Raw genomic sequence first — 69090 nt, forward strand, 5'->3', positions numbered from 1 at the left:
ATCACAAGTAGGGGGGAGGGGTGGAGAGAGAAAGAGTTTTCCTCCTGAGCAAGGAGCCTGATGTGGGACTTGATCCCAGGACCCCAGGATCATGACCTGAGCCAAAGGCAAACACTCAACCGACTGAACCACCCAGGCTTCCCAGAAGTTTGTAATTTTAATGAAGTCTAGCTTATCAATTGTTTCTTTCATGGATCATGCCTTTCGTATTGTATCTAAAAAGTCATCATCAAACCCAAGTTGTGTTTTATATTTAAGTGTACGATCCATTTTGAGTTAATTTTTTTGAAGGGTGTAAGGCTTGTGTAGACTCATTTTTTTTTTTTTGCATGTAAATGTCCAGTTGTTCCAGCATCATTTGTTGCTATATGAGAGTTTTCCAGTCTTTACTTTTACTCAACAAATTGCGATTAGCCACAGAGCACTGAGACGGAAGCACCACCTGTCTTTTCCACTTGAGTTATTAAAAGATTTACCAAAAATCTCTATGGTTTGTCTGAGTGGTTCCTTGTTTAGTTTTACCTCCTCTGATTTTTGAGACTGTATGCTAGTTTTTGTGTTTGAGAGTCCTGAATGAATGATACCTACATCTGAAAATGCTCAAGAAGTTGACCCAAGTCAGGCCCGTGAAGATAACAATTCCACTTTTGTTAATGTCAAGCCTGCTGCTGGAGAACGTGACTTGTGATCCAAACGGGCTTTCCTCTGCTCCTTGCCTCCTAACCCTCCTGAGTTTAGACCTTAGAACAGGCCACCTAAGGGAAAACAGCTTACACCCACTACCCTCCCAAACACACATGTTGAATACTTTACCCTCCCAAACACACATGTTGAATACTTTACCCTCCCAAAAACACATATCTTGAATACTTACTGATTTTAAAACCTAGCATGCTAAATGCGCCCTTCAGTTTGTTTTACTAAAAGGCCTTTATAACCAGGAAATGGCCTTGTTTCCTAGCTCAAAGCACTTTGAAATAGGAATATCAGTAAAATATAAAAAATAGATTTAAGGTTGTATTATTGTTGTGGGCCCTTGTTTTGTTTTTGTTTTTGTTTTTTAGGCTTTTATTTTATTTGCCAGAGACACAGAGAGCGAGCGAGCATAAGCACGGGGAGCATGGCAGACAGAGGGAGAAGCAGACTCCCCACTAAGCAGGGAGCCCCATTCGGGACTCCATCCTAAGACCCTGGAACCATAACCTGAGATGAAGGCAGACACTTAACTGACTGAGCCACCGGTGGGCCTGTGTTCTATATAGGAGACACATGATTTTAACTCTTCGGTATATCTCGAGTTCCATCCCTCGAGGACCTGGCCAGCAGCCGGAAGTACAAACAGTTGGTTTTAACACCGCCATCCCAGGGAAATGACAAGGAGGGACGGCAGCATGTGCCACCGCTCACAGGAGGAACACAATCCAGTATGGACACCGGCCTCTCATTCTGCAGACACTGTAAAACCAAAATACACAAACGAAATACCTACTGGGAGTCCCTGAGTTCAGGATCTACAGTGTGTATACAGTCTTGCCAAGATATAACTCACGTGTTCTCCTTGGCCGTGTTCTAGAGGTGAGCGGTACATCTGGTAGTGAGAGAGGGATCCCTCGGAAAGCTCCAGTAGTCCCTAGAACACAGCAGGGCCTCATCTTTGGCCAATGTATACAGCATTTTATCCCCTTGATTAAAAATAACAAATCTCTGGCTCAGGTATCAGGTGGGTAGGAACATTTATTTTTGCTCTTGGCAAACTCCTAAAGAAGCAAAGTTGACTCACCTGCGCCGGAGGGAAGGGACGAGGGCATTTTCTGAACGCAAGAGCTCAGCTTGTAACAGTCCAGGCAGCAGGCAGGGACAGACAAGAAACGTACGACCGTCACAGTTCTGCCGAAGTTTGGAACTACCCAGCCAGCTGGGAGCTGCTGATCAAAACGGGGTGGTCCCTGAGAACACCTCGCTGGGGCTACTAGAACAGCCAGTTATAAACGACCAACATCCCTCTTGCTCGCCCCGCTGGAGCTCCGGAGCCTGGGCCGACGGCACTGCTGGCAGGGGTGGGTGATTGCACTGGGCGGGGAGTGGGGGTCTCTAGAGAAGGACCGGGGTCTTCCTTCTGCCAAAAGCTGCCAACACCTTAGCCTTAGCCTCTCCCTGACCTTCAGCCCTCAGACTGCTGCCTTGACTTTTGAAGTTGGTGAGTATGAATTATCCGCTCCTGGGGACACTTAGATGGTGGTGGTCTGTTTGTGTTATGGGGGATGGGGAGGGTGGCTGGAAAGAATTTGCCATCGTGAGTTTTCTGAGGACTTCAGCCTTCCCTTGTGTTCCCCTATATCTCATCCTCAGGGATTGGTCCTCTGGCCTCCTGTGTCACCCAGGGCTGGGATCGAGTAAGCGGGTCTAAGATTTATTCATGGGGATAGGAGTAGAGTCTCGGGTAGGGACACAAGAGGTTCTCAAAACACCTGTGGGAGGGTGCCTGGGTGGCTCAGTGGGTTAAAGCCTCTGCCTTGGGCTCAGGTCATGGTCTCGGGATCCTGGGATAGAGCCCCGGATCTGGCTCTCTGCTCTGCTCGGCGGGGAGCCTGCTTCCTCCTCTCTGCCTGCCTTTCTGCCTACTTGTGATCTCTGTCTGTCAAATAAATAAATAAAATCTTTAAAAACAAAACAAAACAAAAAACACCTGTGGGATTGCCAACAGAAGATAAACTGGCTTCAGGGACAGAGAGAAGCACAGCATGGAGGAAGCAAAGGAAGTTTGAACTAGAGGAACTGGGGGCCTTCAGGGTCTCAGTGAGGTCTCCTGTCCCTCCCTGCCCTGCATGCTAGCGGCTCACAGCAGGGGGCCTTGACTGCCCGAAGACCACCCCCCCCACATGGGTTAGACCCACTGTGGCAGCATCAGCTAGATCCGGGCTCAGTAAATGTTCTTTTAAAAAAAAAATTAATTTGTAATTACACTACCTAATATATGAGCAGATTCTCTTTATAAAAACTTAAACATTAGGGACTAGGTTCAAGTCATGCATTTACATTTATGTGTCTGTATAACATACCCAGGGTCATTGCGTGTGGTGAGGGGTTGCTTGCCGGCACGGTATCATCACACGCTTAGACACATGTGTATGGAGCGAGAGAAAACACAGAACTGTTCTGTGGGGGAGGGTTTACATACACGGCATTACTCTGTAAATATAGTTTTGAGACTTGCTTTTTGCTGCCTAACAATGCCTTGGAATCCTTCCACGTCCGTGCATTTGGATTTCATTCCTCCTGAGAATTCTTTAGGTGTTCTTGCCTCTCCCACACGTGCGTTCATTCTCCTCCGGCTTGGTGGGTAGAGAGGACAGGATTTTATATTGTTTAGATACAAATATTTTATATTGTTTAGATCTCTCCCGAGTGTCCAGAGTGGCCAGACCTTGCCCTTCCCCTGGGGTCCGCGAGGCTGCCTGTGCCTGGTTTTGGATGTGTCATTCACCCCTGTCCTGGTCTTTGCTTCATCAAGAAAGCGCTGGAACCTCTCCGTGTCTGCACGGCAGGCCTGGAAAGCCATGGCTAAGGTCTGCGGACCCAGGGACAAAGAGGCAGTGATGACTGTCAGTCGAGGAAACACAGTCCCCTTGTTTTGTTTTCCTGTACTTTTTACTTGCCCGCAGCCTGCCAACCAGGTCAGCTCTAGAAACACAGCGTGCCATTCTCCTCCCTTGGAGCCCGCACGGAGAGTGGTGGCAGCAAGTGCCAGCAAGGGTTTTGCCAGTGGTCAACTTTGTTTACCGGCTCTGGAGGTTTCTGTTTTATGAAGGTTTGCATGGGGGCCTCTGGACTGGCCAATCGAAAGGATGAAAACTGCTTGGGAGCTTATACTTGTAAATTTTTTCAGATAAAGTTTAAAATCTCTGTATTCAGCCTTATATACTTTCTGATCGTGAAACTAATTAGATCCTAGAAGGGGCCCCCAAGAAAATAAACCCACAAACTTGCCAGTTTTACTGTAGTTAGTACCTTGGAAAATAAGATGGAGAAAAAAAACTAAGATTTTTTTTTTTCTTTGGGGGTTAGGAAAAACTTAATCTTTGCTGATTTGGAGGCCTCTTCTCTCAATATTTTTAAAATGTAATAATATGTACATTTATAAACCTATGTATTAAGCATCACGTTTAACAGACTCTTTGTACTTGAGTATGTCAAAACCCAGTATACATGCCAAATAAGTAGGAAATATTTGTAATAATGTAAATAGAGGTGAACTATGGCATGAGCTTGGAGAAAATGGCTAATTTGAAAACTTTCTTTAAGATGTTTCTGTTGGGGGGCACCTGGGTGGCTCAGTGGGTTAAAGCCTCTGCCTTCAGCTCAGAGTCCTGGGATCGAGACCCGCATCGGGCTCTCTGCTCAGCAGGGAGCCTGCTTCTGCCTGCCTCTCTGCCTACTTGTGAGCTCTCTCTTTCTCTCTCTCTCTCTCTGTGTCAAATAAATAGATAAAATTAAAAAAAAAAAAGTTCTATGTTTTTTAAAAAGAGATGTTTCTGTTGAAGCTTAACTAGATTTTCTTTCTCTCCCCTCTCGTTTTGTGGCGGATATCCTTAGAAGTCTTTTCTAGTTTTCTTTTTCCTTCTAGGGATGGAAAATAAAAGCCTTGGATTTGGCTAGTAAAATTCATTCATCCCAGCAGCACTTTTTTCATTTATTTTCATTTCTAACTAGAGTTTACCACTTTTCATCCTTCCTTCTTTTCCTCTTCCCTACTTTTTCCGGATGGCTCCCTTTGCTTCCCCTCCCCGAGCAGTGTCCACAACAGACTTTCTGAGGCCGCTCTCCACTACTGTTCAGCTCTGAGTGCCAAGGCCTTCAGAGAAGCTTGGGTTAGGCCTTTGATCCTTTCTTGTCTGCTCTCTCTGTTGATGCAAAGGAGTTAATGAAAGTTTGGTTCTTCCTCACATACAAATCACAGTGGCCACTGTTAAAAAACTTTCAGCGTCTGGAGTTTTCAGTCTTTGACTGGTGCTGGGAGCAGTGAGATATAAAAGACGATGCTTTCCATGCAGAAGAGTTATAGCAAGGTTTCTTGTGATTATTAAAAATTATATCTTTCCTTTCTTGAGAGTACCAGTGCCTGCCTTGGCAATATTAAAACTTTCCAGCAGTCAGAACTGGAAGAGCCCACCAGTGGCATATTTCTGAGAAATCAGGAAACACTAAAGTGGTGATTTTGATGATGGGTGGTAATTACAAGCTGTTTTTGGTCTAGTTTTTCGAGGAAAGTCTAGGAAAGATTCCTTCACTACCATAAATAGCCTAGCAGATGGATCCTAATAGATGTGCTGTCTTTTTAAAAGATGGTATTCCATAAAATTCTGTTGAGGATTTGTGGCTGATTTTCAAGGTGAAATGCTGCCTGATCATTTCTTCTCTCTGTGGAGTTGAGCGGCACATTGTTCATGCCAATGTTGTTATTGTAAATGTATGTATGTAATTTAGGTCCACTTTCCTGGTCAAAAAACGCTCTGTAATTCTTATAAAAATTAATGTCACCACTCCTGGAACAGTAGGCTCTTTTTGCGTCATAGACTCTGGGTTCGTGAAAAAGAGAAACTGCTATTTTCTTTTGAATTAGATGATAGTCTTGAAGTTGGCTATTAGAAATAGAATATTTTTTAAAATTTAGGCTTACTGATTACAAAGGCTATGTTCCTGGTTGAGGAATCACTTAGAATACAGGTAGGTATGGATGGACATTTTTATCTTAAATAAATTGCTAACAAATCAAATCCAGCAGGATATTAAATGATACACCATGATCCCTTGGGTTACTCAAAGAATGAAAGAATGGCATTATATTAGAAAATGTAATTTGCTACATTAGATCTGTAGATTGCAACATTGCTGGCCAATGACTGAGTAAGACGTTTCCTCCTCCCTCCCAGGCACACTGCATTTCCCAGCCTGCCCTGCAGGTAGTTGCGATTCTGTGCCTGGCTTCTGGTAAATGGAATGTAGCTGGGAATGATGTGTGCCACTTCCCACTCTGACCCATGACATTTCTCTGTGCAATCATTTACTCTCACTTCCTCCATCTGCTGGCTGGGTACAGAGAATCCTGCAGAGAGAATCTGCAGCTCTAAGGGTCCGCTGTGGATGGCTACATCAGAAGATGGAAGTGGTGACTCCTTGAAGAATCAGTTGGAACCTCAAGAACGTTTGCTCCTGTTCCTTCAGCTGCTAGGATTTGAGGACTGTTGGTTACAGCAGTTAGCCTACCTTGACTAATACAGCAAACAGGTATTCAGTAAAATTTAGCACCTACTGCTAATTTGAAAAAATTGTCAAAATAGGATTCATTATTTTGTTAAAAAAAATCTATCTTCTATCGAATACCAGTGTTCTTAATGATGAAATACTAGAGACATTCTCATTAAAATAAACAAGACCAGGATGTCTTCCGCTACCACTATTAGCAATGAGAGGTTCCCAATTTGAGCTAATAGGTGATAAATAAAATGACCATTATTTGAGATGAAAAGGTCATCTACATTGAAAATTCAGGAAAAATCAACTATAAAATTATTAGAGTGACTAGGAGACTTTAATAAAGTCATCCATTACAAAATATTTAAAATCCATGTTTTCTATATGATATTTTAAAAGCAACTTATGTTATCTGGAAATATGCCTAAAAGAATCATGAAACAGGAAGATACTATTTAAAATAACAGGAATAGGGGCACCTGGGTGGCTCAGTGGTTTAAAGCCTCTGCCTTCGGCTCAGGTCATGATCCCAGGGTCCTGGGATAGAGCCCCACATCGGGCTCTCTGCTCAGCAGGGAGCCTGCTTCCCTTCCTCTCTCTGCCTGCCTCTCTGCCTACTTATGATCTCTGTCTGACAAATAAATAAAATCTTTAAAGAAAAATAACAGGAATAAAAATGCTCTGTGAAATTAAAAATATGAGAGCCCAAATGAAAATTCAGTAGAAATTTAGAAGATAAGTTTCAGAAATTTTCTTAGAGAACCAAAATTCAAGGAGATGGACAAACAGAGAGGAAAGATGAGAAAATTGGAAGATCCACCTAGGATGTCCAGGATAGGATTAAAAGGGATTCCAGTAGAAAAGGAAGCAGAAGGGAGGAAATTCTCTCTCTTTCTCTCTCTCTCTCTCTCTCACACACACACACAAAGGACATTTCACTGCATTGAATGTCTAAATTAAAGCCCATATTTTATTCAGATTTGCTTAGTTTTTATCTACCGTACTTCTTTTCTAGGATAGCACGTTACATTTGGTCACCATGTCTCCCTAGGCATCTCTTGGCTGGGACAGTTTCTGACTTTACTTTTGGTGATCGTGATAGTTTTGAGTGCTGGTCAGGTATTTTGTAAAATGTCTGTTGGGATTTGTCTGCTTTTTTCACAACTAGACGGAGGTTATGGATTTGGGGGAGGAAGATCGCCGAGGTCAAGGGCCATTCTCATCAGGTCAGGGGAAGCGCACCTACTCTCCACGCGCCCTCTACTGATGCTGACTCTGCCACCTGCCTCAGGTAGGGTTTTGTCAAGTTTCTCTAGCGTGAAAGTTATTCTCCCCACCCCACCCCCCCATTCCTTACCGTGTTCTTTGGAAGGAAGCCGCTAACTATGGGTTGGCCAGACTTGAGTGAGGAGTTCTACTGCACCTCAAGGGTGAAGTATTTACATCAGTCAGTTCAGGAAATACGTCGGAGTGTAACTGCTGGATCGCATGGGAAGACCAAGTCCGGCTGCATTGAGAAACTGCCTGTTTTGAGAGTGTCTATACCGTCTTGCGCTCCCATTGGCCGTGGATGAAGAGTTCCTGTTGCTTAGCATCCTTACCAGAAATTGAATTGTCAGTTGTTTTTTGGCTTGTAACCATTCTGATAGGTGTAGTGGTGTCTCATTTTTCCTTTTGTGTTATTTTTAAGTTACATGAGTTTAACAAATCTGTGCCTCGTCACTGAGGAGTACCTCTGGCTCTTTTCCCCGTCAGATGTTAGTGCTGATTCTTATTCATACACTGTTTTTGCATGCTTGTTTCTGTTTGACTATATGACGAACATCATATTTGAAAAAGTATTTGTAGAGTACAGAGAAGGACATTTTCTTCCTCCAGACAAGATTTCCATTTGCTTCTGCCTATGACTAATCCAGAACTACCTTATTCTAATTCCAGAGTAAGAGATTTTTCCAGACCATGCAGATAATTTGAAGCAGGGTTACTGTCCCTACACTTCACACTTCCTTCTGGGGTACATCCTTTTGAGGTCACAACTCTAAGTGCAGTGTGGTGTGTGGACACTCTTTCCCTTGAACCCCAGCCCTTGGACGCTGGCAATAACCGTTCAACCACTCAGCCACCTTTTCCCAATCATTAAATACTCCCTGGGCTAAAGAAGCCCCAGTTGTCGGGGCTGGCAGGGTGAATTTCTTTCTTCTCCCAGGTTTTAGCCTGGCAATTCCTCACTATCCTATTTTTTTTTTAATGTTTTAATTTAGTACTGTTTTATTTCCCACTGCTTTACCCCATCCTTCAGGTCTCCCACTGGCTTTAAAAAGTATGATAAATGCGGCTATATCATGTATACTCTGGGAAAAACTGTAACAAATGAAAAATTAGAGTCCCAACTTCTCCTTTTCCAGTTTAAAGCTTTTGGCTAATTAGTCATAGAGCCACTGATCTGAAAAATTCTACCACTTCCTGGGTCAGGACCACTAAAAATAAACACAATACTCCACAATCTCTTACACAGAGAAAACTTTATTACTGGAAAGGTCATATAATTTGTATGCAAAGTTAAAAAATGTGGAAAAGTTAATATTTACATTTTCCATACAGTACATGATAATCTTTTTATGCTTAATAGAATGCTAAATAGAGGAAAAAACCAAAAGCATCAGGAAATGTTGTTCAAGGTAGAACACTTAATTGGAAATAAAATTAAGAAAATTCTTCAATATTTTAAAGTATGTTATATAAAGTACATTTTATCAGGACTACATTTTCCCCCCATTTGATTGACACTAATAGTGCTAACACATTTTTTTTAAGCACACTTTTAAATGTTTAGCAAAATCCCATTTCGGTACAGGAATGAATTCTACATAATGTCTGATGAAGATACTGTACAAGCTTTAGTATTCTAAATGTTAAAAAAAGTTAAAAGTACAAGCAACTAAAAAAAGTACAAGCAATTATAAATGGTCATAAAAATACAATCTTGAGTGGTCATAAAACTTTTTTTTTTAAAAGGAAATCAATTGCACTTGGCTTAATTTCTAAAAGAGTAATAACGTTTCATCTAATCCTTCAGGACATATCATTTAAAAATGTAGAAGGATCAGAGAGCAGCATAATACAATCAACACTGGACATTAAGCACCTCATTTTAGTGGCATAATAGATGTATGAAATTTCTAAAACAATAAGACTTTATAAAATTCACACAGGGAAGATGATAAGAATAAGTGGGTTTTTAAAGGTGAATTCCCATTATAAAACCTTCTGATGTGTCAAGTATTTTTCATACTATAAAAGTATTATTTTCCAATTTTCTTAGAAACTCAGTGTAAAAGCTACCAAAGTAGTGCTAAAATATCAGAATAACATGACAAAAATATTTGAATAGCTTTTCCAGGATTCCTAAAAAAAAAGTTCAAATACATAGAAACTTATTTTCAAATGTATAAAAAAAAGACACAAAGATAAGTTTTAAATACTTTAGCAAAGTAATATCTTGATTTTAGACCATAAAAGTGAAAGAGCATATAGTACATTATAAAATACTTTTAACAAGAGTAGAATCTTCATAAATAGAAAAGGAAGATTCCTCTCACTCCCTCCTCCCACACAACTTAAAAAAATATTATTAACCTGCACATTTCTGCTTCCTGGGTATACTGTCATCACGAACCTCTGTGCGAAATGAATCCTATTATACTTGGAATCTATCGTTTCCAGTGTAACAAGCAACGGTGTAGCTCTCAGTGCAAAAGAACGGGACAGTAATGTCGCTAAGATAGCACGCTGTCCCCGCCAGTGTAGTATGAACTCACTTCTCAGCGGGCAGGCAACCCTGCCCCTCACGTATCCGAGTGACTGCCAAGGCCCTGCTCTTTCCTGCCCCCGGAAGCCGAGTGAACGAGCAGGGGTGCAGAGCCTCTTGGGCTGCCCGGCTCCGAGGAACCTGGGGCCTGTGAGCTGCTGTTCTGCACTGGGCCAGGCTCAGGGACGTCACTTTTGGGAGAGAGCCTAGGTAAAAAGACGAAAGGTGACATATTACAGACCAAAGCACAGATGTGATGCCAAATGTCCTTACAGCTGCCATCCACTTTTCATGAGCTTTTTGCATAATTAACTAAAACTCTATATGTGTACCCTGACACCTCAAAGTACAAATACTTTATTTTCAAATACAGTTTTTGCTAACTTCAGAAATTGCATTAAGCACCACCCATGCGTGGGCTGAGCACACTGTAGCGTGGGGAATACAGTTAATAAGACAGAATTCCGGCCCTTGCTTTAGCAAATATTTTATTCATTTTCCACCAAGGATGAGACATTTTAATTCCAACACAATGATGAATCTGACCTCAGCTCTGCCTTTGAGGGTTTACAAATCTAGTGGAGGTTTTTTTTTTAATTAAATTTTTTGATTAACATATAATGTATTATTAGCCCCAGGGGTACAGGTCTGTGAATCGCCAGGTTTACACACTTCATAGCACTCAACATAGCACATACCCTCCCCAATGTCCATAACCCCACCACCCTCTCCCCACCCTCCTACCCCCAGCAACCCTCAATTTGTTCTGTGAGATTAAGAGTCTCTTATAGTTTGTCTCCCTCCCGATCCCATTTTAAAGGCACATATCTAATTAGAAACAGCAAAAGCTGTTATGGGAATACAAAGAAGGTGCATCTGATTTAGTTTGGGAGGAGGGAGGCGAGACAACCTTGAGACCTAAAAGTACTTAGCTGTCGGCATTCTGGTTAATTCGATGTTTACCTGCGTTTGGATCACCTATGACCATTTGGAAAAATTCATTAAAGATAATGTCAATATCCTTTCATGTTCAGAAAGTAAAAAACATAATCATCTTCATATAAAATGACAAATACCTTTTAGTACTATGATACAGTAGCAATTACAACTTAATAGCCTGTATCTCAAAAGGCTCCTAAACATTTACCAAATACACACGCAACACTTAACAACGGCCACAGAAACGAACATCACACTCCTACGTGAACAACATTCATGAAGACTCTTTTCCAAGCTAAGAACTGAACTACCAAATAGCATATTTACAGGCTGGGCCCAAACTTCTTATACCCAAACTTCCTTGGATTAAATGTATGGAGACACGTAATCTCCTAGCACATTTTCTTTCCAGATGTGCTATGCTTTAATAAAAAATGCATAATGCAATATTCAAAGCAGTCCCGATTTAACAGAACAAAATCTGAGCTCACCTTCCTTCACTCCGTGTACTTTCAGATACGCTGATCTTATCAGTCCCGTTGCCTGCCCGGCTCTTCCTGTCGGCCTGTTCCCCACAGAGTTTGGAGCTGGATGCCGCTGGGGAGGCCGGCTCCCCACAGTCGTGTTCTCTGGATCCGGGGGTGCTCGCTCCGTCTGCTCTCACCTCTCTCACTGATGTTTCTGGGGAGGTTGGTATTTCTGTCAAAGTTTCTTGTCCTAAGTAATCGTGGTTAGTGATTGCCACCGAGGAAGTGCCGTGATTGGCGGTAGCGCCTGTGCTGGTTCCCATGGACTTGGAAATGACCTTCAGTTTATGGGAACTGGGCTTGTAGTGCTTCTTTTTGTGTTTGACTTTCGAATTGTGCTTTAAGAAGAACTCACATGACTCCTGTAGAACTCTTCGACTTTCACTGATTGGACTGTAAGAGAAACCAAGGAGAGGGCTTACTTGGTAAATGTTAAGTGCTATCGAGAAGCCAAAAAGCCGGGGGGAAAAAAAAAAGAAAAAGAAGCCAAAAAGCATATCATATATCTTATACAAAAATCTTTAGTTGATCAGGTTAAAAGTTCTAAATGACTTACAGTTATGAAATCTGGGATTACAGATACTATGAGCTATAAGTAGATTGCCATGAAGTGAAATCTTTTTTGCATACACTGTTAGCTGCCTTTGTCAGCGTAAGTAGATCGGTAAGAAACTAGAGAGGCTAAACCAAAGGAGGAGGACAAGGAAACTCAAAGCAGCGTACAGGAGGGGGCAATCTGTTTATCGCATGTAAATACATCAAATATAAAAGTAAACCAGAAAAGAAAGGACATAATGGTTGTTGTTAAATTTAATTGTTTGCTTTCTAACATTAAAGTTAGCAAATTATACTGAACTGTGATGTATATAAATATGGAACAGATATGTAATAATTGCAAAAAAATTAAAGTCCAGTTAAATGCAATTCTTCAGTCAGGCTCTCTGCTCAGTGGGGAACCTGCGTCTCCCTTTGCCTCTCCCTCTGCTTGTGTGCTCTCTCCCTCTCTCTGTCAAATAAATAAAATCTTAAAAAAACAATGCAATTCTTCAGACTTCAAAAACTTAGAAAAGATCTATAGTTCTGAACTTTTACCACAAAAAAGTTTATTAATCAAACCAATGGGGAAAAGTTTGAAAACCTATACTACACTGTCGGCTGTATAGAGCATAAAATGTATATAATTAACCAAAATGAACTATTCACTTATAAATCTACTATATTGTTATGAAATACTACATAAGTTTAAAATTTTACCATCTTAAGGCAAATAAGTGACATTTCAAGCAGCACTATGTGTAATAAAACTTAAAGGTAGTAAACAATCATACAATATATTTGAATCATACTCTATAATTTTCCTTACATATATTTGATCCCATTTAATCTTTTATCACTGATAAAATAATTAAAATTTAAAATGCTGCACCCAAACTAATGAATACAGCGATAGCAGTAATAATATTAAATAAAGCTGTGTAAAGAAAATGCACACTTGACAAATCTTTCTTTCATATTTCAATAGAATAGTATAGGTCAAAGACTGTTTTAATGAATGCCAAACAGAATAAAGTATATTTCTCCAGGAAAAAGATTTCCAAATTTGACACAGCAGTTGACATAATGAAACTCTGGCACAATAATGACTTGGATAGTTCCTTGGTATTTGTTCTATTTAATTTAAAACAACATCGGATAATTCAGTAGCTTCTTACTCTCTCTTACGATTTCGTTTAAAAAACCCAGCCCATTCCGTGCATGTCTTTTTGCTTCCAACCCAGAAGACAGCAGAGATGCCAACAATTAATGTCATCAGATATTTTATCATAAATAAAGCCAATTCTGGTCGAGTTTCTGTTTTTGCCTACAAAAAAAATGAATAATAAAAATTTCAGTGATACATTTTAAGTGGAAAGAAGTCTATATAGTCAATGTAAAACTTGAACAGAAAGTATAAATCTTCAGTCTGTTGTATTATAAAATGTTTGACATAGCACAATATAATGAACAGTGCTGCTTTAAGTATATTCTTTACTAAAGTTCCGAATGAAGAACTTATCTGTGTATCAAAATATATAGCTAGGAAAGGAAAACACTTAAATATATTTAGGAAGAATATCCTAAATCTTGACTTGATTTCCCAGCATCTTTTCCTTATAAGTATAGCAGCCTCTTATAATTGCCAAAATATCTGGCTTTGTGTATTCATCTATTTGCCTTCTACTAAAATCTACCAAAAAATTACATTTAAATTCATTGGAACAACATAGTATTTTAGAGTCTTTATACATTGTTGTTTATGTTTTAAAAAATTTGGTTGGTCAGGGTGACATAAGTATCAATTCCATATAGTAAAATAAGTTCTGTTTTTATAAGCATATATGAAACAAAAAATTATAAGTTGATACGATCAAATTAAATAAACCCAAATAAGGTTCCCCTCCACTAACTGAAGAATTAAAAACAACTCCCACTTTAGCAGAAGTTGACAGACCTCCTCTTGTGTTTCTGTTCCTCATTATTATTTATTTGCCTCTGCAACCAAATTTAATTTTTATTAAAAGAATAGTTAAAGGAGGCACTTTAACTATTGTAACCAAAGTCTAAACTTGAGGCAAGAACTCTTGAGGCCTGACCTCAGCTTCAGCTGATGCCCAAGCAATATTTCCCTCTATCTACTGGATAATCTACTGGAAAATCTAATGTCATGTTCATGACTATTTCAAGTGTTACGTCCAGGGAATGTCCTCTGTGTTAAAGTTAAATAATGAACTAATACAGGGGTCCCTGGGTGGCTCAGTTGGTTAAGCATTTGCCTTGAGCTCAGGTGATGATCTCAGGGTTCTGGGATTGAGCCCCATGTTGGGTTCTCTGCTCAGTCTGCTTCTCCCTCTCCATCTGCCCATCCCCACAGGCTCATGTAATCTCTCTCTCTCTCTCTCTCTCACAAGTAAATAAAATCTTTAAAAAGGATAGCAAACTAATACAAATGCTCTTTACCTGGTAAGGACACGGGATGTGGTACTGACGACAGTGGTCAGAGACCCAAGTTATCTCCCAGGTGATCCTGTTCACTTGCTCATAGACATAACACCCCAGAAGTGTCACGAGGGGCACAAGATACAGGCCACTGAAGACTCCAATTCGAATCATAAATTTCTTTAGTTTCTCCTGGTTCCGGCCATCGTGTTGTATAACTTGCCGAACGTGATTTAAGGAAATAATGCCAGCTAGGAGAAGAGACAGCCCGACAAACACACAAAGGCATAGTGGCAGGAGCACAAAGTAGCGAGAAGCATCCAGGTCATAAAGGCCGACGAAGCAAACGCCACTAATGTTGTCTCCTTCAACTTTGTTCATAGCAAGAAGCATAACAGTCAGAAAACCCGGTATCCCCCACGCCACGGCATGAAACCACACCGCTTTTTGTTCAATGGCTTCACAACTCCATTTTCGTCCTGCCGCTAGGAACCACGTAATGGTAAGAATCACCCACCACACCGTGCCGGCCATTGTGAAAAAATACAAAAACATAAACAGAACAGTGCAAGCCTTATTCTGAGAGCCCAGAACTACCGTGTCCCCGAGTTCTAGCTTCTCATCTGCCTTGTTGCAGGCTGTGCGGTCGCCTAACAAGAATCCGATGAAGTACATCAGGGACACGATGCTGTAGCAGACAGAGTAATATATAATTGGTCTTTCTGGGTATCTGAATCTTTTAACATCAATTAAGAAAGTAAGGAATGTGAACAGAGTTGCACAGAGACAAAATATTGAAACTATCCCGATAAAACTTTTTGCGAACTCTAGCTCATCACTTTTAAAATACATGTTAGGGCATGGAGGTGCGCACTGGTCAATTCCCAGAAACTTATAGCCTTGTCCCCCAGAAGTCTTCAGATGCCTGGGACACCAAAATCCAATGTCTCTTTGAACTTCCTCTGTTTTCTTCTGAGGACCAAGAAACTGTGTGTGCGGATCAAAAGTTACAGGAACGGTCTCATCACAGTATTGCAATCTGTAGAGATTATAAAAATTGAAGGCAACATTTTTACTGATTCACTGTTTTAATGCTATGCTTTCCAGCTATAAAGTATTACATTATGCATTCATAATTGATGGGAAGACATACAACCTGGATAGATTAAAGGTTAGAGCTTTGAAATTAACTGAACACTAGGTGTTGTTAGTGAGGCCCCAATACACTAACATATACTTAATACAAGGCAAGTGAATATGAACATTTCCTTACTCAGAAAATGATCAATTAATAATTTTTATTTTGTAAATTTTTTAAGTAAACTTTACACCCTAGGTGGGGCTTGAACTCAGGATCCGGAGAGCAAGAGTTCCATGCTCCACTGCCTGAGCCAGCCAGGTGCCCCAATTAATAATTTTTAAATAATTTCTGCTTCCAAGACTAAATATTTAAGAAAGAATTTATCCTAAAAAAAAAAAAAAAAAAAGAACAAGAATTTTTCTTAATTAGTAGTCTCCAGACAAAAAGTGTTGGCTTGTCTGTTTACAGCATTAGAAATGTAAGTCTTGGGGAAGTTCACTTGTATTCTAATGCCCACAAGCAAAGTAGCTCAACCATATGACAAGGTTTTGACAGTTAAAATTGGCTGAAATGAGACCCTTCCCCTTCCCCTCCCTGGATTGAGTTCAGGTGATCTCTACATTCTTAAAGGCAAGAAGATCACCAAGAAGTAGACTGGGGACCAGCTTATTTAATCACTATTCTGTTTCAGTTTGACTGGGTCTTTTTAATTGAGGTAGAGTTGACATACAATATTATATGAGTTTTAGGTGCACAACATAGTGATTTGACATTTATATACGTTGGGAAAAGGTCACCATAGTAAATCTAATCACCATCTGTCACAAAATTAATACAATGTTACTGGCTATATTCCCCATGCTGTACATTATATCCCAATGACACGTTTATTTTGTAACTGGAAGTCTGTACTCCTTGCCTCCCTTGTTTATGGTAGACTGGAGTGATATACACAGATACATTTTCTATTTTGTGAAAAATTTTATTACTCAGTTGAGTTTCTATACACCAGTATTAATTTGGAGGATCTACATGATTTAAAAATTAGTGGGAGTTTTGGGGCACCTGGGTGGCTCAGTTGGTTAAATGTTTGATTTTGGCTCAGGTCATGATCTTGGGGTCCTGGGACTGAGCCCCACATTGGGCTCTCTGCTCATGTGGTAGTCTGCTTGTCCCTCTGCCTCTTCCTCTATCCCTCCCACTTGTACTCTCTTTCTCAAATAAATAAACTCTTTCAAAAAGTAAAAATAAATTAGAGTTTCTAAGAAGAAAACTACTTATTTATTTATTTATAAGATTTTATTTTTAAGTAATCTCTACACATCCAATGTGGGACCTGAACTTATAACCCCAAGATCAAGATCTCATGATCCACTAACTGAGCCAGCCAAGCACCCCAACAAGAAACATTTAAAATATGTTTTAGATATAGATAAGAGTAGCAAATAATAAAATTTATGCCTATAAAAAGAACACTGTGTATCTACCACTATTTTAAAAAACTTAATATTATGTCAGTTTTAAAATAAAACAATATAACAGTAAAGATCAGTTGGGACCCCTTTCTGGTCCTATTCTCTTTTCTCTCTCCCCAGAAATACTCATTACCACAAATTCAGTTTTTATTCTCCTTATGCATTTGAAAAAATTTTTACTATGTGATCTTTATAACCATACTGTTATATAATATTGTTTTACAGGTTTTGAATTTTATATAAATGACATCATACTATATATTATCCCGTAGCATCCTTTTTTTTACTTAACACAATAATTTTTAGATTTATCCGTGTGTACAGATGTGGATCAACTACATTAATTTTATCTACTGTATCACAGTATTCTAGTATATAAGTACATCACAATTTACTAGTCATTCTTCTACAATGGAGTTTCACATTTCCCCTTTTTTAAAAAAAATTTAGGAATAATGTGGCAATCAGTATCCTCATGTGTGATTCCTTATTTGTGTAAAAGCTCCTATAGAAGGGTATTGCCTAGAATATAAGGTATGGGTATCCTCAACTTTATTATATGTGATCAATTGTTCCTGGAAACAATTATCCACCAGAAGTATTTGACTTCCACAAACCTTCTATACTCTAGCCTACAGATAAAGACACAAAAAGATAGATACAGCTTCTTCCCAGCTTTATCATGTGAAGTCTCATTATATCAGTAGACTGTTTCAAATTACAATCCCCCAATGTCTAGCGAATAGGAGACAAAAGTAATGAGTCAAGGTCAATGTGCAAAAGGGCAGTGAATTGATATTAAGTTCATTTCCCCCCAGTTTGGGTCAAAGGCACACTTACATCTTCTCAGAGAACTATGTACTTCTCCTTTGTTGTCTCTAGCATGGTTTTAATTTTACATTTATTATTATAATTATTTTGTTACTATCTGTTCCTCCCACCCCACGGTAAATTCCCACTGTAAATCTGTTTTTGCTCACCATTGTGTCCAAAACACTATCACCACAGTGGCTGGCAAATGTTAAGTGTGCAATAAACATTTGTTGAATTAAATAATGAAAGCCCGTCACAAACATTCTGGAAAGCTAATACCAACATTAAAAGGTCACTGGTAGCTTTCAGTTGAAAACATAATTTACCTGTCACATTCAAGTTCCTCAGGCCATCGCATACCAAAAGTATCAATTAATTTTTTGCAATCAGAATATACTTTCTCACAAAAGTTACGACAAGGTGGAACCACATTAATTTGTTCCGTGCAGGCTGGTACAAAAGCTTTGCAAAGGAAAGTTTCGATGTTTGGTGAACATTCCAAATTTGCAAGAGGAAGAAAAGGCTATTAAGAAAAACAGCAGGATAAGGTTAGAAAACATTTTAATAACAAATGAATGGAACTTATTTACTATTTAAAGTATATACCTTCTCACTTATACTCTAAAAGAATATCTCACTGTCAATACAGTCAAAATTTTTTTTACTTTTATTAATTTATTATTATTTTTTAAAGATTTTATTTATTTATTTGACAGACAGAGATCACAAGTAGGAAGAGAAGCAGGCAGAGAGAGAGGAAGAAGCAGGCTCCCTGCTAAGCAGAGGGCCCAATGTGGGGCTCGATCCCAGGATCCTGGGATCATGACCTGAGCTGAAGGCAGAGGCTTTAACCCACTGGGCCACCCAGGTGCCCCTAATTTGTTATTTTTAAACTAATCTCTATGCCCACCATGGGGTTTCAACTCATGACCCTGAAATCAAGAGTAATTTGCTCTACTGACTGAGCCAGCCAGGTGCCCCTCAATACAATCAAATTTTAAGGAGATAATTTCAGTTAGTCTGTTAGATTTATGAACCCTTCATGTGTAATAGAATATTATTATTTTATTCAATTACACATTTTTAAAGAAGACATGCTAAATCAAACCAAAAGCACGAGTTGATTGCTAGGTAAAATAAATTATGCAAATATTCCATTTATAAGTATATAATGGAATACCCTAACATTATACTGAGCATTCTAGAGAATGAAGGAATGTCTGAGGCAGAGGAACAGCATGAAAAAGGCATGAGGATCACTAAAACCTTATCCATGCAGGGCAATCTTTGCATGGCTTGAATATAAGGTCAAAGAGGTGGTGTTAAGGGCAGAGTAGAGAGAGTTGAGACTGGCGAGGTATGCTGGGCCTGATCCTGGAGAACAGGAATGGCATGCTAAATTGTCTGGATTTTGGAAATCAAGGAATGAATACTACTGGAGAGTTTTAAAAGCAGGAAGTATCTCTAGAGTCTGACAGCTGAGCGGGAATGTTAGTCCCCCACTTCCTGGCTGTGTAACTTTGTCAAGTTAACTTTTCTGTGCCATAGTTTCTTCATCTGTAAAATGGCAATGATAATAGTACCTGTTGCATAAAATTGTTATGAGTATGGAGTTAATAAACGTAAAGCTCTTCAAACAGTGTCTGGCATGTAGTAGGCACTCAATAAACATTATTGTGATGATTATACTTCAGAAAATACACATGGGTACTGGATAAACCTGGCACGTTAACCACATATGTTACCCCCTTTCCTCTTATAATAAAGAAAAAAAAAGCCACTAACCAATTATAAGTGAACAGAAGAGACTACATTAGCATATATGACTTTTCCAATGATAAAAACAACAAAAAAGAAAGCCCCAGCCTTTCCAAGATGGAGAGGCATTAGAGGAGTGGTAAGTGACTTAATGGGACATGAGGTGTACCCTGAAGCAGGAGTGGAGGAATTCAGATGACAATGAGCTCATGTGCTCTAAATAATCCAAGAGTCTCAGTTCGTTGAGGTACTAAGTAGCACAAAAGTCTATCCTCACCCCTACTCCAGTCCAGACGACTACTGCATTCTACCAGCATTGTTTCTGGGAGAAACGGAGCTGGAATGTTCTGCACTTGGGGCATCAAGCACAGGGCAGAGATAATGCACAAAATGAAAAGAGGGGGGCTATAACAGTCTACCTGCAGAAATATGAAGCCTTCATCTTCCTGTTTCTCTCCTGTTCAGGCCTATACCTACCATCCCCATTCTTTGAAAAAACTCAACAGTGTTGAAGAGCTCTACACACTGACAGTGAAAAGACAGTTGACCTTGAGCTAACCCTACTATGAAGCCCACCAGTAACAAGCCCCATTCTTGGACACGGAGCTTTTTAGTGCCCCACACAAATAAAAATGGGCAGCCAAGGATCATCAGACATTTGAAGAAAGCCTCCCACATCAAAGAGAGAAAAAGTGTTTCATGAGGAGGGCACGATCCACTGTGTAAAATGTTATTAAGAATTTAGTAGGATGAGAGACCAAAACGAGCAAGCAGATAATTGAATATTTGGAGGAAAGAGATTACGCAGGGAACAAAAGAAAACAAATCACAGAACAAATAAAAACCTTAATATCTTAAATTGCATTCATTTAAAAGGGATAGGTGCTATGGAAAATTGAAATAGTAAGATGGCTCAAATTAAAAAAAAAAAAAAACAACCACTCTATAGACGGATTAGAAGATAAAGCTGAGGGAAGAGATGGACAGTTAGAGAGAAAATCCTCCCAATCAGAGGATCAGTCCAAGTGTCCAACACATGACTAAAGGAGTTCCAGAAATTAGAGGGAAAATGGGGTTTGGGTGATAAATAAAGAATATAAGAGCATTTTTCAGAACAGAAAGGTACTAGTTTACAAACTGAAAACGTGGTATCACACTGCAATCTTGTTACTAAAACATTTCTGGGCTTAAACTTCAGTCAATTTTCCTTTCTTTTCTAAGATTTATTTATTTTTTCGAGAGAGTGTGAGGAGGGGGAAAGGCAGAGGGAGAGAGAGTCTTAAGCAGACTCCATGCTGAGCACGGAGCCAAATGTGGGGCTCAATCTCATGGCTCTGGGATCATGACCTGAGCTGAAATCCAGAATTGGATGCTTAACCAACTATGCCACCCAGGTGCCTCCAGTCAATTTTATTTTACAGAGATCTCTCTCATATTCTCCTCTCTTCCAACCTCCCAATTCCAAACCCTATGCTACAGTGATTATCCCATCAGACAAACTTGTTCTATTATCTCCCACCATAAACAAAACAAAACAAAACAATAATATCTTTCCTTGACTTTACATCCCAATCCCCATCCAGCCATTATTTCATTTTTCTGCTCCGCTTTAGAGAAAAACTCCTCAAAACAGTTGTCTTTACTTTTTTTTTTTTTTTTAAGATTTTATTTATTTGACAGAGAGAGATCACAAATAAGCAGAGAGGCAGGCAGAGAGAGAAAGGGAAGAAGGCTCCCCGCTGAGCAGAGAGCCCCATGCGGGGCTGAATCCCAGGACCCTGAGATCATGACCTGAGCTGAAGACAGAGTCCTTAACCCACTGAGCCACCCAGGTGCCCCTGTCTTTACTTTCTTTAATTCTGCTCTTCCCATTCCCTCTTGAGCCTTCCTTCAATCATCCTCATACTTCAGTGAAACTGCTTGTCAGAGCCACCAATAAACTCCACATTGTCAAATCCAATAAGTCAGTTCTAAGTCCTCATCATACTAAATTCTTAATAATATTTTACACAGTGGATCCTGCCCTCCTCATGAAACATTTTTTTCAATTGGCTTCTAGAATATGAATTCTCCTGGATTTCTACCTATCTCATTGCTGTTCTTTTTTTGATTCTCTTCTACTTCCCAATTCTACATACTGGAGTACTCGAGAGTTCCATCCTCAGATTTCTACCTTATCTATACTCACTCCCAGGAGAAACTCATCCAGAATGATGGTATTAAATACCAACTGTACACGAAGATTCCTAAAGTTATCTCCGGCCCCATCTCTCCTGTGAACCCTCTACTTGATGACCACCTGCCCCTGGAGAATTCCAATAAGCTGTCAACATGCGTCTCAAACCCAGTATGTTCAAAACACAACTGAATCCCACAGCATCCTATCTCCCAAACAATCCCTCAGTCTTCCCCATCTCAGGTGGTGCCACCATTCACCAAGTTGCTCTGACCAAGAATCCAAAGATTCATCTTCTACTCCTCTCTTTCTCTCACCCCATATCTGATCCAGCAGCAAATCCTATTGGTTCCCCTGTAAGATATATTTCAAATCTGACCATTTCTCACTACTACTAAGTTATACTATGTCTAAGCCACTAAATCTTTCACCTAGACTATTGAAATAGCTTCCTAATGGTCTCAGTACTTAACATTCTTGCAAATCTGACAGTCCATTTCCATTCAGTCCACCTTCCAACCAATGTGATTCTTTAAAATGTAAGCTTGTCCTTGTTAAAAAGACTCCATTAGAATAAATTCTAGAGATCTTATCAAGTCCTATGAGGCCTTAAATTTCCTGGCCCCTGGTCATTTTCCTACCACCCTTTTCCTCATTTCCTACCATGCTTTCTCTTATTCATTCCAATGCCACTAAATTGGGATTTTGCTTCTCATAATTCCATGTGTATTTCTGCTTCAGAATCTTTGTATTTGCTGTTCCCTTTACCTAGAACACTATTCCTCCACATAGTCACATGGCTTGTGTCCTCATTCATTTGGGTCTCTGCATAACTGTCACTTCAGAGAAGCATTCCCTGCCCACCCTATGTAAAAAATTGACTTTCCATTCTCTGTACCATTATTCTGCTTTGTGTTTCTTTGTAGTCCTTACCACTATGTATCTAGTCCAGAAAGCAATCAAGGGATATATACGAGGACAGAAGCTGAGGAATGTCTCAAGGGAGTGGGAGTGGGAATGGGGGACTGGAGCTGAAAGATTTTATGGTATTTTAAGCATCTGGAAAAATTGCTGTTAGATGTCTAAAAGTCTATTGGGACATCAAGAAAAAAAATTAGCTATAGGTACATAAAAAACAAGCAAATAAGGGAAAATGCAGTTATTGTATTAACCAAGAGGGAAGGTATTAAAGAAATATATCAATCAAAGCAAACTACTTGACTCAGTAATGTATAATATTTAATGTTCCTAGTGATGCTAGCACTAGTTATTGATTTAACCAAGAATTATGTTAGAACACTGGGAAGAGAAGTAAAAATGGTAGAGAAAGACAAATCAATTATCAACTACCATAATAGGAAAGAATAAACAGAGACTGCCAGAAGTTCTAAATGGACGAATCAATAAGCAACAGACTAAGCATATCAGAACATGGCTTGTGTATCGGAAGAGCCCTGAAAGAGTTCGAAGTGTCTGTCTTTGGGGAGGAGGATAGGGATGGGGATAGAGAAGAGTGGGCAGGAACTGCCGTTTTTCTGTTAAAAGCCTTTAGTAGTGAGGGTTTTCTTCCAGCTTTATTTAGGTGTAATTGGCATACAATAAACTGGACATGTATAAAGTGTAAACTGATGGGTTTTGAAACCATTACCAGAATCAAGGAAATAAAAATATCCATTACCACGAAAAGTATTCTCTTGCCTCTTTGTAATCCCTCCCTCCTATCTCCCCTGTCACTCCTTACCACAAGCCAAAAAACCTCCCCTGGCAATCACTGATATGCTTTCTGTCATTACAGAGTGGTATTTTCTAGGTTTTACATAAATGAAATCATACAGTGTATATTCCTTTTTGTCTGGCTTCTTTCACTTGGCATCATTATTTTGAAACTCATCCATGTTGTTCCATGCCTCAACAGTTCCTTCTTTTTAATTGCTAAGTAGTATTCCATCGTGTGGTTACACCATAATTTGTTTATCGACTCACCTGTTGATGGGCAGTTTGAAGTGCCCATAGAACATGTGAGTGTGGATATCTACTAGCAGACAGTTAAATAAATAGGGCTCTGCAAGTGAGAGACTTTAGGTAAAGGACATGGACTTGGAAGCCATCATTATAAAAATGGTAACTGAAATATGTGAATCAAATTTCCCAAAGAGAATACATAGAGTAAGAGAAGATGAAAATTCTGATTCAAGAGGAATGCACTAAACTTCATATTATCATCCTCTTCTTCTCCAAATGCCATTGAAATGGGAAAAAAGGTCTAAGGATAAAAAAGAGAATCTGTAACTCTACAAAAAACTAGGAAAAGATCTTATCAATGAACTATAAACATTGAGACATTTCTGAAAGATAAAAAGGAATTGAGGGGTACCTGGGTGATTCAGTGGTTTAAAGCCTCTGCTTTCAGCTCAGGTCATGGTCTCAGGGTCCTGGGATCAAGCCCCGCATCAGGCTCTCTGCTCAGTAGGGAGCCTGCTTCCTCCTTTCTCTCTGCCTGCCTCTCTGACTACTTGTGATCTCTGTCTATCAAATAAATAAATAAAATCTTTAAAAAAAAAAAAGGAATTGAGGTGGAGCATCTGGTAAGATGGCGGAAAGCTCACCTTGGCCCACAGATACAACTAGGTAATGTTCATATCAGTGTAAAAAAACACAGAACAACCCAAAGACTTGTGAAACCAACTCCACAACTAAAGGTAGAGAAGAGGCCACACTGAAGAGGTTAGGAAGGATGGAGATGTGGTCAGAGCCAAATGAACCCTGGCAGTCCTTGGAAAGGAGGGAGCCATGGATGTGGAGAGGGGAGAGAATGACTATCACACAGGGGAGGCTGAATGGGGAAGATGAAGTGCCATAACATTTGGCTTTGAAAACTAGAGGGGCTGAATTTTGTGAATTCTCACAATAATCAGTGGAACTTGAAGTCTCAGATTTTAACAATCTGCAGGATGATTTCTGGAAGAGCCAGCTGAGTCCCCACCCTTAAAAAGACAGCACTACAAATAATCCGTGGGGATACAGCATAGACACAGTAGCCTGGGGCATACAGGGGGTTTATTTACTAATTTCAGAGTGTGTCCCTAAGGGATAGAGATCCCTGGGAGACTCACCAAGGAACAAAGGAGCTGGCGGGCACCATTTCCCTTTCCCAACCATAGCACAAACACATGGCCACCTTTCAGAACGAGCCCAGAGCTGACATTTACTACCTAACTTCTTCATACCACCACCTGCCCTCTTAGGGGATCCATCCCTTCTAGCTAAGCTTGCTTCAGTCCCAGCACTGAGGGTCTCCTCTCTAGAACACTGGCATACCTTGCCAACACCTTGGCTCCCAACTCCTGGGCTTTGTGAAGCCTCAATCCTCCAGTGGTGGTGGGTCCCACTGAAGACCAGCATGCCTTGTGAAAACTGCAGGCCCATACCAGTGGCTGCACCAGCCACACCCTGCACTGGCAGCACAAACCTTGTGGACACTGTGGGCCCTGCCCCTTCCAACATCTGTTGGTTGGAGCCTATTCAAACTGGAGCCACAAGCCAGGTAGTGTGCAAGCAGCTATGACACGGGCCAGCACCACTCCAAAGGGACTCCTGCCCTTGGATGAGGAAAGGCTAACCACATACCCCAGTCGGACAGTCCCAGCAGTAGGCTGTGGGCAGACAGCTTGGTCAGATTGCAGGCCCACCAACCAATAATAGTTTCTCAGGGGACAACACAGGGAACCACCCTTCAGTTTGGTGCTATAGCATCTCAGGCAAATGCCTGGTCTGACTAAACTCAAGCCCAAGGTGGCCCCAGACTGGCCCACTAACAACATGGGGACCAAGCACTGCCCACAACAGGCAAAGAAAGCCATTGCAGAAGACTGGACTAAAGGCAAAAGTGGCCAACACACAGCAGTAGGGCGCATGTGATACACATAGGTGACACCCCTGAAGCACCAGATTCTGGGGAACAGGGCACACTGCACTGCAGGGCACTACAGGACCTTTTATTCATAAGGCCATTACTTTCAAGAGCAGAGATGTAGCTAACTTTCGTTAACACTTAGACACAGAGAGTTAGCTAAAATGAGGAGATAGAGGATTATGTACCAAATAAAAGAAGAGGAGAAAACCACAACAAGAGACCTAAGCACAACAGAGATAAGTAATGTGTCTGATAGAAAAATTAAAGTAATGATCATAAAGATACTCACTGGACTTGAGTAAAGAGTTGAGGACATTAGTGAGACTCTTAAAAAAAAAAGATAAAAAGAGCCAATGAAAGATGAAGAACACAATAAATGAAATAAAAAATACACTAGAGGGAGAGTTGCCTGAGTGACTCAGTCAGTTACCAACTCTTGATTTCAGCTGAGGTTTCCAGCTCGGGGCCATGAGTCAAGTCACGCATTGGGCTTCTGGCTGGGCATGGAGCCTGATTAAAAATACAGTAGATAGAACAGATAGCAAGCTAAAGGAAGCAAAAAGATGAATTAGTGACCTGGAGGACAGAGTAATGGAAAGTAATCAAGTTGGGCAGGTGAGAGAAAAAAAAATTATGCAAAATGAAAACAGACAGGAAACTCAGCAACTTCATCAAGCACAACATTCTCAGAGGAAGAAGAAAAGGGAAAGTTTATTTGAATAAATAACAGTTGAAAACTTCCCTAATCTGCAGAAGGAAATAAATGACCATAACCAGGAAGCACAGAAATCTCCCAATAAGATCAACCCTAGGAAGCCAAACCAACATACACAGTAATCAAACTGGCAAAAAATAGTAATAAAGAGAAAAATTTTTAAAGCATCAAGAAAAAAGAAGACAGTTACAAAGGGAAGACCCAAGGGCACCTGGGTGGCTCAGTTGGTTAAGCGACTACCTTCGCTCAGGTCATGATCCCAGAGTCCCAGGATCGAGTCCCGTGTTGGGCTCTTAGCTCCATGGGGAGTCTGCTTCTCCCTTTGACCTTCTCCCCTCTCATGCTTTCTCTCACTCTCTCTCAAATAAATAAAGAAAATCTTTAAAAACAAAACAAAATAAAACAAAACAAAAAACAAAGTGAAGACCCATAAAGCTATCAGCAGACTTTTCAGCAGAAACTTTGCAGGCAGAAGAAAGTGGCATGATATATTCAAATTGCTGGAAGGAAAAAAAAAATCTGCAGCCAAGAATAATCTATCCATCAAGGTTATCATCCAGAATAGAAGAAGAGATAGAGTTTCCCAGACAACAAAAGTTAAGGGAGTTCATGACTACTACAACAACCCAACAATGAATGGTAAAGGGACTCTTTTGAATGGAAAGGAAAGACCATAAGTAAGAATAAGAGAAAGTAGAGAACACAAAAGCAGTAAAATTTAAGTATATCTGTAAAAATCGGTCAAGGGACTCACAAATTAAAAGACTATAAAGTATGACTCCATATATGTAAAACACAGCAGGGGAGAGAATAAAGAAGGTGCAAACTTAGGTGACCATCAACTTAATATAGACTGATATATACAGAAGATGTTATATACAAACCTCATGGTAACCACAACCAAAAAACAGCAATAGACATACAAAAAGTAACCCAAGTATATCACTAAAGAAAGCCAGTAAACCATGAGAGGAGAGCAAAAGAAGAACGGAACAGAGAAGAACTATAAAAATAACCAGAGAACAAGTAACAAAATCACAAAATCACAATAAATACATAACTATCATTAATTACGTTGAATGTAGATGGACTAAACACTCCAATCAAAAGACATAGGGTGATGGAATGGATAAACAACCAAGACCCATCTATATGCTACCTAGAAGAGACTCATTTCTGACCTAAAGACACAGGCAGATTGAAACTGAAGGGATGGAAGAGCATTTATCATGCAAATAGGTGTGAAAAGAAAGCTGTAGCATAACATATTCGACAAAATAGACTTTAAAACAAAGACTGTAACAAGAGACAAAGAAGGACACTATATTATCATAAAGGGGGCAATCCAATAAGAAGGTATAACAATTGTAATACTGTTACAATATTACAATATACTGTGTTACCCAACATGGGAGCAATCAAATATATAAAACACTTAATAACAAACATAAAGGAACTACAGATAGTAATACAATAACAGTAGCAGACTTTAACATGCTACTTATATCAATGGACAGATCACCCAAACAGAAAATCAACAAGAAAACAGTGACTTTGAATGACACAGATATAATCAGAACATTCCTTCCTAAGACAGCAGAATATATATTCAAGTGCAAATGAAACATTCTCCAGAACAGATCACATATTAGGCCACAAAACAAGTCTCAACCAATTCAAAACGATCAAAGTCATACTAAGCTTCTTTTCTGACCACAATGCTATGAAACTAGAAATCAACCACAAGAAAAAATCTGGAAAGAACATATACACATTGAGGTTAATTAATATCCTACTAACAATAAGTGGATCAACCAAGAAATCAAAGAAGAAATAAAAAATTACATGGACAGAAATGAAAATGAAAACACAATGGTCCAAAATCTTTAAGATGCAGCAAAAGTGGTTCTAAGAGGGAAGTTTATAGCAATACAGGCCTACCTCAAGAAGCAAGAAAAATCTCAAATAAACATCCTAACCTTACACCTAAAGGAACTAGAAAAAGAACAACAAACAAAACCCAAAACCAACAGAGAAAGAAAATAATAAAAATTAGAGCAGAAACAGATGACACAGAAATAGAACAGGTCAATGAAACCAGGAGCTGGTTCTTTGAAAAGAGCAATGGAAAACAAACAAACAAAAAAATGAGAGAGATAGAGGACTCAAATAACCAAATCAGAAATGAAAGAGAAGAAATAACAACCAACACCATAGAAATATAAAGGATTGTATGAGAATATGAAAAATTATATGTTAACAAATTGTACAACCTAGAAGAAATGGAAAAATTTCTAGAAACACATAACCTCCCAATATTACATCAGGAAGAAACAGAAAATTTGAATAGACCAATCATGAGCAATGAAATTGAATGGGTAATCAAAAAACTCCCAACAAACAGAAGTCCAGGACCACACAGCTTCACAGGTGAATTCTAACAACATTTAAAGAAGAGTTAATGCCTATTCTTCTCAAACTTTTCTAAAAGAATAGAAGACAAAGGAAAACTTCCAAATTCATTCTATGAGGCCAATGTCCCTGATACTAAAGACAGCACCAAAAAAATAAAATAAAATAAAAGAAAGAAAGAAAAGAAAAAAGAACTACAGACCAATATTTTTGATGAACATAGATACAAAAATTCTCAACAAAATATTAGTGAATCGAATCCAACAATACATTAAAAAGATCATTCACCATAATCAAGTAGGATTTATTCCTAGAAGCAAGGGTGGTTCAATATTTACAAATCAACCAACATGATGTATCAAATCAATAAGAGAAATGATAAAAATCATATGATCATTTCAATAGATGCAGAAAAAGCATTTGACAAAATACAACATCCATTCATGATACAAACCTTCAACAAAGTAGGTTTAGAGGGAACATGCATCAACACTATAAAGATCTTATATCAAAAACTCATAGCTAATATCATTCTCAATGGGGAAAAACTGAGAACTTTTCCCCTAAGGTCAGGAACAAGACAAGGATGTTCACTCTCAGCACTTTTATTCAACATAGTACTGGAAATCCTAGCCACAGTACTCAGACAACAAAAAGAAATTCAACCTGGTAAGGAAGAAGTAAAATTTTCACTATCTGTAGATGATATGACATTATGTATAAGAAACCCTAAAGACTCCACCAAAAAACTACTAGAACTGATAATTGAATTTAGCAAGGTCTCATGATACAAAATCAGTGTAGAGAAATTCATTGAGCTTCTATACAATAATAATGAAGCAGTAGAAAGAGAAATTAAGAAAATAATCCCATTTATAATTTCACCAAAAATAATAAAATACCAAGGAATAAACTTAACCAAAGAGATGAAAGACCTGTACTCTGAAAACCGTAAAACACTGATGAAAGAAATTGAAGGAGCACCTGGGTGGCTTAGTGGGTTAAAGCCTCTGCCTTCGGCTCAGGTCATGATCCCGAGGTCCTGGGATCAAGCCCCACATCAGGCTCTCTGCTCAGCAGGGAGCCTGCTTCCTCCTCTCTCTCTCTGCCTGCCTCTCCACCTACTTGTGATCTCTGTCAAATAAATAAACAAAATCTTTAAAAAAAAAAAAAGAACAAAAAAATAATAATTCTATTTGTAAGAATTTATAGAAAAAAGAAAGAAATTGAAGATGACAGAGACAAATGGAAATATATTCCATGTTTGTGGACTGGAAGAACAAATATTGTTAAAATGTCTATACTACCTAAAGCAATCTACACATTCAATGCAATCGCTATCAAACAATACTTTTCACAATTCTTAAAACAAACAATTCTAATATTTGTATGGAACCACAAAAGACCTTGAATAGCCAAAGCAATCTTGAAAAACAGAAACAAAACTGAAGGTATCAGAATTCCAGACTTCAAGATATATTACAAAGCTGTAGTAATTAATCAAAGCAGTATGGTACTACATGCATACAAGTTTAAAATTGTAAAAAAAAAAAAAAAAAAAAATAGTATGGTACTGGCACAAAAACAGACACACAGATCAATGGAACAGAAAAGGAAGTCCAGAAATAAACCCATAATTATATACTCAACTAATCTTTACCAAAGAGGCAAGAATACACAATGGGGAAAAGACAGTCTCTTCAACAAATGGTGTTAGCAAAACTGGACAGCTACATGCAAAAGAATGAAACTGAACCACTTTTTTATACCAAACACAAAAATAAAGTCAAAATGGATGAAAAAACTAAATGTGAGAATTGAAACCATAAAAATCCTAGCAGAGAGCACAGGCAGTAATTCCTCTGACATCAGCCATAACAGCATCTTTCTAGATATGTCTCCCAAGGCAAAAGAAATAAAAGCAAAGATAAACTATTGGGACTACATCAAAATAAAAAGCTTCTACACAGTAAAGGAAATAATCAACAAAACTAAAAGATAACCTACTGAGTGGGAGAATGTATTTGCAAATGATGTATCCAATAAATGGTTAGTATCCAAAATATATAAAGAACAGATACAACTCAACACCAAAAAACCAAATAATCCAAGTAAGAAATGGGCAGAAGACATGAACAGACATTTCTCCAAAGAAGACATACAGATGGCCAACAGACACATGAAAAGATCAACATCACTCATCATCAGGGAAATGTAAATCAAAACCACAATGAGATATCAATTTATACCTGTCAGAATGGCTAAAATCAAAAACTCAAGAAAGAATAAGTGCTGGTGATATTGTGGAGAAAATGGAACCCTATTGCACTGTTGGTGGGAATGCAAACTGGTTCATTCACAGTGGAAGACATTGCGGAGGTTCCTAAAAAAATAAAGAATGGAACTACACTATGATCCAATAATTGCTCCACAGGGTATTTATCCAGAGAATACAAAAACACGAATTTGAAGGGATATAGGCACCCCTCTGTTTACTGCAGCATTATTTACAATAGCCAAATTATGGAAACAACCTAAGTGTCCATCAATAGATGAATGGATAAAGAAGATATGGTAGATATATAATAGAATATTATTCAGCCATAAAAAATAAACAGAATCTGGCCATTTGCAACAAGATGGGTAGAGCTAGAGAGTATTATGCTAAATGAAATAAGCCAGTCAGTGAAAGACAAATACCATGAGATTTCACTCATATGTGGAATTTAAGAAACAAAGAAACAAAGGAATGAAGAAAAGAAAAAATAACCCCTCCCCCCAAAAAAGAGACTCTTAACTATAGAGAACAAACAGATGTATATTAGAAGGGAGGTGGGCTGGGGCTGGGTGAAACGGGTGATGAGGATTAAAGAGTGCACTGATCTTGATGGGAGCTGAGTAATATACTGCATTGCGCAATCACTGTATTGTACACCTGAGACCAATACAGCACTATAGGATAACTACACTGGAACTGAGATTTACTTATTTTTTTTAAAGATTTTATTTATTTATTTGACAGAGAGACCACAAGTAGGCAGAGAGGCAGGCAGAGAGAGAGAGGAGGAAGCAGGCTCCCCGCTGAGCAGAAAGCCCGATGGGGGCTCGATCCCAGGACCCTGGGACCATGACCTGAGCCGAAGGTAGAAGCTTTAACCCACGGAGCCACCCAGGCACCCCTGGAACTGAGATTTAAAAAACAAAATAAAAACGTGACACGGTACCGAGCAACTGAGGGAATAAAAGTAATGAAAGAAAAAAGAATGAGGTCAGATTCTGGATAAATTACAACAGATCTACTTTAAAATGCATTGCTGAGGGACGCCTGGGTGGCTCAGTTGGTTAAGCAGCTGCCTTCGGCTCAGGTCATGATCCCAGCGTCCTGGAATCGAGTCCCATATCAGGCTTGCTTGGTGGGGAGCCTGCTTCTCCCTCTGCCTCTGCCTGTGTTCCCTCTCTCTCTCTGACAAATAAATAGATAAAATCTTTAAAAATAAAATAAAATAAAATAAAATGCATTGCTGAGCACTGTATATACCTAATAAAATAGCATAAAACATATAAAAAGCAACGAAACTGCAAGGAGAAATGGAGAATTCCATGACCTTAATGAGAATTTTCAATGCATATTTCCTGCTAAATGAAAGGGCAAACACAGAAAAAATTAATAAGTAAATATGAGATGTGATTACAACACTACAATTAACAAGTCTGATTTAAAGAGCACATATGGAACCCACACCCAACAATTACAGAGCAAGAGCTTTAAAGGACGTTGGAGCCGTGGAGAGTTCACTCCGTGCTGATGCGGCAAAGTGACTGGGCAAAGACGGGCCCTCCAACGGGTGGCAGGCCGTATCGCCCTTACACAGACGATGCTGAGACCAACGCTTTGCTGCCTCACAGGAGCTTGTTAAAGAACAAACAGCAGCGTACTTCTCTCAGTTTTCTCTACCCCAAGGGGGAGAATGCCCAGACCATGCGACTATCCGTTCAGGAGCTGAAGTAGAAGAAGAAGAAGCATGGACAACGAGTAACATTTATTTCCTTACTTACTGTCCAAATAATCCTCGTTCCTAACATTTTTGAGTGTCTGTTAATCAGACCCTATAGTGGAAAGAATGAAAATACACTGTGTGTAATTCTAACTCAGGAGTCATTCTGTAATAGCTAGGGTAAGTTGATGGTCAGCATTTAAGATCTATTTACTGTCCAGTTTAAGGGCAGGCAAAATGAAAGTGACACACGTCCTTTTGCTATGTTAAAATAATTTCCTTACAGGGCCAATATGGCAAGTCCCATCTTTTGCTTAATAATGCTAGAATGCCAGTACTGGTTAATCCAATAATGTTGAGGTTCACGCAATGAGCAGACAATAAATCAGATGTTGAACCTTCAAACCTTCACAGGCCAGGCAGGTAAATTCAGAGTGTAGAAGACAGCAGTAGAAGCTGGGGGTGGCTGCCATTCAACCCCCGGCCGACTGCTATTTGAAAATGGGGGCACAGACTTGTCAGATTTATCAATTTTTCAGATGAAAACAGAATCTAGATTTTTATATAAAATCTCCAAATTTTTGGTACTTTAATATAAACATTTAAAATACTGTACAGGACAAATAAAACATGTCTTCGGGTCACATCCAGTGTGGACTGATTTCACCTTCTGCAAACTAACAGACATGAAGAATTTTAGACTTGGAAGGGACTTGAGTGGACTTTTAAGTCTATTATTTTCTAAATGTGTGTGTGTGTATTTTGCCAAGGAAGATTTTTCATTAAATAAGAGATTACAAAGAAGCCTGCTATATTAAATAAATAAAAGCACAGCTGCTCCGCTGAAAAGGAAGCCCTCCCTCTGAGAGCCCTCTCACTGCTCCCCTTCCCTGCCAGTGACCTCAACGCACTGCCAGAGATCACAGTCTGAAAACCACTGACCTAATCCAGACCTCAGGTTAAAAGTGAGAAAACAGAATCCAACTGCTTATTGAAGTCGTTACTGAAATCCCCAAATCTAACCTGAATTAAAATGTCAGTGCCCTTCCTCCTAATGCTACTTTTACCAATACTAGAGCTACTGATAATAAGTCAGAGTTGCACTTGCCATAAACCAGGCACTGTGGTTTTCCATATGCCAATTCTCGTACAACAGTCCCGTACAAGAGATATTCTTAGCTCCACCTTGCAGATGAGGACACCGAGGCTCTACAAACAACTTTCATCGAGTGTCCTAAGTAGTAAGAGGCAATCAGGATGTGAACCTGGGTCCATATGACTCCAGAGTATGTCCTCATGGTCCCAGGGTCCTGGGATGGAGCCCTGCATCGGGCTCTCTGCTCAGTGGGGAGCCTGGCTCCCCTTCTCTCCCTGCCTGCCTCTCTGCCTACTTGTAATCTCTCTCTGTCAAATAAATAAACAAAATCTTAAAAAAAAAAAAAAAGAAGGCTGGTAAACTTCTACATGAAACAAAAGTCTCCAGTTTGAAAAATAAATGTTCACAGGACACATAATCAAAGAGTATAAAACCTCAAACTGTTTATCACATTTCAGATGACGCACGTACCTCCTCATGCAGGTAGTTTTTTTAAACAAATAATTAGAGAACAAATAAGAGCACTTCAAATAATGGGTAGTCAGCCCGTTATTGAATTCATCTCAGTCGGGTGAAGACAACAAACAGAACGAGCATATTTCCCCGATCATTTGAACTAAAAAACTTAATAGGAATCGTTTATGGTTTTCCACGAAATGTCCTGCATTTCTCAGAAACCAAACCCCAAGATGGAAAAACTACTAACTTGGCCCATTGTGACATTTCTTATGTCCAGAATCTTACACTATTAATTCCATCATATTATTAAACTAGTATTTCTTAAAGATTTTATTTTATTTATTTATTTGACAGACAGAGATCACAAGTAGGCAGAGAGGCAGGCAGAGAGAGGAAGGAAAGCAGGCTCCCTGCCGAGCAGAGAGGCCGATGAGGGGCTCGATCCCAGGACCCTGGGATCATGACCTGAGCCAAAGGCAGAGGCTTAACCCACTGAGCTACCCAGGCGCCCCTAAACTAGTATTTCTATTTAGCAGGACAAGTGCTATGTAAATACGTGCACTGAGCAAAGATTCAAACTCCCTAGTCTGGTCCACTCCCCCTTTCTTCCCCCTTAGTAACATACCTCCTTCAAGTCTCTCACCAAGTAACCTTCATAGTGTCACTCGTGAATGTCTCCTTTTCAAATTTCATTCTCAAAGAAGGCTCAGAAACTTACTGAGTAACCAACCACAACATAAAATATCAATGCGTTTGAAATCCTACTATTCAACAGTAACTAAAATAGTCCAGCTGGAATGCCTGGATGGCTCAGTCGTTTAGGCGTCTGCCTTCGGCTCAGGTCACGGTCCCAGAGTCCTGGGGTGGAGTCTGGCATCAGCACCGAGCTCCCGGCTCTGCGGGGAGCCTGCTTCTCCCTCTGCCTGCAGCTCCCCCTGCTTGTGCTCTCACTCTCTCTCTCTCTCTGACAAATAAATAAATAAAATCTTTAAAAAATAAAATAAGTCCAGCTGACTATAGTTTTAACATGCAGAGAAATAAAAGGAAGTTTCCTTTAAGGAAATGGTTGGCGCCTGGCAGAAATCCTGTGGTAGTTACTATTAGTATTAGCAGCGATGAGGAAGAAGGCAATTAAGGAGGTAACTGATGCCTCCCTTCTCAAATGCAACCAGAGGCAATCTACGATAAATATGCAAAGTATTTTACGTAACCCTTTGTTGGAAAAACTGCCGGCATTCTAACTGCAGCTCCAGCCACTCCACTAACCAACTACTACTGGCATCTTTGGCAGATGGTTTTCTTTTCTTTTAAAGATTTTATTTATTTATTTCACAGAGATCCCAAGTAGGCAGAGAGGCAGGCAGAGAGAGAGGGGGAAGCAGGCTCCCTGCTGAGCAGAGAGCCCGATGCGGGGCTCGATCCCAGGACCCTGAGATCATGACCCGAGCTGAAGGCAGAGGCTTTAACCCACTGAGCCACCCAGGTGCCCTGGGCAGATGGTTTTCTGTGTTGGAGTCTCAGACCACCCGTTAGTAAAACCAGAGTGATAAACTGCCAGATAATCGCTAAGGACCGTTCATAACTCAAAAAGTTTACGAAGCAGGTAACAAAGACTTGAGTAGCACATCTGGATATAGGTTTCAGAACAACTGTAGGTACAACAACAAAATCTCCTCCTTGGTAAGTAATCATGCCTTGTGCTGAGCTGTGGAGTGAACGCTAATCATTTCCATGGGCCCAGCAGCCCTATTTTGGGAATCCCAAAGTAGGTGAGATGCTACAGAATCTTAAGAACAGATGCGGGGGTACAACCTGACAATAAACACGTAGGCATGTCTCTAAGCGTGGCCACGTGGGTGCTCCAAGGATGGTGATTCTTGGGGAGAGGGCTGTGCCAAAGAACAGATCCAGTCAGATCATTTAAGGCATTATGAGGCCCATAGTGCCAAAATAAGTGTCCAGGGACAATGGTCTAGAAACATCCAATGGCCTTTGCACTGATCCTATGGCATGATTTTAGCTGTGTACTGGTTCCCTTTGCTCCTCTCTCTATTCTGAACCTGGTTCTCCAGGCTCCCCAGTGTTTTAAGAAGCTATCCAATATCCCTCCATTTTCTGCTTAAGTTAGTCAAAGTTGGTTTCTATTGTTTGCAACCAAGAAGACTGACTGGTACAGCAATGACACAAAGAATGGGTTGGAAGTGGCCTCAGGGAAACAGGAGGAATCCTAGAACTGGTGTTCGGGCCTCATAGGGGCCAAGAGCAGTGAACACTCTTGCCAGCATTTGGAGATGGAAATTTGCCAACCCATGGTATATAGCAGAAAACCAGCTAATTGCATTTTCCTTGTAATCACTTAGTCTTAGAATGATGTGCCGGTAAAGGTAAGGCTGAGTGGCTGCTGCCAGAGAAGCCAAAAATCTAATGGAAAGCATGAGGTATTTAAGGACTGTGGGCTGAGATGAGTGCTTCTAGGGGCACTGTTTAGCTTAGGAAAAGAGTGACAGGGGCGCCTGGGTGGCTCAGTGGATTAAGCCTCTACCTTCAGCTCAGGTCGTGATCCCAGGGTCCTGGGATTGAGCCCCACATCGGGCTCTCTGCTCAGGGGGGAGCCTGCTTTCCCCTCTCTCCCTGCCTGCCTCTCTGCCTATTTGTGATCTCCGTCTGTCAAATAAATAAAATCTTTAAAAAAAAAAAAAAGAGAGAGACAAATTGGCATCCCTCAATTCTTGGTTCAAGGAGCAGAATGAAATACAAGGATTAAAAGGATTTAAGGTTTAAGAAGTTGAAAATCAAATGCACAGTTTGACTCTGCAGGTTGTCAAATTATACTTCGGTTAAATTTGCTTCCCTTTCACATAAGATATGGAGGGATACTGTGATCTGGAAGCAGTGGGACCCCCAGATCTGAAGTGGGGATACAAGACAAGGTTCAGAGTACTCACACAGAGCTCTCTGAACCTGAAGACCTCAAAGGAGACCTTCACCCTTTGTTGGGGCAGGTGCTCCTCATCTGAAAGATTTGCTTTGTAAGAAGAAAATAAATAGCCTTATACCACATCCCAACCACTCTACAAGTCTCAACGTGTAAGTAGAGCTCTACCCCAGCATGCTGTGGGATGGTCAAGTCAAAATCACATCTGGAAAAAGGGAGTATACATTACTTGTAAGACACTGTTCATTTACAACGGTTTCTGAGTGTGCTGAATTAAGGAGGACAGAACAGAATTTTAGACAAGGCTAAGATACACCGATACGGGTGTATTCATTCTAGATTCAATGTGCTAGTTTCAGAAACTGGGCTTCTGGAGGTCAGAGGATAAACGGGCTCATGACAGGGCTTGGTGGGACCCTAAACCCAACCTACTGTAATTTCCCAAGTCCATGCCTGCATACTTCAAACAGCTGTATTTAGTTACAGTACAATCACTATACGGGCTTCCAGGATAAACATTATTATGGTAAAAGGGGCCAAGTGAAACCATGAGAAATCTTCTTCTACCAAGGTAGAAAATCAAGAGCGTTATTACAAGCTGGGGGCAGGGGAGGGAGCACTTTCAGAGACTAATAACACCACTGAAAACATATTTAGGGGTGGAATTCTTAGCACCTGTCCACTTTAACTCTCCAGCACGACGGAATATGTCATTAATAGGTTGTCTCAAGCAACCTCAATCAAATGGCTAAGATGCTCTCCCAGATGCCGTCTCTATTGGAGCAAATCCATGCAGCTTTGGCCCCTTACATGCAGGCCAGTGCTAATCTGGCCAATGCTTTTTGCTTCCAAAAGCCGTCTACTTTCACCTAGGAAGGACGGCAACACAACTTTTCCAACTTGCCTTCGAGCAGTGGTTCTCAGAGTGGCCCCTGAGCAAGCAGCAGCAGCCGCCTGAGGGAACTTGTAAGCAGTACAAATTCTCCATCCCACCCCAGCGTACGAGTTCAGGAGTTCTCCGGTGGGGGCAATGATCTGTGTTCTAACAGGCCCTTCGGATGGTTCTCATGCACACCGAGGTTTGAGAAGCACCACTTTAAAGTAACATCAGATTTTCAGCTCTGTGACTCGATGTCATCGTCAGAGACCCTACCCATGTCCTGCTTCATACAACATCACTCTGGCCCACTGTATTCAGGACAGAAAGCTGCTAAGGGCATAGATATGTTCCAATGAGGAGATGAACCCTAAGCAAATAAAAGGACCTTCTACCTTGGTTTGCTAATAGTTCCTGATAGTGTCAAGACTAGACACAACTAAGGGACATCTACACAGAACCACCCGAAGCCCCCTCTCAAGAACTGGGTATTACCTAACTCACCCTCAGGACGTCAGGCCTACCCAAAAGCATTCCATCTTCAAGTGGCCTGAGCAGATATTAAGACGGGAAAGCAGCGTGAGTAAACTGCTACACTCTCAGAATGCTGGCTTCTGCCATATTACCATCTTTTTCCTTAAAACACACATGCTATGACTTGACAATGGAAGGAATCATAATGTAAGCCTGGAGTTGGTGGCACCGTAGGATCCTGCAGAGAACGTCTGGGTTAGAATTCCACTAGAGAGCGATCAGAAGAAGAGAGATGTTTTGATTTTTTAAAAATATGTAAAGCTACCCCTAAGCAGAGTGGTCCTGTGCCAGTATCTTAGCTATGCCCTGACTCCCTTAGTACTAAACTAAAAGACAGAGGATATATAAGCATTTGTCACTTTGCTGAAACATGGATCGCAAATGAAAGTAAGGGAGCAAGCCACTTTCTCCTGAACAAGACCGAGTGCCGTGACACATATGATTCTCCGCTCAGGATATGTGCTTTCTACTCACGGGGACATACTCAGTAATTCTCAAGAAGTGCTAAGAGCTTTATTCCTTATTTTTAAAAAGCACCAAAACAAAATCAACTTCTAGTGATGGTAATGAAAACTGAGGGAAAGTGAAGAAGTCTAAAAAATGATTGAGAAAAAAACAAGTGATAGGTCTTAGCTAGAAAGAGAGTCACTTAAGATCTAAAGGGGTCCTTATTTATTTTTTAAAAAGATTTTATTTATTTGAGAGAGAGAGAGAGAGAGAGAGAGAGAGAGACAGCATGTGCATGAGAGAGAGCACAAGTGGTGGAGAGGGAGAAGCAGGCTCTTAACTGACTGAGCCACCGAGACACACGTAAAGGGGGTCCTTATATGTTTTTTCCTCAGAGAGTAAATACTGTTAAAGTGGCTACAGAGATCACAAATAAATTCTATGAGAGTGTTAACAGACAACTATACAAGAAAGTGATGGGAACTTTGTCACTTATTTTCATGAATGAGACCAATATCAGGCAAGTGAGTTTCTTTAAATAATACAAAGCAGGGCCTGGAATACAAGAGAAGAAAAAGCAGGAATCTGCATTATTTCCACGATGGAATAGTTGTTATTTTTTTTAAAATGGTTCTTAGCAGGGAGCATTATAAATTTTAAATTATTTCTTCAAAAGACTGTTTATTTTGGAAATTAGGCAAATATATGCAATAACTGGTTGCCACTACAAAAGAATTCATTCAGGGAAGAGTCAACTTTTTTTTTTTTAAACCATTTTTTTAAAAAGATTTTTATTTATTTATCTGACAGAGATCACAAGTAGGCAGAGAGGCAGGCGGAGAGAGAGGGGAGGAAGCAGGCTCCCCGCTGAGCAGAGAGCCTGATTCGGGGCTCGATCCCAGGACCCTGGGACCATGACCTGAGCTAAAGGCAGAGGCTTAACCCACTGAGCCACCCAGGCGCCCCAAGAGTCAACTTTTTAATTTAAAACTTGTGAGTTGGAAAAATTCTAATTCCAGGGAAACTACACATTCAGGTATACATTCGGTAAATATTAATGAAAGACTACATGACAAATATACAAACCAGAGCCATAAGGCTTCACTACCTACACGTCACATTCTCAAGGAAAGGAAATAACCACAACACAACAGTCCTCTCACGGTCTGGAAGAACCATGACTCTTTGTGAACAGACAGGCTCTCCTGAAGGCATAACTAGTCACGTCCCAGACTGTGGACTATCAAGAGATAGCCCTATAGGGACCTTGTGCCCATCAGCAGAGCCTCCCCGGAGAAGTGCTGTTCTCTGCTCACATATGCGTCTAACCCTGATTCTGAAGACGACGATATAGTCATGGTACTTTCTTACTACTGATGTGGGAAACAAAGGTAAAAGAAAAATTAAATTTCCTTAGTACTTACAGCCCGCTGACAAGTCCTGAAACAGGCAGAGCGACATTCCTCTAGGAACTCCACTGCCTCAATATTAATACTTTGCTAAGGGCAAATGGCAGTCTTAGCCTGGCCCCCAGGATCCTGTAAGTCTACTGTAACATATAAAAATTTCTTTGGAAACTTTCTTCTCTCTCTGCACCCCGCCCCCAACAAGATACATTTTGGCAATCATCCTCCAAGCATATGACCGGCTTATACATATCTGAAGAGTCTCCTGAGTTTTTACTAAAGGGTAATAAGTGACCTTTTCCTAACAATAGCTAGCCCCCTCAAGATGCTGGAAACCTTGTTTCCAAAATACCTGGGAGGCTTAGGCTCTCTCTAAACCCCTCCCAACTTGGAAGTATAAAATAGGCTACTCCTCGTGACCCCGGGGGCAGCTCTTTCTGCCCACGGATCCTGTCCCCATGCTTTAATAAAACAACCTTTTTCCATCAAAGACGTCTCCAGAATTCTTTTTTGGCCCTTGGCTCTGAACCCTAACAACTTTCCTGCATCACTACTGTTACACAGTATCACAAAGGAGGGTAAGTTTATGAGTTGTACATTTAAAACACAAAGGTAGCCACTATACACACTCTGACTTGGAACACATTTCAGTATCTGTTTCATTTTGAAAGACTCAACAACTTACTTTCAGAATAGTTACAGCTATTTTCAGAAAGTCTTTCCTGAAAAACAAAAGTTAGTGACACTAAACATTTTCTTTCCTTCCATATGGGGATATAAGGCTAGAGAATAAGGAGGAAATGAAGAGGTCCACTAGACTCCTTTAAAAGCAGGAAAGTGAAAACGTTTAAAAATCACTGTCCAGCAGAAATGGTTTTTTTCCTTAGAAGTTTGTTTATACAGTCTTCCTCCATTCCTTTATTTTTAATTGGATAGAGAGAAGTTTCAGTGTGCCTATTAACAGGTGGAAAGGAAAGGGGTTTTTTTGGCTTCCCTTTAGACTATTTGAAAGTACAATGACCGCATGCTGTTCCAAACACAATACATGACTTTGCTTTTGCCTAGACCTCAACGAAGGCAATTCAAAAAGAAAAATACAATATTCCTGTTTCCATTTTCCCTAGATCAATCTCAGCTCTTTCTGGACGAAATCAGTCTCTCAAGGGACATTAGCCTCACAATTTGGGAAACAATGCTCTAGATACGAAACGAAAAGGAACACAATGGAAAACCAGCAGCCATTTGTTTTTCTACTTGGGAGAGTTGGGCTGTACAACATCCTTTTCATTACCAAGCCAAGTTACTATTCAGAATTGTAAATTAACTCTTTGAAATACAAATGACTTCAGCTTCAGACATTAAAAGAAAAAACTGAAGTCCCTCATTTCAAGCAATCTCTGAAACAAAACCGAAGAACCAGAATATCCCAGTCAGTGGTCTGTGATAAATTTGGCCTAAGAAAAATTTATGTGGAAAGTAAGTAACATAAAGCTCAAGTAACATATTAACAAGAATGAAAGATCATGTTTACTTAATACATACTCTGGGTGTATAATCCTTAGGAACACTTTCAAATACCTTAAACCAGGTCCCACAAACTAGCCTGTGGGCCAAAAAATGGCACACTGCCTGTTTCTGTAAATACAGTTTTATTGGAAAGCACATCTACACTCATTTGTTTACAAACTGTTTATGGCTGTTTTGCTACAGTTGCAGAGTTGAATAGCTGTGACGGAGCCTGTATGGTTTGCAAAGCCAAAAATTCTTATTTTTTGGTCCTTTACAGAAAGTTTGCATTCCTTGCTCTAAACCAATTGGTCTCAAACTTTAATGTTCATGAGAAACACTCAGACAGCTTGTTTAAACACAGCCTCCTGAGCCCTGACCTCACAAATCATGATTCAGTAGGCTGGAATGGGGTCCATGAACATATATTTCTAACAAGCCCACAAGCTGTGGTCTATGAACTGAACCCTGAGAACCACTGCTCTAACCCGTCTCCTGTAATCACAGAGAAGCTTTGACAACAGGTGCTATGAATTCTATGGCTATAAAACAGGATAGCCCTCAGACAAAATGAAAACTAAGGTGTAAAAGAGGACTGGGATAGATCCATTGACATATGGAATTCTTGGTAGTTGAGAAAGCACAATTAGTTGCTTGCTGTAATCAGCTGATGATTCTTCAGCCCCTTATTCTAATGTAAATTCATAGTGAACACTGGGAACTCAGTAGGGAGCAGCAGGAACCGAAGGCATTGGGGTTGGAAGTATAAAACCTCATCTTTTCTTTAGAGACGTTATAAAACGTTTTTTGTGTTTTGTGTGTGTGTTGTGTGTGTGTGTGTGTGTATTTTAGTAACAGCCAGGCTCTACACAGTTATGATTTAGTATTTGACTATAGCACAATGTTTATAAAAAAAACTGAGATATGTGGCTTATAATACAAAACACCAATCAAAAGACGAATTCTTGGGATGCCTAGATGGCTCAGTCAGTTGGGCCGCTGCCTTAGGCTCAGGTCATGATCCCAGGGTCCTGGGATCAAATCCCACATCGGGCTCCTTGCTCAGTGAGGAGCCTGCTTCTCTCTCTGCCTCTGCCTGCTTGTGCTCTCTCTCTCTCTGACAAATAAATAAAATATAATCTTCAAAAAAAAAGATGAATTCTTTCACTCCATATAAATATTAATGGTTAAAGAGAAAAATATTCTTTTTAAGATTTATTTATTTATTTGAGAGAGAGCGAGCACACGCAAGAGAGCATGCGCGTGTGAGCAGGGGGAGGCGCAGAGAGAGAGGGAGACAAGTAGACTCCCTGCTGAGCAGGAAGTCCTGTGTGGGGCTAGATTTCAGGACCCTGAGATCATGACCTGAGTTGACTACAAGTTGAAGCTGAGTTGAAAGTTGAGTTGAAACCAAGAGTCGGATGCTTAACCAACTGAGCCACCCAGAGGCCCCAAAAATAAGATTCTTTAAATTCTAAGAAACAAGTATCATGTTAATATGGGAAAGAGCACAGAGGATGTCAGCTAATACACTTCATTAGACCCAGGCTCAGGTAGAACCCAAGTGGGTGATTTGCCAACCACCTAAAAGTATCAGAGTTTCTTTCATTTGAACACTGCAGATGACAGAGGTGGAAAGTAACGATTTGGAGGTAAAATTCTCTTTGCTGATTTATTAGAACAGGAAACACCACTGGTTTCTTTATTCAGCTTTTACTAGTCATCTACCATGCTCTGAGGCACTGTACTAGGCATTGGGGAAAGATGAATAAACACCATCCTCTCTCTCCACACACTCGCAATCTAATGAGAGCTACATGTATAACTGCGATACTGCATAATAAATATAAGAACCGTTATATATTTAGGCACTATCCGAGTATAGAAAGTGAGATTACATATGCTTGGGAGAAAGGTGAAAGAAGGCTTCCCTGAGCACAGAGACCTGCATAAACTGAGCAGATGAAGGATAGGTACAGAGTCTAGGACACAATGGGTACAATGTGTAAAAGGCACAGAAGTGAGAGAGAGCAATATGGAGCAAAGTGTGTAACGTCTGAAGGGACAAGATGGGAAGGAAGCTGGCCAGGAAGGCAGGGTCCCATATGAAGAGCCTTGGGTGCACACTAGAGTCAGGTCCATTCTTCTAGTTCTAGGGAAATGGTGAAGAATGTTACCCCCAAAGTGGACCGTGAGGATTTGTTTTCATAAAATCACTTTGACATAACCAGAGAGGAGCAACTGGTGAAAACTGTGTGGAGACTTAGTATTCAAGGCACAGATGAGAAGAAGAAAGAGAGGTAGGTCTGAAGAGAGGTTAAAAAAAAAACATCAAAATTCCCAGTTTAATTTTTATAGAAATGAAATTTGCAAAGAAGCAGCAAAGACTGAAATTAACCCATCATATTCTGAGTCTTAGGAAATATTTTCTTTTTTATCGAATAAGATCAAAGGCTAAAAACAGACAGACAAACAAACAAAACCACTTAGAGATGACATTATGGTCCGTGTGGACAGAGAAGAGTTTGTCAGACCTTGGACAAATCATAACTTCTCTGAGCTTCGGTTCCTTCACCTACATGATGAAGGGCTCACGGGTTCTTAACCAGGGCTATAAAGAGAAGTATATTTCAATATAATTGGTTTCCTTTGTCATGCACCTCATCTTAATTCAATCTTAAAACATTCTCTTATTCTAGATGGGGTCAGTGGCACAAAAGAGATTAGGAAGCTATACATGTTATTTAGTGTCACAACTCTCAAATTATAGGATTTGGGGCATTCGTTATAGGAACTAAAAGAGAACGTCACTGGCTAAGGGCAAGTAAAGACGGGGCAACAGTAAAAGCACAATATCATGGCCAAAAAAAAAGAATACACAAGGATTTACAGTCTGACAAAGGTTGATATTATTTAGCCTTTCCATTTCCCTTTCTTCTTTTGCAGGTTAATATTATATTAAACAACTGCTTGATGACTTCCTTCTCTTATATCCTTAAACTTACTGAAGTATGATTGATAGAAAAAACTTAACAGTAAAGTCTATGAAAAAGTTTAGCATATGGGGAAGATTATATAATGAGGTTGCTAACGTTAGCAATCAAATAAAGGTGGTGAGAACAAAAATGCCTTCTTGATAATGTCCAGACACGAAACCACTTGGGAAAGAAAAGCAGCTAGATAAATTAAAAAAACAACCTTTTTCTTTTAATCAGAAACAACTGGTTTTAAAAAGACATGTGGGAAAAAAAAGACACATGGGGGGCACCTGGGTGGCTCAGTGGATTAAAACCTCTGCCTTCAGCTCAAGTCATGATCCCAGGGTCCTGGGATCGAGCCCCACATCGGGCTCTCTGCTCAGCAGGGAGCCTGCTTCCCCCTCTCTCTCTTTGCCTGCCTCTCTGCCTACTTGTGATCTCTGTCAAATAAATAAATAAAATCTTTAAAAAAAAAAAAAAAGACACATGGAACAAAAAGTAGTTCCTTTCGGGGCGCCTGGGTGGCTCAGTGGGTTAAAGCCTCTGCCTTCGGCTCGGGTCATGATCCCAGGGTCCTGGGATCGAGCCCCGCATGGGGCTCTCTGCTCAGCGGGGAGCCTGTTTCCTCCTCTCTCTCTCTCTGCCTGTCTCTCTGCCTACTTGTGATCTCTGTCTGTCCAATAAATAACTAAAAAAAAAAAAAAAAAAAAAAAAAAAAAAAAAAAGTAGTTCCTATCATCTTGAAATTACAGGATTTAATAGCAGGGATGCATCTCTCCCCTCTCTCTACAATGGTACTCTAGGATAATGAACTCCAAATGATGTGACTCTGTAAGGCCAGTGTTACCGTTCAAATGTATGTAGCTATTATGCAGAAAGGAAATCGGATTTAAGAATAAAAATATTAAAAAATAATAAAAATATTTTTAAAGAACTTTATAAGACATGAGTTATAAAACTATCAGACAAAACATGAATGATGCAATTATTCCTTGAAGGCACTCCTATTACATACTTTATTTTGATCAGATTAAACTATCAAAATGGTCCTGATTAATGAAAGTATCACTGCATCATTTTCTCAGTGTTCAAAATGATATTTTGCATTGGTTTGAAAAACCACTGAAAGATAACCAAAAATGTAATCTGTAGTATCTTTTTCAAGTATGTCTACTTAGTATTTATTTTTTTTTTTAAAGATTTTATTTATTTGACAGACAGAGATCACATGTAGGCAGTGAGGCAGGCAGAAAGAGGCAGGGAAGCAGGCTCCCTGCTGAGCAGAGAGCCCAATGCGGGGCTCAAACCCAGGACCCTGGGATCACAACCTGAGCCGAAGGCAGAGGCTTTAACCCACTGAGCCACCCAGGTGCCCCACGTCTACTTTGCATTTAAAAGCTCTGCTATTTTAGACCTGAATCTACGAATGAGGTAGTCGAAAAACCATTCAACCAAACAACAGTGAATGCGTAAATCTAATCACTTTTTAAATTAGTGTCTATCTTAAGGTTGTAGGAGTTTCATCTCTCAGCAACGTTCTTCTTCCCTTCTTGAGACTTATCAACCTAAGAGATCTGTACGGGAAGGGAGGTTCCCGTCTCTACAGGTAACTTTTTCTTCCCACACATCCCAGCAATCTGCATATCTCCAAACCAGAGGCAGGTAACTGAGGTACCTAAGGCAATCTTTAGTGTCGCTCTGCTCCTCCCTAGACCTGTGGCTTCTTTTAACAGGTATCTTACAAAGAGTACTTAAGAGCCACGCTTTACAAAAAAAAAAAAAAAAAGCCACTTTTTAGCCAAACAATTCAGCCCTCACATCTTCCAGTAATTGATTTATTTCAGAAAAACTGGGCCAGGTGAACATTTACAACTACTTATGAAAATACAGGGGTGAAAAAAAAAAGAAAATACAGGGGTGTAGTTCAAGCACAATACAGGATATATGTTCAATGAAATAGGAAAAATTCAGAATTCACATTTCCAGAGAAACTACCATACATAATTGATTAAGGGAAGCAAAACATTTGCCAGGTGCACGATATTTCAAAATCATCACTACACCTCATATAAAATAAACCCTCCCTTGAGCAAATGCATTAACAAGGGCCACAAAACTACACAAAACAGAAGTTAGCAGGGGAAATTAATTTTCTAAAGGATTTATTCAAAATACGAAGTCGTTCACAACTTAATGGAATCCCTTACTATGCTTATATATTAAAAAAAAAAAAAAGTCACATTTGTAGTTTATTCCAGAGCAGAACATCAACTACTTCTCTATAAATGTATGAAGAAATACTCACCTCCATTTTCACAGCAGCTGTACTCTGGTCATAATGCCTCATCAAATTAGGGAAAAATGTCATGTTGTAGGCCATTTTCATACATCTGGGGACAGTAATTGGTTCACAGGTGAAAAGACTGTGCCCTCTTATGAAGGGTGGAAAAACACATATCCACAAAAATGCCAACATTTCCATTTTCTTCAGATTCCTGGTTTTACCACACGGCTGGGATTAATCGCTCTTTTCATCCTCAGATTGTCATCCAGAAAGAAAATGTTCAAACTGCTCTTTCATTATTTTGCCATTTTGCCATTTTGAAGGAAGCTCTTTTCCTGAAATGAGTTCTGGGTCAATTACTGTAAAAACAACCAAGAGAGGGCATGTGCGACATCTGTCATAAACTCAAAGGCGGACATCGAAGTGCAGAGGTTAAGATTTTCACCCTGGGTAACTAACGCTGGAAAAACGACGGAAAATTCCGTCCTTTCGAGATACTCTTCACCTGCTCTGGCACAGAATACAGAATTGGCCGAGGAAGTCTCATCTCTAGGGAACCCATGATAAAACCCTTAGGGGGGCAAAGGATGAGTGAGGGGGAGGGGGGAAAAGTCACGCTGGGTTTGGGAATACGTTAAAAAGTATTAATAGAATCGTGAAGGCTAAGGGCCCCTGTTGGATATCTGATTACGCACAAGAAAACTGAGTCCCAGGGTAATTCGTTCAGACCGAATGAGTTCCTAAAGTCTGGGAGGACTCCAAAGGGCCGGTCTGTGGGGCCGTCTCCGGGAGATAGGCTTTCCCGGTTTTCAAAAGGCCAACTAGGGGGAGACGTCTAGGATTCCTCCCAGAGGAGCGGAATCAGTTCTCACGGGCTGGGGCGAGGAGTGGCCGCACCGCGAGGGAAGAGGAACAAAGCTGGACCGGTAGGGTGACGGACGTCTGCGGGAGGAAAGGCCGTGGGCCCCGAGTTGCGACGAGCCGCACCCCCCACCCCAGCACCCCTGCCCCCGCCCCCGCCCGGCTTCCAGCGCCTGGCGCGGGCCCTCGCCCCACAGCCCCGCACCTGCCCCGGGCCTGGAGCCGCGCAGCAGCGAGCGTCGCGGGCCGGCTGGGCGGCGCGGGGCCCCGGCAGCGTCCCCCGGGAGCTCGCCCCGACTTCTGGGGCAACTCCGGCCTGCGCGGCCTGTCCCGCCGCCGCCGCCGCCCGCCCCGCACCTGTGGCTCCCCGCCCGCCGCGCGCCCCCGTGGCCCGCCCGGCGGCAGCCGCCCGCCCAGCCGGCCCGAGGGGCCTCACCTCCCTCTGCTCCTCGCCGGGTCGAGCGTCCGGCCGCCGCGAGCTGAGACGGCGGCTCCGGGAAGCGTCCGGAACTCCAGCTGCCTCCGGAGCGGCCCGGGGAGCGAGGGCCGGGCGATCCCGCGAGACTGCGCCGCCAGGTCGGGCGGGCAGGTCTGGGCTCGCGGCGGCGGCGGACCTGGCCCTCCGCCCGGCCCCGCCTGCGCTGCGGCCCGGGCGGCGCCCCGGGGACCGGGGTCGGGCTGCGGGTCCCGCTGTGCGGCCGGGGTGGGGGGGGTCCCCTCCACCTTGCGCTGGTTCTGGTACCCGCAGCACACGGCTGTGCCGCGCGTCTCGCTCTCCCGGTGCAGCGGGCTTCCGCCTAGAGGGCTTTCTTGAAGCTCTGGGTGCTCCCCTCAACAAAACTTCCTTTAAGAGAACCACTGCATTTCGGATCTCAGGACACGCCAAGGATTCTTAAAAGGGGGCAGATTTGCTTTGTGAAGCCAATTCTCCAAGTGTCCTTAGTGGGAAATTGGGGGGGGGGAATCCCTTTTGTTAGTTTTGGGGGTCCAGCCACCAACTTGAGGCGCAGGTGGCAATGGGATTCCAGCCCGGGCAGGTCCTACAGTTTTACTGACTCAAAACCCGATAGAAATAAAACTACTTTAGAAGTCAGCCTAGGGGCTAGAACCAACCATGCCACACATCATCTCGTGGGCTTCACTTACTATTTATCCCTCCTTTCTTCCTAAGACGCAACGACCACGGATCTTTTCCCTCTCTCCATAGTATTGTCTTTTCTAGAATGTCAAAAAGTTGGAATTGTATAATATGTAGGCTTTTCAGATTGGCCTCTTTCACTTAGTAATAGTCTTCAGTGTCTTCTCATGGCTTGACAGCTCATTTCTTATTAGTGCTGAATAAAATCCCTTTGTCTGGCTGTACCATCCATTCACCTCCGCAAGAAGGTCTTGCTTGATGCCAAGCTTTGGCGATGGTGAGTAAAAGTGCTAAACACCCGTGTGCAGTTTTTTGTGCCGATGTTAAGTTTTCAACTCTTTTGGGCAAATACCAAGGAGCCCAATTGCGGGATCACAGGGTAAGAGCGTGTTTAGTTTTATAAGAAACGGTCAAACTGCCTTCCAAAGTGGCTGTAACAGTTTGCATCACCACTAGCGAAGTCTGACAGTTCCTGTTGCTCCACAGCAACAGAATTTGGTGTTGTCTGCGGTCCAGAGTTTGGCTGTTCTAATAGGAGCAGAGTGGAATCACACTGTTGGTTGAACTTGCACTTCTCTGATGATACATGATGCAAATATCTTTTCATGCACTATTTACTGTCTACGTATTCTTCTTTGATGAGGTTTCTGTGAAGGTCTTGGGCCTATTTTTTAATTGGGTTGGTTGTTTTCTTCTGGTTAGGTTTTAAGAGTCCTTTGTGTATTTTGGAGAACAATCCTTTATCAGATATATCTTTTGCAAATATTTTCTCCTTGTCTGTGGCTTATCTTCCAATTCTCTTGGCATCATCTTTCACAGAGCAGAAGTGTTGGATTTCAACGATGTCCAGCTCACTGGCTTTTGCTTTCATGGCTCATGCCTTTGGAGTTGTACAGGAAAAGTCATCACCGAACCCAAGGACTTCCAGACTTTCCCCTATGTTCTCCTGTGTTTTACAGTTAGGTCTATGATCCATTCTGAGTTGATTTCTTTGAAGATGTTGTGTAAGATCTGTGGCCAGATTCATTGTTTCACATGTGACTGTCCAGTCGTTCTAGCACTTTTGGTTGAAAAGATGCTCTTTGCTGCATGTATTGTCTTTGCTCCTTTGTCGAGGATGAGGAGCTCCATTTATATGGGCATATTCCTGGACTCTCTGTCCTGTTCATAATGAACAAAGCTGGACCAGGAGAGTGGCAGAATGTCTGGGGGAGGAAGACTGTGGGCCCTGAATCACAAGTCACTGCACCGTCCCACACACACGCCCTGCCCAGGCTTCCAGCACCGGGCAGGGTGACTTGCCCCACACCCCAGCACCTGTCCCCATGTTGGGGATGTCTGTTGGTACCATTTTTTTTTTAAAGATTTTATTTATTTATTTGACAGACAGAGATCACAAGTAGGCAGAGAGGCAGGCAGAGAAAGGAGGGGAAGCAGGCTCCCTGCTGAGCAGAGAGCCCGACATGGGGCTCGATCCCAGGACCCTGGGATCATGACCCGAGCAGAAGGCAGCAGCTTTAACCCACTGAGCCACCCAGGCGCCCCTGTTGGTACCATTTTTGCAACAGCATTTGCTCACTTCATGTCTCTGTGCCGTAGTTTTGTAATTCTCAAATTATTTCAAGCTTTTTTGTTACGATTATATCTGTAATGGTGATCTGTGATCAGTGATTATGACTCACTGAAAGCTCAGACCATGGTTAGCATTTTTTAATTAAGGTAGTGCATTGTTTCTTTAGCCATAATGCTATTGCACACTTACTAGACCACAGCATAGTGTAAACATAACTTCTGTATGCACCAGGAAACCAAAACATTCATCTGACTTGCTTTATTGCAGTATCTCCTTTATTGCAGTGGTCTGGAACCCAACCAGAGTATCTCTAAGATACGCATGTATCTGCTTACATCACCCATCTGTTTTTGCATGTTGTCTACTTTTTCCTTTAGAGTCCTTAGCATATTAATCGTAGTTATTTAAAATTCCTGGTCTGATAATTCCAACGTTTATGGGTATCTGGGTCGGGTTCTGGGGCTTGCTCTGTTTCTTCAGATTGTCTTTTTGCATTATAGGTATGCCCTGCAACTTTTTGTTGAAAGCCAGACATGATGTACTAGGAAAAAGAACTGCAGTAAATGAGGCTTTAGTGATGCGGTATTAAAGTGGGGGTAGCGGTCACGTAGTGGCTCAGTGGGTTAAGCGTCTGCCTTCAGCTCAGGTCATGAACCCAGGGTCCTGGGATTGAGTCCTCATTGGGGAGCCTGCTTCTCCCTCTCCCTCTGCTGCTCCCCCTGCTTATGCGTTCTCTCACTCTCTCTCCCGCTGTCAAATAAATAAATAAAATCTTTAAAAAAATAAAGTGGGGGTGGAGTGGGGAAGCATCATATAGATCTATGATCAGGTCTCTGTCTTTTAGGGAGCCTGTGACCTTTACAAGTGCTTATCAACTTACACTCCTCTCAGGTGGGACAGTATCACCAGAGTGGGCTGAGTGGGGCTGGGTATTTTTCTTCCCCCAAGTCAGACAGGCTCCAGTAAAATCCCAATAGGTTATTTGGGATTTGGCAATTTGGCAATTATTTGGCAAAATAATTTCCCTGGAAGTCAGGCCTTATTAAGAAGAACAGAATGGTCAGGCATATTTCAATATGGTTTATTTCCTCTTTCCCCTGCCGGAAACATGAAGGGATATTTCTCCAGTAGTCACTGTCAGAACCTGGTGGAGCTTCAGGAAGTAAAATTCACAAGTGTGGGGGTTCCCTGAAGACTGGGTCCCCGTGAGGTTTTTAACTCCCAGACTTGTCCACACTGAGTCTCCCGCAAATCATCCATTATAATTTGGGTTTTCCTGTCCCCTCCTGGTTCCCCTAGAAGGTTTCTGCTCTGGTAAGGTGTATCTCTGTATCTTCCCATCTCTCCAATTTGGGGAGCAGCACTTGGCTTTGTGATCTCAATTCTCTGAAAGATCTAAGAAGAGTTATTTATTTTCAGTTTATTCAGCTTTTAACTTATTTGGATGGAGAGATGGCTTCTCAGTTATTTAGATGCCAGACCAGAAACTCCAATTCTTCATCTTCTAAAATAAGTATTGCTTTAAGAAATTGATCAATGTGTCAGTTGCTATTGCCTTCACAGAATTAAAATTAAGTTCAAACATTCCTAGAGCTATAATAACTCAGGAAAGTTATGTAATTTAGTGTTGTTGTTAATAGAACACTGATTTTATGAAAATTGTCATTATTATAGCAAAACTAAGTGATTTTGCTAAAATGAGAAGAAAATAAAGTTTATAGAGTAAACATATCATTTGTAAATTGTGCTAAGTTTTTATTTTATTACTTATCCAAACATTTCCAGCCCATCACCAGGCTGAGCAGATGCACACAATAATAATTACATTTCTTGAACTTGGTAATTTGCCTATACTCATTAAAATATAGCTTTATACATTTAAATTTTTAAAAATTTTATGATAAAGTTAGGGAGGCAGAACATGTTTTATTGAACAGTATTAAGCTTGATTTATGGCTTTTAAGTATGCAGACATATAGTATGGTATCCTCCTTTGTACCCTTGCCTTGACCCTGCACAGGTCGTGTGGGTAGACCTCCTGGTAATTACTGACCTGATGCCCAGGCCTTAGGAGTGGAGGGAGCAAACAGCAGTAGGGGGACCCCAGCTGGAGGAGGCAAAAAAGGTAACAGAGGGAGAGAGGAGCCCCCAAACTCTTGTTTGCCTAACCCCTGAAAGCTCTGCCCAAGACTGCAGTCCCTCCAAGTGACAGTTGTGCATATGATGGCTTATTGACTTAATTTGGGGGAATCTATGAACACAAAGTAGAGGATAGCCTTTATTTAAAAACTTTCCCTTGAAGCGCATGGCCTGTCGCTCCCTGCTCTAAAAGCTAATTGCTGCAGCATCTCTAGCATGGCCACTAACCTTTTGCTGTAGTTGAATCCATTAGGGTTGGCCAGAAATAATACACCTTCTAATGACTACCTCCAGTATTACTGGGAAATAAAAATTTTAGTAGCAACATGACACTGCAGGAAAGAGACACATGTTTTAATGACAGTTTGACTCATGAGATTGTGTCTTTGGAGCTCTGGTATTGTCATTTTCAAATAAAAAGATTCATAATGCCAAAGAGAAACAGCTTCAGCCCTATTAGCACTTACAGTTATACTGTGTGTCTGTGAGTTTACTGTGATTGGTTTTGGTTTTAGTGGTTTCAATACCTACTATCTGGTCACCTTTAATATTTAAGATCTTATCTTTTTTTCCCTAGCAAAGCAGCAGTATAAAGTCAAATATTAGAAATGGTTATTTTCCTCTAAAGCTTGTAGCATTTAGGAAAGGGCTTCGGCCTCAGATTTAGTGATACAGATAATAGCTAAATGCATTTCCTTTGATATGCAAAACCAACTTCACCCCTAATTGTGCATCATGGACTGGTAATGACTATATGTACTTTTTTTTATTGTCTTAAAAACAAATGGGAGAAGTATGTGTCATAGTGACAAATGAAGCAAAATAAAAATTAAATTTTAGAGAAAGTGGAATTAAAGAAATACTACTATTTTTGCAGCTCCATAGAAGAATTGTGTAGAGGAAGTGGGTTTTAGGGAGCAAGGTGAATGCAAAACTATAAAAAGATTTGATGTACCAAATATGGCCTATGGATTGGGAGACTCAGTAGATCTTGGGTGTTCTCACTTGAAGGCAGAGGCAGAGATTGGCCCTGATGTTCATGAAGCTTAAGCCTGAGGGGCCTTTCCACAGCTCTAATTCTATATTTGAAATCTTATGCTATTTTTTTTTTTTTAAAAAGTCCCCAAAGTTCTGTTCACTTCAAGAACCTCACTATCAGGGGCGCCTGGGTGGCTCAGTGGGTTAAAGCCTCTTCTTTCGACTCAGGTCATGATCCCAGGATCCTGGGATGGAGCCCCACATCCGGCTCTCTGCTCAGCAGGGGGCCTGCTTCCTCCTCTCTCTCTGCCTGCCTCTCTGCCTACTTGTGATCTCTGTCTGTCAAACAAATAAATTAAAAAAAAAAAAAAAAAAAAGAACCTCACCATCAGAATGTATTCCTCCTGAAAGGAGGAAAATACTATAGTGGAGACCAGGGAAACAGAATAACTCAGGTAGGTTTTGAGGCTGTTAATTACAATGAGGAGAGTTGATTTCCACAAGCAGGAGGGAACGGTGGAAGGGGAAGCTGCTGACCTTTGTTCTCATTAATAATAAACTTTGTAGAATTAGTTAACTTTTGTTTAACTTTAACAAAACTTAAAACATTTATGTATGTACGTGTGGAGGCATGGAGGTGTGTATTTGAGGGAAAACGGAGCTGGGCAGTATGTATACCCAAGTTCCTTACTTGTCTCTTACTTGTCTCTTATCTCTTACCTGAAGATGTTCCAGACATCTTCAAGCCAGGATAAACCCTCCCAGTCCTTGTCCCTTGGCCTCTGCTGGGAAAGAGCAAGGGGGGGAGTGGGAAGTGGGGAGCCCCTGGGAAGAGGAACTGCTTTTGCCACAGTGCATCCTTCTCCATTAATGATAAGGAATTTCTTTCCCTCGGGGAGTTCAGTTCATCATCTTCTCCCATGGGCTGGATCTTTTCTCACACTGCTGTATCCAAAAGTGGAATCCACACTCAAGGTGGATTCAGCCTCCAAATGAAGTTGTTAATGGGCAAATAAAGTCAGTTATAATATTGTATACCTGAAACTCACATAATGTCATATGCCAACTTTACCACACATTTGGGTCAGTCTTGGTCTCTTTGTAAATATAATTTTGGATAATCACTTTCTTTTATTTATTTTTTTTAAGATTTTATTATTTACTTGAGAGAGAGAGCACGCACACACAGAGGAAGAGAGAGAAGCAGACCCCCGCCATACAGGGAGCTCAGGGCAAAGCTCATTCTGAGGACCCTGGGATCATGACCTGAGCTGAAGGCAGACGCTTGACTGACTGAGCCACCCAGGTGTCCCAAACAGTCACTTTTTGTTTTAATCTTAAGACACATCTTTTATTTAAACGACTCTACTTTTGCTCAAATTGAACGGATTACAACCTTAAGGGTAGTATTTTATTAAAAAGAGAGAAAGATGATTTAAACAGGAACTTCATGAATAGAATATTTTCACTTTAGTAAAAATTCCGGATAAAATAAATCTTACATTTTAATTTGATTAACAAATCCATTATAGCAAAAATGACACTAAGAGAATAATAGGGGTGGTTCAACAACTAGAGACACCTGAGATTATAAAAGCTGTTCTCAGGGCTTATTATATAGTTATAAGACACATATGAAAGTTATAGAATGTTTTCCTAAATAAATTTCAATTGGTTAAAAGCAAAGACACATTTGGCAGGTCTACGCTTGAGCTGGGGGAGACCAGCATTTGGGGTGGGAGGAGGGGTGTCAGAGATGGAGAGGAGAGACAAAAAAAAATATATTTCCAAGGAGGTACAAGAAACTATTAACATTATGCCCTTGTGACTGTTTGGATTGAGTGTAAGTCAGAGACTGATGTACAAAGAGGACTTTACTGAGTATATATTACTTTTGTAAAAAAAAAAAAAAAATTCTGAAGAAAAATTTCACAGTGTAGTATACATTCAACAGCAAAGGACAAAAATGAAACTAAAACATAATAGCCTGGGTAGTTCAGTTGGTTAAGCAACTGCTTTTGGCTGGGGTCATGATCCCAGAGTCACGGGATCGAGTCCCTCATGGGGCTCCCAGCTCCACGGGAAGTCTGCTTCTCCCTCTGACCTTCTCTGCTCTCATGCTCTCTCTCACTTTCTCTCTCTCTCTCTCTCTCTCTCTCTCTCAAATAAATAAATAAATCTTGAACACACACACACACACACAATGGTAAAAACAACAATTTACCACCATACACCTAGTAGAAAGGCCAAAATCCACAACACTTGTTACCAAAGTTGGGTTCTTAGGCTGGACAAGGATAGACATAAGTCTGGACCCCAAAATCAAAGGGAAAGGCAAGGCTTTGTTAAGGCCACAGCTCAAGAGGAAGGGAGACAGCACTAACAAACACTAGTTAGGCTGAGTCCTACCAACTTGAGGAGAGATCCTGCTTAGGCAGAGAAAGTTGCAGCTCAGGTTCCCACTGGTGCCCAAAATACTAGTAAGAGGAATAGGAAAAATACCTCATTCTGATTGGCTGGAAGGGCCTCAGCCCGATTGGTCAAGATTGGCAGGCAACTCAGCCAGCTTATTGGTGGGTTTTGGAGCCTGGGTCCTCTGTTTTAAGTCTGTGTTGTATATGGGACCATACCCTGGTTCTGCTCTGTAAGAGAAGTGATTTAAGAATAACAGCCAACAATATGTAGAAGAATGAAACTCGACCATTCTCTTATACCATACACAAAGATAAACTCGAAATGGATAAAAGACCTCAACGTGAGGCAGGAATCCATCAGAATCCTAGAGGAGAACATAGGCAGTAACCTCTTTGATATCAGCCACAGCAACTTCTTTCAAGATATGTCTCCAGGGGCTCCTGGCTGGCTCAGTCGTTAAGCCTCTGCCTTCAGCTCTGGTCATGATCCCAGGGTCCTGGATCGAGTCCCGCATCAGGCTCCCTGCTTGGTGAGCCTGCTTCTCCCTCTCCCTCTGCCTGCTACTCCCCCTGCTATGCTCTCTGTGTGTGACAAAAAAAAAAAAAAAAAAGATATGTCTCCAAAAGCAAAGGAAACGAAAGCAAAAATGAACTTTTGGGACTTCCTCAAGATCAAAAGCTTCTGCACAGCAAAGGAAACAGTCAACAAAACAAAGAGGCAACCCATGGAATGGGAGAAGATATTTGCAAATGACAGTACAGACAAAAGGTTGATATCCAGGATCTATAAAGAACTTCTCAACACACACAAACTCAACACACACAAAACAGATAATCATATCAAAAAATGGGCAGAAGATATGAACAGACACTTCTCCAATGAAGACATACAAATGGCTATCAGACACATGAAAAAATGTTCATCATCACTAGCCATCAGGAAGATTCAAATTAAAACCACATTGCGATACCACCTTACACCAGTTAGAATGGCCAAAACTAGCAAGACAGGAAACAATGTGTGTTGGAGAGGATGTGGAGAAAGGGGAACCCTCTCACACTGTTGGTGAGAATGCAAGTTGGTGCAGCCACTTTGGAGAACAGTGTGGAGATTCCTCAAGAAATTAAAAATAGAGCTTCCCTATGACCCTGCAATTGCACTACTGGGCATTTACCCCAAAGATACAGATGTAGTGAAAAGAAGGGCCATCTGTACCCCAAAGTTTATGGCAGCAATGGCAATGATCGGCAAACTGTGGAAAGAACCAAGATGCCCTTCAATGGAGGAATGAATAAAGAAGATGTGGTCCATATACACTATGGAGTATTATGCCTCCATCAGAAAGGACGAATACCCAACTTTTGTAGCAACATGGATGGGACTGGAAGAGATTATGCTGAGTGAAATCAGTCAAGCAGAGAGAGTCAATTATCAGATGGTTTCACTTATTTGTGGAGCATAACAAATAACATGGAGGACATGGGGAGATGGAGAGGAGAAGGGAGTTGAGGGAAAACAGGAAGGGGAGGTGAACCATAAGAGACTATGGACTCTGAAAAACAACCTGAGGGTTTTGAAGGGGCAGGAGGTGGGAGGTTGGGGGAACCAGGTGGTGGGTATTGGGGAGGGCACGTATTGCATGGAGCACTGGGTGTGGTGCAAAAACAATGAATACTGTTACGCTGAAAAGAAAGAAAAAAAAAAAGAATAACAGCCAACAGAGAGTACCCCAGGTGCACGTTGTTTTTCACTTAGGGCTTGTTCCCGTGGTCCCTAGCTGCCTCACACTGACAACATCAGACTCTAGCAAGGACATCGAATAATGGGGACACTGATTCCTTGCTGGTGGCAATGCAAAATGGTACAGTTACAAAACGAAACACACTCTTACCATACTATCATATAATCCGGTGATCATACTCCTTGCTATCTACCCAAATGAACTGAAAACCTGTGTCCATAAAGAAACTTGCACACTGATGTTTACAGCAACTTTATTCATAATTGTCAAGACCTGGAAGCCACCAAGGTATCCTTCGGTTGGTGTTATGGACTGAATGTTTATACTCCCAAATCAGTATGTTGAAGTCCTAACCACCAATATGATAGAGGTGGGGGTGTTTGGAAGGTAGTTGGGTTTTGATGAGGTATGAGGGTTGAGTCCCGATAATGGGATGAGTATCCTTATGAGAGAAAGAGACAACAGAGCTTACTTTTTCCGTCATGTGAGGACATAGCCAAAAGGTGGGCACCAGCAAGCCAAGAAGCAAGCCATCACAAAGTACAAAGAACCAGATCTGCTGACACCTTGATTTTAGACTTCTCAGCTTCCAGAGCTGTGAGGGATAAATGTTGGTTGCTTAAGTCACTCAATCTACGGTATTTTGTCATAGCACCATAAGCTGACCGAGACAGTGTGTGAATGAATAAATAAACTATGGTACATCCAGACAATGAAATATTTATCATTCAGCACTAAATAGAAATGAACTATCAATGGGGCGCCTGGGTGGCTCAGTGGGTTAGAGCCGCTGCCTTCGGCTCAGGTCATGATCCCGACGTCCTGGGATCGAGCCCTGCATCGGGCTCTCTGCTCAGCAGGGAGCCTGCTTCCTCCCTTCTCTCTCTGCCTGCCTCTCTGCCTACTTGTGATCTGTCTGTCAAATAAATAAATAAAATCTTAAAAAAAAAAAAAAGAAATGAACTATCAAGACATAAAAAGACATGAAGAAACCTTAAAAGCATATTACTAACTAAAGAAACCCATTTGAAAAAGCTAAGTATTATAGGATGAGTCCAATTATATGATACTTAGGAAAAGGCAAAACTATGGAGATTGTAAAAAAGATCAGTGGTTGCCAGGGATTGAAGGGAAAGTGGGATGAACAGGCAAAGCACAGAGGATTTTTAGAGCAGTGAAACCATTCTGTATGAAACTATAACGGCAGACACAAGCCATTTTACATCCGTCAAAACCCATGGAATATACAACATCAAGATTGAGCCCTACCATAAAGTATGGACTCCGGGTGGGGCGCCTGGGTGGCTCAGTAAGTTAGGCATCTGCCTTTGGCTCAGGTCATGATCTCAGAGTCCTGGGATTGAGCCCTGTATAGGGCTTCCTGCACAATGGGAGGCTGCTTCTCCCTCTCCCTCTGCCCCTCCCCCCTGCTCACGCTGACTTTCTCTCTCTCAAATAAATTAATAAAATCTTTTTTAAAAAAGTTGGACTCTGGTTGATAATGTTGTGCCAATGCAGGTTCGTCAGTTGTAACAAATGCAGCACGCTTGTGTGGATGTTGATAGTGGAGGAGACTGGGTGCTTGTGAGAACCAAGGGTATATGGGAGCTCTCTGTACTTCTCATTCGATCTTGCTGTGACCCTAAAACTGTTCTGAAATATAAAGTTCATTATAAAAGAAAAATAAAGTGTTCCATGAAAACATCCCCCAACAAGACTGGCATCTTGGGTTTGAGAGCCTGCTGGTTCATTTCAAGAGTTGGGAGAAGTGAGGGGTTCCTATCACAGCCTTAAAAAGCTACAGGCAAGAAGGAGGTGAGATTATAGGAATGCTCTAAAATAATTGGACAAATGGATGAAATAAAAGGAAGGTCTATAAGCAGATAGCCAAGTATTTATACTACTCTGCCTCAAAGCAGCAGTCAAGTCCCTAACAGTGGGAAGGAGGTGAAGGGTCATAGAGGATTCCCACTGTCCCATGTCAAGTCAAGAATGATTACATCCTACTGTGTATATCTGGGGGATGCAGGGGTAGGGTGTGTTGTACCAGGGCCCCAAGAAGTTTCAGGAAAAAAAAAAATGCTAGTAGGGAAATGAGTGACACTTACTGCCTGCTCTAAGGGAGAAATTAAATAAGGTAGAGTAAATTTCTAGAAAAGTGTGTATGCTTTGGTCATGTTTCATCCAGTTTGGCACCTGGAATTCTCATTTAAGAAATCTTAAAGCAGAGAGCTATATTACCAAACTGCAGCAAACATTGGAATGGAGACATTCCTTGGCTTTTTTCCTGCTGGACTAGTTTAACTATGATTGAAGTGTTGGCAGTCCTTTGTATTCAACAAGAAAAATAGTCATTTGAGACATTTTGTAACTATCATGAGTGGCAGAGAAACTATATCAGGGAGGAAAAAACTGGGCACATCTTGGACATTAGGCATGATTACTAGATCTGCTTTTATCATTTTATTTAGCATTTGATTCCCTGCTGAAGTCTTGTGCATAAGCCCATCTTATACATTTTTCTAAACCTAATTTATGCACACTTCTATTTCTGGGTAGGATGGAAACTCTCACAATGGAAAATTGATTCTCTTTCGGGAAAGGAGTGTTTTTTTTTTCTAATTGCTCCCATACTCTTGGTAATGAGCCTTTTTCAACATTTCTCTCGATCACCGTTCTAAGCTTCAAATATAACAGTGAATTCCTTAGAAACAGGAAGTAAGAAAAACTACTTTGAGGTGGGAGAAGGCTGAAAAATGAATGAGGGGTGACATCTGGCGCTCTGTAGAGAGTCTAATGAAAGGCATTGGGGGGCTACTGACAACCATCAGGTTTTGTGAAGGTAGGTATAGTCCCTGCTAAAAATCTTCCCCCTTATATTGGATAGCAAGAGGCAGCGTAGGGTGGCCGATGGAAAGGGCTGTAGCTTTAGCCTTCCTGGGTTAGAAACCTATGCTAGACCTTCACTAACTCTGTACCTGGGTAAATGTCTTCAGTTCTCTGTAATGGCTTCTGTATCTGTCAAATTAGTTCAATGATAAGAATGTATTTCTCACTGGCTGCTGTGAGACTTAAGAATTAATTTACATTAAGCATTACAGCTATTACCTGGCAAGTAGTGAGATGTCCAGCTGATGTTGGCTACTAAGTCCACTGAAGACTGTTCCGGCAGGCCTTCTGGAATATAGGCAGTTGATGGTGACACGACCTATTCTGATCAGGACATCAGGCACTCCCTATCTCTTTCCATCTCAGGAGGTGTTTCTGAGAATTAACAGCAAACATTTCCTCTTGCCCATGAATTTACAGGTTTAACTGAGTGGGTCTCCTGGTCTCAGCTAGCTTGCTTCAGGCATCTGTGGTCTGCTGCGGGTGGGCGAGGTGGTTATGCTTCCAGAGGTCGGCTGGCTATTGGCTGTGCCATTTCTCCGGCAGGTCTGTCTAGCTTGTGTGTGTTCATAGGCTTCTCAGAGTTTCTAGAAGGAGAGCAAAACTCCGCAAGGCCTTTCGAGACCTAGACTCCGAACTGGCAGAATATCGCCTCTGTTGCACTTTCTTTGGTAATGTGAGCCACAAGGCCAGCCCAGATTCAAGGGGTGGGGGGATGCCATCTCTCAATGGGAGGGCCTTCAACATCATCTTGCAAAGGGGACGGGTCAAGGGAAGAGAGTGTAGCCACTTTTGCAGACAGTCTTCTACACTACCCAATTTAATAATTTCTTCTACAGCATTTCTAGCAGGTGGTCTCATGGGACCCCTTGAAAGTTGGGGAGATCACTGTTTACAAGGCAGCTCTATGTTGGAAGTTCTTGATTATTATGACTCTATAAAGACACTGACTCCCACAGAATCTTTGACTCATAGGATTGAAGGTCATCCAGGCAACAAACATGTTGAAGCCAGATCCCTATACAGGAAGCCACAGGAAGTCTGCAGTTTCCACGGATTTGTCCCTGTTCTACCTTTTGGAGCAAAACAAAGCATTGTGTGTTTGTTTCTCCTGTGTTTTTAAGAGACTCTTACCAAGGCCTACTTGGGCATTACGTAACAGGTACATATTCCACTGCAGTCCCCATTCTTTCATTATTTTCCTCATTCATTTATTCATGCATTCAGTATCTATTTTTTTTTAAAGATTTTATTTATTTATTTGACAGACAGAGATCACAAGCAGGCAGAGAGGCAGGCAGAGAGAGAGGAGAAGGCAGGCAGAGAGAGAGGAGAAAGCAGGCTCTCCACAGAGCAGAGAGCCCGACGTGGGGCTCGATCCCAGGACCCTGGGATCACGACCTGAGCCGAAGGCAGAGGCTTTAACCCACTGAGCCACCCAGGCGCCCGCATTCAGTATCTATTAAATAAGTTCATGGCCAGACGCTCATCTTACACTGAGTAAGAGCATGACGTTTCTAATCACTTAGGTTTACCTATCAGTCCTATTTTACCACCTGCCACTCTGTGACTTGGGAAGTTATTTAATTTCTCCAATTCTGAGTTTCCTCATCTGAGAAATGGGTATGTAATTATCCCCACCCCAGAGAGTGGTTGTGATAATTCAAACTAAATAACAAATACAAAGGGCCTGGCCTTTAGTAGGCACTCAGTTCTTGGTAGCTATCACCATTATTATTACTCTTAAGGGGTGACCCCTGCCCTGGATGTTTTCTGGAATCTCACCGTCTCCTGGGGTCTCTGAGTACTCCCCGTGTCTTGGCAACAAGTTATATTTTACACAGACAACATAGCATAGCATAGCAGTTCGAATAAATGGCCTTTGCAGTCAGACATATCTGGGTTTGAATCCTGGCTCAGCCAGTCACTAGCCTGTGACTTATACTCTGAAAGCTTTAGTTTATGAATCTGAGAAACTAGAATAATAATCATTCATAGATTTGATATGAGGATGATGTGAGAGAATGTCCATAAAACCCTTAGCGTGATGCCTGACATTTGGTAAGTCCCTCCACTGCCCGCTCTCCACCTAATGGGAGCTATGAATTTAATTCGATGCATTTTCATGATGTGTAGCGTAGTGTCCTGGAAAGAATCAGGAGAAAACTTGAATCAAGTTACTCCAGCTCTCGGAGACTTCCCCTCAATGTGCAAGGAAGGGGATGGATCCTGAGGGCCCCAGGACAGCTTACAGCTCCTGTAACTCACGGTGCCCTTTCTCCCGGTTCTCTCATTCCTTTGATCAGAAACAGAATGATGGAGGAGTGTCAGGGTGACCAGACAGTGTGAGAAAGTGGAAGTTCAAAGCCCTTCAAGATTAAGAAATCTCTCACAGTGGGAGTCTCCTCTCTGCTTCCCAAGAATATCCCAGGCCACCCTCTCACTGACATTCAGGCACCATGGTCTGGAAGACCAAAGTCAGGAAGAAATTGCTCTCTTCTGTCCAGGCTTTTGGCCAGGAGTTTAATAAAGTGCTAGATAGAATGCAGGGTGTCACAGCAGCTCAAATTGAGGGGACAGGCAACTAGACAGATACTGTTCTGGGAAGCAGAAAAACCACTGTCAAATGTCACCGATAAATGCTTAACAAGCTTTACTGGTTTTCTTACATTTCCCTTTCTACGTCCTTGAAAGTGTAGGAAAACAACTGTTTGCCTCTTCCTCTGCATCTTCTCATGTGCTTTTTTTGGGTGATTTACTTCCAGTGACAATGTCATATACATAACATGTGTGGAAATAACCCAAAATTGAAAGACCGCAATAACCAACGACCAGAGACTAACTTCCCATCACCGACCAGAGACTAACTTCCCGTCACCGGCTTAACTCTTGTTCAGAGGTTAGAAAGGAAGATTGTAGCAAATTGTTTACTCCCATGTTCTAGTGCCTTATGCAAAGGCTAAGCAGGCACTTAAAAAAAGATTGATCTAGGTCTTGGCATGTGATGTCCCTAAGGTTAAGTCTCCCAGAGAGAGAAGTTTGCAGAACGCTGGTGGGTCTTGTGATTTTTTTTTCCCCTTAATGTCAAGAGCTCCCGCTAGTGTTAAAAGCATATCCCAAAAGAAATATTCAGAGCAATCCGTGACTTTGGCCAGCTTAAGTGAGAGGTCTGATGTGCCTGTACTCAGGTCATCACATTATACTAATAGCAACCTATCCAGGCTCATAGCTGCCTGCTGGCTAAACCTGTTATTGTTGGCTTAGGTTCCCTTTATGACTTAACATTCCTTTTATGTTTACCCTTTCCTCAAAAGGCTCCCTCATAAGTTATCTAAGAAATGTACCATATTTAACAACGTAGTTGAGCAATGAAAAAAGTAATACATATTTTTAACCCTCGTGATAGAAGTTTCCGCTCCTAGGGTGCCTCATTGGCACCGTTTCTGACTTGGACCAAGATGTTCCTTCGACAGCACTGCAAGGACGCTCTTCTCTAGTAAAACTCCTGTCCCTTTCAATTGGAATATTGTTCTCTAAGCAGCTGACAATATATAGGCATATCTATGTTATTTGTGTAAAAAATAAGTTATCCAGATGTTATCGGCTCTTTTAAACCATGGAAAGAGAAGAGACTGGGAGACAGTGCTAGTTTTGGCACAAAATAATAGATTTTGTAATAAATCAAGCCTCACCAGGTATCAGAGCTATTATAAAACATTTGTGAACATTTATAAATCTTTCTTATCTTTAAGAATATAATAAGGAGCGGTGCCTGGTGGCTCACTCGATTAAGGATCCAACACTTGATATCTGCTCAGTCAGGATCTCAGCGTCATGGGATCAAGCCCTGCACCCAGCTCCACCCTCAGCTCCAAGTCTGCTTGTCCCCGCCCCCCCCATGCTCTCTCTCTCTTTCTCTCAAATAAATAATATTTTTTAAATAAAAGAATATAATAAGGAAAAGTTAGTCAGATAAACTTACAATGCAGTGTGTTATGGGTAAAACCTCGAGGTCTGTCATAGCGGTGTCAGAAAAATCATCCCAGGAATAAAAAATAATTAGGAAGAAAACTTATATCATTATGGCAGATCCATCAACCGTTATTTTGACATAATTGCAAACTTCTATAGCATATGATCCTTAGTCTGTTTTCCATAATAGTATGGCTCTAACAGTATGATAAGTTAGTCAGTCAAGTAAAAACCAAAATAAAACAAATAGTCTGCACTGTAAGAAGATAGAAAGACTGAAATCACTAGACAAAGAGACAAAGAATAACGCAGAAGGAAAGAAAGTGTTCAGCAAACACATCCATGGAATTACAGCTCTAAGAAGTGTTGGGAGCCATCTTGCCCTCCACCCCCCATGATAAAGTTTTGGAAATATTTTAGGTGATAATTATAATGAACATTTATTGGATACTGACCATGCATCAGACGTTTGTGGAAGAGTTGCATCACTTTGCTTGGTTCTGCCAGTAACTAGGAGGCAGGTACTATTATCATTGGCATCCTACGGGTGGCTTCCGGAGACTAAGTCACTTGCCCAAGGTTAGTATCAAGGAAGTGAAAGAGCCAGGGAGGGAACCCACACCTCTCTGGCTTTGGCTTTCTGCCCATCATTTGCCTGTTGCTCTCAGCTGCTGTCCTGCCCTTCCGTGATCCGCTGTGCGTCACAGGGGGCGAAATCTGCGCTGTCCAATGCGGAAACCACTAGCTGCACAAGGTGCCTCAAATCAATTTAAATTAAGTAAAGTTTAAGATTCAGTTCCTCAGGACGCCTAGGTGGTGCCTCTGGCTCTTGGTTTTGGCTCAGGTCATGATCTCAGGGTCATGAGATCGATGCCCATGTCAGTCTCCGTGCTCAGTGCAGAATCTGCTTAAGACTCTCTCTCTCTCTCTCTCTTTCTTCCTCTACTCCTCCCCTCCTCTCTCTCTCAAATAAATAAATAAAATCTTTAAAACAGAGAATGAACTGAGCTCACTGTTCATGGAGACCACCTGACACCTGTTCCTGTGATTGGAGGAAGGTTTTTTTTTGTATTCCTACCTCTTTTTGCCTGATAGTTTCACTTTCTCAAGCTAGATTTTTCTTCTGTAATTCTTCCTTCTCTCCTCCTCCCCTGAAAAGGTAGGAGATTTCAGTATTTTGTGGAAAAGACCACCGCCTCCTGGATCAGAGAGATCCCCTCCTCGGTTTCCCCCCGTGGAGGTCTTTCCTTACCCCAGGGCCTCACATTTAGCTGTTTATGAGTCTGTCCTCTCCCCCAGTAAACGCAGGACGCTGACCACTTGCAAGCAGGGACAGTTACACATCCTTGCATCCCTAATTCTTATCCCAGGGCCTGGCAGGCCCAAAGAGCTCAAAACAGAGTGCTGGAATGAATGTTACAGCTTATGAAACATCAAAATATTTCAGCATCAAAATACTTTACATAGAATATTGTAACACAAAAAAATGCATGCCAGAGACTTTACCTATATTAACATTAATATGTGAGAAATATATGTACTGAAAATACCAGGTGCTGCACTGTTTATATCTGGTTCATCTTAATCTCATCAATTTTTCAGGAACTTCCCACACCAGCAGATGGCACCCATAAATATTGTCATGGGACTGAGCTGGGAATTGGTTGATATTTTTCGGCATGTACTTCTAAAAAGAAGCAAGATGAATACAACTTACTTGGTTCAAATGATAATAATAACTGGCCTTTAATTTAGCATTTTCCAGTTAACAAAGTGCATTTCTACCCTTGTCTCAGTTCTGTCTCAAATTCTGCCAGTGCGCTGAGAAAATTTTATTATGAACTTTAGATTTTTGTTCACATCTCATGTAGTCACAGTAATAGGATAACTTACGCCACTTAATGACTGTATTATTAGTTTGTATTTATGATACACCAATCTTTCAAAGACCAAAATTGTCTATGGAGAATTTAGGCATGATCCTATGCATAAGAACTGAACAGTCACTCAAGACACTAATAATTTAGTGACCTATTCTTCTGGCTCATTAAACAGTAATCATTCCTTTCCCTTATGCGGTATGCTGCGAATGCAAAGCGGTCGCACAGACACAGCGTCCTCTGATGCTAGCCGCAGCCCTGCAATGTGGGTGAAGAGACAAGCTTTCCTCCCGTCCTTTCCCATTCTTCATGCCCCCTCTTGGGCCCCGCTGCTGCCCTTCCCAGCTTCACTGGCTTGGGCTTCATATGTCATAAATCTTAGCAAAACTCCAGCGATACACGAATGGCGATTAATATTGGTTTTACTCAGAAAATTACAAGGAAATACTTTGTGTAAAACTCATTTCTAAGGGCACAGAGTTATCTGATACTAGGGTCCCAAACAGGAATGTCTACCTTTCCTCTCCCCTCCCAAACAGATGGAGTCATGTTTCCTTCCCACAGCTTCTAGAAACCACTGCTATACTTTCTATCTCTACAGATGCACCTATTCTGAACAGTTTCTATAAATGGGATCATTCAGTGTGTGTGTTTTGTGGCTAACATTCTCTTAGCACAGTATTTTCAGGATCCATTCATGTCTGTTAGGTCTGGTTGGTGTATGGTATTGTTCAATTCTATTTCCTTACTGATTGTCGGCCTGGTTGTAATCTCATTACAAGTGGGGTGAAGAATGATTCTATCCTTTTGTTCTACTCCATAACTTGAAGAATGGAATATAAAGTGCCTTCCCAAAAATGGATGAAATAACTATAATAGGTTCATTACATGTGTAACAGGAGAGAAAAAAAAAAGGTGTAAAAATGTAAAAACTGCAACATATAATGATTTTATACCTTTTAAATAACCCAGTGGGTAAAGAGTTTCCGTTGGGATAAGAAGCCAAATTTTGAGAGAGGCAAAAAAAAAAAAAAAAGATTATGTTGATTCTTTGTCTTGTTAGGATGGGACCTTACAGAATAGTAATCAAGTTTACACAAAGTGTCTTGCAAAGTGTCTTCCGCAAGTCAGAAAAGTACCTTTAAAATGAGTCTAAGATGGCAGTGTAAGGCGTCTACAAAGGCGTATGAGAATCAGGCTAATGCAATGTGCTCTACTTCCAGGATCTAACACACAGCACGTGGACTGGAGTTACTAATATTGTATTATATACTTGAAATTTGCTCAAAGAGTAGATCTTAAATGTTCTCACTACACACACACACACACACACACACACACAAATGGATGAAGGTGTTAACAAACCTTATTAAGGTAATAACTTTGCAATACACATGTATATCATATCACCATACTGCACACCTTAAATTTACACAACATTGTGCATCAATTATATCTCAATAAAGCTGAAAATAAAACAGAGAAGAGAGTGCGGTACTTTCAATGTCACTGTGTTTGTCAATGCCACTGCTATGAGTGCGTGCAGTGATGGGCTATCGGTGCACGCAGACCTGCTCGCCAAGTCTTGGCAGAAGTGCTGTTTTATCAGGAGAAGCATTAACTTCAATCTCTAGCACTGAGTCCTTACACATGCATCATCCAATTTCAAGGATTTAATTGGTATGTTTGAGTTAACATTAAGGACTGTCTACATTGAGATGGAGAGCATAGAAGAAAGGGGGACCCTCTTGCACTGCTGGTGGGAATGTAAACTGGTGCAGTCACTCTGGAAAACAGTATGGAGGGTCCTCAAAAAGTTAAAAAGAGAAAAATCCTATGATCCAGGAATCATGCCCCTAGGTATTTACCCAAAGGATACAAAATATACAGATTGGAAGGAGTACATGCACCCCAATGTTTCTAGCAGCATTATCAGCAATAGCCAGACGATGGAAAGAGCCTAAATGTCCATCGACTGATGAATGGATAAAGAAGATGTGGTATATATATATATATATATATATATATATATATATACAATGGAATATTACTCAGCCATCAAAAGGATGAAATCTTGCCATTTGCAATGACATGAAAGAAACTAGAGAATATTATGCTAAGTAAAATAAGTCAGAGAGAGAG

At 41.0% G+C, this 69090-nt stretch overlaps 1 protein-coding gene across 2 annotated transcripts; it reads right to left on the reverse strand.

Annotated features, from left to right (window-relative positions):
- Positions 1-8756: 8756 nt before the first annotated feature.
- FZD6 (frizzled class receptor 6) lies at positions 8757-48797 on the reverse strand. 2 transcript variants are annotated; one of them, XM_080802139.1, is made up of 7 exons: positions 48660-48797; positions 47384-47721; positions 18198-18394; positions 14524-15541; positions 13239-13387; positions 11491-11919; positions 8757-10266 (listed from the first exon to the last, which is right to left on the reverse strand). In XM_080802139.1, the coding sequence occupies exons 2-7, from the start codon at positions 47558-47560 to the stop codon at positions 10098-10100; spliced, it is 2139 nt and encodes a 712-aa protein (XP_080658265.1). In that variant the 5' UTR covers positions 47561-47721; positions 48660-48797; the 3' UTR covers positions 8757-10097. The 2 variants fall into 2 exon arrangements, with proteins under 2 accessions (XP_080658265.1, XP_080658264.1); XM_080802138.1 differs by having other exon boundaries at positions 47384-47697; positions 48660-48794.
- Positions 48798-69090: the final 20293 nt, after the last annotated feature.

The sequence above is a fragment of the Martes martes genome, assembly GCF_963455335.1.
Source record: "Martes martes genome assembly, chromosome: 4".
NCBI lineage: Eukaryota > Metazoa > Chordata > Mammalia > Carnivora > Mustelidae > Martes > Martes martes.

Excerpts from the sequence above, each read along its gene's own strand:
- FZD6 (XM_080802139.1), bottom strand. The coding sequence starts at position 47,560 with ATGGAAATGTTGGCATTTTTGTGGATATGTGTTTTTCCACCCTTCATA. Across the intron at positions 11,920-13,238 it reads AAACGAAATCGTAAGAGAGA|TCCAATCAGTGAAAGTCGAA; the intron begins GTAAGAAGCTAC and ends TTTCTCTTACAG. Across the intron at positions 10,267-11,490 it reads AGTACACGGAGTGAAGGAAG|GCTCTCTCCCAAAAGTGACG; the intron begins GTGAGCTCAGAT and ends CTTTTTACCTAG.